The sequence below is a fragment of the Lepisosteus oculatus genome, chromosome 8, assembly GCF_040954835.1.
Source record: "Lepisosteus oculatus isolate fLepOcu1 chromosome 8, fLepOcu1.hap2, whole genome shotgun sequence".
NCBI lineage: Eukaryota > Metazoa > Chordata > Actinopteri > Semionotiformes > Lepisosteidae > Lepisosteus > Lepisosteus oculatus.
Genome location: NC_090703.1, coordinates 50,526,276 through 50,587,223, shown reverse-complemented (window position 1 = coordinate 50,587,223; position 60,948 = coordinate 50,526,276). Strand labels below are relative to the sequence as shown.

Below are 60,948 nucleotides of genomic sequence, written 5' to 3'. Positions count from 1 at the left end.
ACGCCGGAGCACATCGATTTCATCTGTGAGCCGACAGCGGGGAGCGCCGGGACGAGGGCGCAGGCTGAAATGACAGACCTGCAGTATTCTAGCGCGGCCTTGGTAGGCTCTGACAGGTCATAAATAAGACATGTCTAGCCGGTGTGGATGGAAATAGGAAGACTCCTCAATGATAATGCAATTCAGCTCTGCCTCTACACCCCCTATCGCGACCTTCTCAGCATTTCTGGAGATAAAGACGAATGCTTCAGTTCTTTTCACCCCCTCTCTCTTCAGTCCTCCCACAACATGCGCCTTGAAGGTACAATATCCTACAGATTAGATCACCATGTGCACAGCTCTGCAGAGCTCCTATATGAAGGTCACGATGGGCTAGGGACGCTCGGTACACAGAGTGGAGCTGTGACAGAAGGGAAGGCTGGAGGGTGTTTATTTGCCCCCTCTCTGCTGATCAGGGCCGCTGTGAGGGCAGATAGCAAGCCTGTAGCCTATGCATGGCAGAGTGGACATCAGCAGGTACTCGAAGCCCGCAAAGACACTTCTTTGTCTTAAACGTTTTGCTTCCTCTTTGGCAGAGCTGTAGCAGCCGGTCCAATCCTATTGTCCTACCTTGTCTGGGTGACGGGCTGTAATTCAATCTAACCCTTTTACTCTGAAGTGCCAATAATATTGGAAAGCTAATGATATTGTCCAATCAAACACCCATGACGTTTCCCGTAGGGGGATTCATACTTTAAAATTCAAATTTGAGGTTTTGTGTGCAACTGTTCAATTTAGTATCAGGAGCTCCGTGCTCCTCACAGTGTTGAAACAGGGCTGCACTGTTCCTTTATCCCCGACAGTGAACACAGGGAGGATGTGATGTACAGTAATTAATGCAAGGTTACTATGGAGCCAGCTCATAAGGTGTCTCCTGGGAAGAGGGCAGGGAACAATTTTTACAGAGCATATGGAAGCAGGATGCAAATTGAGCTATTTCAGCAGATAGTGAAAGATTAAATTACAAATTTATGTAAATCCCCCGAGGAAATTACAATATAGCTATTTCAAGAAAGCAGCAACGTGCCTTAATATTAATAATTTAGGTACTAGTGGCAAAAGCAGAAAAATGTGCAGGGCATTATTATTTCACTCCTGGCAAGCTGTTATCTCTATGATGTATAGCAATGGCATTTTCTACTAAATGACTGCATTCAGTATGCGCACCGTTCTCCACGTTCACCACGATTCTACGTGTCGAGATCAGATTGCTCCTTTATTGCGTCGAAAATGTGCGAATTCAGTTGCTTTATCCCTACATTAAGGGGGATTCATTTTCTCACAAATGCGTCAAAAAGCACACTTTGAATAGTAGTAGTAATAACTACAGTGCTGATTTTAGATAGGGTTTCCTTCTGTGTAAAATATTATGAGAGGAAGGTCCGTTTTCTCCTCCGGTTCCCCCGGCGTGCGCGGGCGCTTTAAGACAGGACATTTAAAAACCTTAAGGCGTGTTTCCTGCTCCCATTGATCAGAAGCAGCCGCTCAGGCGCGCTCCCGCTGCGGCAGCGCGCAAGGAACCAGCAGGAGCGACATACATCTCGCGGTTTTGTCGCAATTTTGCAGCAGCGCCTCTTTCACTTTGTCTGTCACGGGACCCGGAGCGAATCGGAGCAAAAAGTCACAATACCGCCGCAAACGAGCGAGAGGACTGCGGAGCCTTAAAGCCGAGCCGCCGTGATTACTTTCGGCCGGGCGCTGGTATTGGCGTGCGGTGAACGAGCTCCGCGCACACCTCAGACGCACTGATCAAACCCGAATGTGTTTCTCCTGAAGGGCCGGAGGGGACAGAGCAGCAGAGCCCCCGGATTCAAATCTTTACACATTTTTTTCTTCCCCTAGAATCCCCTGGAAACAATATTGGAATTCGTACTGTACGTGGAGAATCTGACAATGGAGACCTGCAGGGCGGCTGGGACACAATGAATTGACAGTTGCACACGGAGATTTAAACTTAGGGGACTGTAAAAATGGGTTTATGACATTTAAGAGCAAAGTGTTGAACGGGGATGAATTTTACTGGCGCCACGGAAGAGCTGCCACATTCTAACAATAATAGAAATGACCAAAGACGCCTGTTCCGCGTCAAAAGATGCAGCCTTGATCTGATATTTCAATAGAGAAGGACAAAGGACCGGAAAGGAACATGCGAATAATTACAAACCCAAGGAAGCAAAGGTCGCAGAATTGTGTCCCAAGCTTTTAAAGACGTTTCCCGGAGACGTCGCCCCGGCGTTGTCGCGTATATTTCCCGAACATCACCAGACCATGGTGCCTGCGCTGGCGGTGGCGGAGTTATCGCCCAGCTGTAACGCCGGAGAGGTGCGCCCGGCAGCGCTGGACTCCGAGTAGGGATAAAGACAGCGATCGGACTCTGACCCCCGCCTGCTTCATTGTTTTCCCCAAACTTTAATTTAAATACTTTAAGGAGCCAACATGTCGGCGGTAATGGTGGCCAGGAAGGCGCCTCGGAGGTGGGAGAAGCTTCCCGGGAAGAACACTTTCTGCTGTGACGGGAGAGTGATGATGGCCAGGCAGAAAGGTGTATTCTATCTCACCCTGTTTCTCATCGTGGGGACCTGCTCTCTCTTCTTCGCCTTCGAGTGAGTATGACCCGCCTCTTCCCACGCGTTCCCGCAGACGGGGTCCCCCTTTGCCTGCCTCGGCACCTTTGTGTCAGATTTCGGGGCGTAACCTCGGCCCCGAGCCTCATTCCTGACGCGGAGGGGAGTCCGTCGATGGCCATCTTTCGCCTCGCCTCGCCTCGGTCCGGTGTCCACGCTAAGGGTTTGCTTTGGGCGACGCTGAGCAGGTGACCGAGCGGAGTTAAAATCCGGCTGGCGGAGACGGCCATCGAGACACCTTGCGTCTCATAATTCCCAGCTGCACGCACCGCACTGTGGGTCACACCTGAGCGGAGACGTGACGTCAACACCGGACAGGTCTGCCGCTGGCGCCTTCAAAAGCGTGCACGAAGCCTCGCCAACACAGTGGCTGTGTGTGGTGAATTGGCCAAAGTGCTGGTTGCACCATATTCCGAAGGGTCAGAAGGTGCAAAGACCGCTATATACAGTATAGACTTGTTACAGCCGGGCCTGTGATTCTGAGCTGTTGGGAGGTGTCCCTTTCCACTCGGCATGAAACTAAAGATTTAATGCCAAACGCGGGGGGGTGTTCAGGCGGTGTTGTTCGCTGGCTGTCTGAAGGCGCTACTGTAGCAGGCTAGCCTTGTTGGACCTGGGCCCGGGCCTGAGCTGAGCTGGCGTCTGTGGCCCAGAGCAGAAACCGCACGAGGTGGCGGTGGGGGGCTGGCCCCTGTGCTCTGTTCTCTCCCGCGGTGGGCTTGAGTGTGAAACTGCCCGGGGTGTTGGCGTTTGTGCTGGTTGTCCTGGAAGCCGCCCGCTGCCCAGGGGTGTGTTTCTGCTCGCCCGGCCGGGGGTGACCGCGGGGGGGGGTGACAGTGGGGGTGACTGCGGAGGGGAGGGGTGCTGTAAGCAGGACGCTCAGCTTTGCCAGAAGCTCCTTTGACGGCTGCTCTTCTGGGGCTCTTCTGGGGCTCGTGCTGCATCTGGTCACCCCCTCGCACCCAGCGCAGCCGGCAGTCGGGGTGCTTCTGCCGCTCGGAGAGGGGGGCCGCAGACTGGAGCTAGAGGCCTCCCCAGCGCTGGGAGATCAGAGAGCTGGGGTGCCGAGAGGGAGGGGGCCTGAAGGGGGGGTTTAATGGCGGCTGTGTGGTGCAGTGGTTAGGGTTGTGGGTTCGAATCCCTTGAGCAAGGGGCTTCACCCGAAGTGCCCCAGTGAAATACCCCGGTGTGTCAATGGGTGCAAGTATAATGTAATAATGTTGCTTTATTAGTCATATACAATTTCTTGCATTAGGAATTCGTGTTTTCGCATACCCCAGCTTTTCTCCATGGAGACACAGACACAGAGACAGGGAGAGAAGCTGGGGGTCAGAGCGCAGGGTCTGCCATTGTACGGCGACCCTGGAGCAGCTGGGGTTAAGGGCCTTTCTAGGGACCCAACGGAGTAGGATTCCTCTGCCGGCTGCGGGATTTGAACCAGCAACCTTCCAGCCACAGAGCCACTGCTCCACCCCAGTGTGAGATGTTCAGGGTAAAGGCATCGGGCAGGAGGCTGATGATTGAAACTCCTACAGTGGCCTGCAAAGCTGTTCACCTCCTTCATGAACTCGAACAAAATGCTGGTTCTTGTGTAAATCCAGGTGTACACTCACAATTTCTTGATATTTGTCAATCACAGAGACTTGTATGTCTGGCGATATTATATGTATGTCTAAAATGTGTCAGAATAGTTGCATATGTTTCTAAAAATGTGATGTTCCCAATAATTCCTTTCCTGGCAATCACTATTTTGTGAAACCATTACTAAGCTTTGATAAACCCAGGGATGAGCTTCCTGTGGTTTTAATAGGCTCTTATGCTTCGCTAGTGGGATGTTTGGCAGCAGCCCTGTCTGACCTGTGCCTGTGGTCTTCGGCTCATACCTCACAAACATGTCCTAGTAGAGACTGAGAGGACCACTCCGGCGCGCAGGTTTGATGCTCTCTTAACCATTTGGTCACTGAGCTTTTTGCAAGTTTTTCTGTTGTAGCAAAATCCGTTTGTGACCAAAGCCTGAGCACCTTGAGCGAAGGCCCCAGACTCTGACTAAAGCATCTCGCTGAGCTGTGCAGTCCTCAGTCCTCCCTCTTAGGGCACCTTCCTTCTGAGATGGGGGCAGATCTCGATGGACACCTGCGTCTTCCTTTCTCTGTGCGCTTTGAGTCTGCGCTCTTCGAAGGCATGCCTAGAGGGGGCAGCTGCTGGTGCTGGTGCTGGACTGTGTAAGTGACTGTTGTTGTGTGGGTGCTGCTGGGCTTTCTTCGGCTGGCCAGTCACGCCTGCAAGTGGGCAGCTCCCGTTCCTGGTGATTCATGTAGTCGTTGCCCCCGGAGGGTGGCGCGGTGGAGCTGGCTCGGGGGCGACAGCCCTTGGCGAGTTCTGCTCCGGGTCCCCGCGTCCCGTCGGAGTTGCCCTGGTCCGATTGCGCTGGCGCAGCTCCTCCGAGCCCTTCCGAGCGGCGAGGGCGGCAGGCAGCCACGATAAGGCCATTAATTCCCAGCCCTTTTCCTGTGGGAGTGCCAGTAAGAAGCCCTGATGAAAGCACGCTTCTCCTGCGGAATTGGATGCTAATTTCCGAACGGGCCCTTTAACGCCGAGCTCGTGAGGAGGACAGGCCAAGTAAGGGTTAGAGGTCTTCACGGGTCTGCTCATCTTACCCTCAGCCAGTTATCGCTCCTGTGGAGAGGATAGTATCCCAGTGTGCAATGGGAGACTCCCATTATAGAGCAATTTCAGCCTTTATGGGTTTTATTTATGTTTTTCTCTGTTCAGTGGCAGTAGGGTAATTTCACGGGATCCATACAGAAGGTTCTCGAAGAGTTTTATTAGCCTCAGGTGACTAATTCTGCTCATGGCTAGAATTGGTTTTCAGTTTTGCTTGTGCTTTCCATTAAGAGCACCCGTTCAGCTTGTGTGTTGTTTCTGTGTGCTGTGTGAATTTTGAGTGAACAATATAGAAAGCCCCAAGCCCCACAGCTATGGTGGTGTGGCATTGTAAGTAGTCGCTGTGTGATATAACAGTTGTAGCTGTCTTTAAAAGCCACTTACAGGAAGAAAATCACCACTCACACACACACCATATAATTTATTATCGTCATTACTTACTCCCTGGGGAAAAGTCCATATCTTTCTAGCGAGGTTATAAAATATTCTGACTGTAACATTTATTCAAAACGTTGATAATGAAATTTTAAAATGTGTGTTATTTTGCAGTTTTTTATTTCTTGCTTGCATATTTTGTTTTTATTTCTCTGAGCAGACTTCCTTGGGCTGTAATTATTTCTTTCATTGAGAACTGTTGTTTGTTTGTTTGTTGCCGTGGAAGTCCTTTATAGGGGGGTCAAATCCTGACATGAACATTTGTGTGAAGAAGGAGATGTAAAAAAGCTTGTTCGCCTGTTCTTATTTTACTTTAAAGAAGCTCAAGTTTGATTTCAAATTGGGAACATCAGCCCTGGTACATATTCCCATCAGCTGTGGAATGGAAGGACATTGGTTTTACCCAGCGAGAATGGTGCGTGTGGCTGGAACGTGGCATTCCCAGAATGCTTCTGTGCTGTGAACATGCGTCTGAGGGTCTGCTTTTTGGCATGGTGCTGCCTGTGTCCTGTATCACAAAGGGCTGTACTTGTGGGTTATGAGCCGATTAAATAACTGCTGAATATCGGTACTGCAGCTGCTTGAAAACATTCCTCCTGTCCAGGATGGCTAGATAGATCGAGATAGAGTGGTGCTTCCGGCGATGGTCGAATCCTGTGTTTGTCACATGAAGATCTGTCCACGTGGTCTATTAACTTACCAGTTGTAGCTGTCTATTGAGGATTAGATCTAGGCACAGAAGGCAAAGTGCATGGCAAATGCTATTGAAGTCTCCAGAATTTAGCGCTAGTCAGGATTGCTTGCCTGTCTTAAGTTCTGCTCACCCAGAGGCCCCCATAGCAACATCACCTAGAGGAGGGCACCCACTTCACCCACCACCCCCTCCTGGGGGATGTGTGGCGGCCATTGCGCTCCCCATTCTACTACAGAACAGCAGAGAAGCAAGGACCTACTTCGCCAGTTGGATTTGTTTGCGTTTAGGCAGGACAGCAGGGTTAACATCCTGCTCTTACCGAGAGGGACAGTGGATCAGGACTCAAGGAGTCTTGCGGATGGCGAAGGCTGGCACCTCCTGCATCACAGTCTGTTCACCGGCTGGTCCACCGGCACCACGTACCCCACCAGTTGGGTTGTGCTTAGTCTCTAGTCCACCGAAGTGCCTCGCACAAGTCTGCTAGAGCTCTCTAGAGGAATGAGGCCAATTACAGGTTTGTTTTTTGCGAGCTTTGTTGCTTTATGTGCAGGAGGAGCAGATGGGCCTGGAAGTAATTGCGAGGCTGTGACACGTTGCAGTGCCTGGTTCTGCTGGGATATATGGCTCCTCTCCCTGTAAACGTGGGTGTACAGGCAGCTCCTGCAGCCTCGCTGCCTCAGCTGGTCTGAAAAACAAGCCTGGAACGAAAGCTCAATCAGCGAGCATGTTTTTTTGTGACAGCTTGTAGCTAATCGGTTTATAGAGATCAGGAGTGTTAAATCACATTGCGATCCCTTTTTATGCATCTCTAATTGAGTTGATTTTCATTACCCATGAAATTCCAATTGGCAAATGCTCTTGGAATAGATAGATTGACAGAGAATGGGAATTTGTCTTGCGTTGAGCTTGTGAACTGGGCGGGAGGGGGTTGAGCTGGAGGACAGGGGAGTGGGAAAAGCAGCGCTGACTCTAACGAAAACGAGAGTGGCCGTCCTCGGCATCTACAGTAAAGGAGTGGAAGGCTGGGATTTCTTTTAATTTAGCCGATGGCAGATAACTGCTGCTGACAGGGAACTCACTCCATTTTTACAAAAAGCTCGCATCTGGCCTTTGTTTTTGAAGTGTTTCCCCATCGTCTGTCTCTCGGGCGGTCTAACCCCTTTTGTGTTGTGGGTCCCTAACGCAAGAGATCTTGGATTGTTTGAAAGCCACAGGGGTGGAAAAGAAGAGAAATGCTTTTCTTTTTAAATAAAATTAATTTTGGAAATTGAGCTATCGTGTATCTGCAGGGTTAAAGAAAAGTGAAACAGACTGTCTGTGAGCGAGAAGCTGTACAGTGGTCCTGTTTTGTTTTTGCGTTAAGAGGGCCGCTTCTGCTGCGGCTCAATGGGACTGTTGCCCCCCGAGTGCCAAGCCAGGTACTGGACAGGTTTGATTTGTCTTTTCCTGGGGTGTCCTTTAGACTCCCAAGATCATTTGGAATTGGTCTGAAAGCTCAGTTGAGAAGACTGTGACATCGTGCACGATCAGCGTGATTTCTTCATGTTGGCAAAACCATTTCTTAAAAATACCTATTCCTCTTCCCTTTGGATAAGTGTGATGTTCACCAGCAGACAAGATGCAGGCCGCCCCCAGTGTGTCCGGTGGGAGAGACAACCCAGTAGCACTCCTGCTTGGGATGAGGCACAGTCCGCAGGTAGCTGCTGGTCCTGCTGCTCCCATGATACAGTATGTACCTGTTCAGGTGTGCAGGAAGCCTAGGTTTTCCCACCAGTGCTGACAATCATTAGAGGACTCTCTAATGATCATTAGAGGCCCCATTGAGGGCTCACCCCTCTGTCAGTGCTGGGCCATAACTGTGTGATGTCGCTTTCATGGCAGTGATGGTCTTTCATCACTCAGAATGTGCTGATGGCAATCTCCTGATCCCCGCTGAAAGGAACGGGCCAGCTGTGTCCCAGGATTCATCCCGGGGCGGGAGGCTGTGCTGATCTGAGCCGGGGAATGACAGGGCAGCGTCTGCCCTGCTCTATTAGATTAAGGGCAGTGGGGTAAAGGAGAGCCACAGGTGGGCTGTCTGTGGGTAGTGAAGGAAGAGAAGACAGCCTGACACAATTAAAAAGAACCAGCCCTGCGGCGCCCACCTCTGCACAGACTGCCGCTGCTGTGAGTCAGCCAGAAAAACACTTTGACATTGGCATGAATTTAGATTCACATAGATCTCCAGCACATAGCTTATTGTTAAATGACACTTTTGATTTGGGTACTCTGTAAAGGGAGAACAATAGAAAATGCATGCTTCACTTTTTAATTGTTTTTTCTGAAGGTATATGTATTGCACCCCATCTTTATTGCTAGCCATCTGAGCAGCTACCTAATTCATGTCCCCTGGTCTGCGTCTCTGGCAACCCACAGTTAATTGAATGAATCTTCCCATCACCATTCTGCTTTCCTGGATGAGCAGCAGAGGTGCTGGAATTAAAATGTGGTATCTTGGTCTCATTGCTCTGAAGGGCGATTCCTGCAGTGTCTCTGCGAGGTCCAGTACAGCTATCTTAGGCTCAGATAAAGTGTCTCTTTAGGCCTGGTTCTTCCAAGTTTGTAGAAAAGCAGTAATGGATTGTAATGGCACAGCAGTCCCTTAATTGAGTTGGAGAAAAAAAAACTTCTGTTGGCTGTTGTTCTCGTGTATCCTTGGCAGGGATCTCATGCCTCCAGAAATGTTTCAGACCACAGCTGACAGGAATTTCTCCAAGTGGAAAACTAAGAAATCTTGTTCTGCTCAGTGTCTGTGGGTGGAGGACTGTGGGTTTGGTTTTCTAGTCCTTGGGCTTTGTGTGTTTTTCCTGACTGTTACAAGGGGATTGTTACAATGCAAGAGAACCACAGGGATGTCAGACAATGCCAAAGACTTTCTGCCAGGAGAGCAGCTGTTAAGAATGGGATCTTATTCATTCATAAACTACATTCCAGCAAAGCCTTGCAGGAGACCCACCTTGGCTTCATGTCTAAATAAACACATTCTCAGGATTTTATGGTCCATGTGATACATAAATCATGTTTGGAATAGTCTTGTAAAAATAAAATAAACTGCCTCAGCCTTTTCTCAGATGAGTGGCGATCGAAGGTCATCAGGGAGCAAGCTGTAGTGAGAAGATGTGTGGGGCTGGACGATGCCCATTCCTTTTTCTCGCTGTGGTTTGTGTCGCAGAACGATAGAGAAGAACAGACCTGGCAGCGTGGCTGGGATTGTGGATTACAGTTGCAGAACCACAAGAACACGAGTCAGAATGAGTTGACTACGTTGCACCAGTTCATGTGCATGTTAATGTAAATCTAGCTGCAGGTGAGCAGGCCAAACCCCACAGTTTATAATCTTTACAAAAACCATTGCTGGACAGCTTTGCCTCTGGAAGGTTGTTTTTCCAGTAGTATATATTGACAGAGCAGTGCTTAACCTCAGCCTCATGATCTGGGTCTTTCACTGGCTTTTACAATTTCTAGAAAAGTGATCCCAAAGGAAGATTCTTGAGATTTAGTGGAACGGGACTCATCTCCTGGTGACATTTTGAGCTGAAGGTGTGTCTCCTCCCCCTCCCTATCAGCTGCGCCATTCATCTGTAAAAAAACCAAAGACAAGCTGACAAGCGATGATGGTTTTGATGCGTTTTTAAATGTCAGATTGACTAGCAAATGTAACATTAGAAGGAAGTGTCAAACTCTCACCTTCTTTCATGGACACTGGCAGCTGGGTTGAAGGAAATGTGAAATGGGGAGATTTGTATATTGAGGTCTTACAAATATTTTGTGGTCAAAGCCCATGTCACAGTTTTGTGATCTGATGTGCTCGGTGGCGTTTCTCTGGTGCTTAATCACTTGCACCTGTCAACAGCTTTTCTTGTTCAGAGGGATTTGAACTGTAGCTGGACGAGTCTATGTGCGAAACGCTGGGGGTTTTAGGGGCAAGGATCTAGAGGAAATGGAAAAGGCACATGTGTGCGCCAGGGTCCACTGGCTTGGCTGGGATTTTCCTCCGTGCCAGGAAACTTGGCGTGGTCTTGTCACCAGGCAAGAAGCCCCTTGCAATGTAAAGGTTGGAGGGGGTGGGGGTACTCTTTTGGTCAGGTTGAGTAAGACACAAACTGTAGAGAAGGGCTGTTTGGTATAAGAACACCCTTAGTGGCTCAGATCGAGCACCTGTCTGCTCTAGCTATATAACCGTGGCTGTCCATCACTTTGTCCTGTGAACAGAGTCTGCACGGCTCTACCTGAGTCTTTCCTGAAAGCCATTGCAGGCTACAAAATACCTGGGTCCATTGTCAAAAGGACTTCTAGGCTGCTACTCCAAAAAAATAGTATAGTTCAAGCAATATACTGTAGGTACTCAAAAACAGCAATGGTGAATATAAAAGGAGAAAATCAGTTTGGAGAAGAGAGAACAGGTGTATATTCCCAGGATAAAAGATTCTTACACTGACAGGCTAACGTTTTAGTCTTGAATCTAAATCTGGTTACCCAGCCATGTGGCTGAAGCTGATAACTTCTTTTAAGTAACAGCTGGACAAGATCCTTAAATAATTAGCCTCCTGTAGTCCACCGTGCCTTCAATGTTGTGCATATCTTTAGCAATGGAGACATTGAGACATTCTAGTAAAATCCTCATTAATTGTCTCTGAACATAGTGAAATTCAAGTTGATAATTGTTTGAAGTTCAAAGGGTTTGCAGTAGTATGAGTAGTCCTTATCACAGGTGATTCTATCAGTGCAGCTATACCCAAAGCCTGGTGTGCTCACAGATTTCTACATTCTTTGCATGTATTTTGCCTATTGTTATACCTTTCTCTTTTTTTTACCTCACCAGATAATCTCTCTGGAACTGCTAAACCCAACCATCCTGTAGTTATCTGTGTTTTCAGCATTGCTCTTGTACAAGAACAGTTATTGAATCAACTGTGGTCTTGAAAAAGGCGACGGCCACCTTCTTACAGAGCAAAGAGTGCTGCTGTCCTGGGCCCAGATTCCCTGCCTCTCCCGAGAGAGTCCGTATGTGTCCACTTCTTCCAAATCCCAAAATGTGGATTTTTTTAACCCAGCGGAGTACATCTAACTTATTTCGTGTACAAGTACACGGGCCTCTTCAGTAATAACTAACATTCAGCAGGTCTCGCCAGACAGGAGCCGATGAGAACAAGAAGCGATGTAGTGAGATGGGGGAGAGAGCTGAAGGAGTTTCTGTGTGTCTGTAAGGGGCTGGGTGTGAAGGCCTCGGCGCTCCCCCTGTGCTGGTCTGCACTCTCCAGGTTATTGAGCATGTGGCGCAGCCATCCTTCGCTCCCGGGGCCGGCCACGGGCCCGTCTGCTTGTTGGTCTCCTGCTGCGCCTGTCTCGTCCTCGCTGTCCCTGCCAGACGGCGCTCAGGAGGGCACACGCCTCCCCACGTGACTTCCAGAGCGTCCCGGTGGCCCGATTCTGTCTTCTCCCACCCAGACAGATGAGACCCCTTGTTAGGCTGCAAACCTGCTGCAGGCTGAAGCCAGAACCTGCTCTGCATGTGATCACTCCTCTCCATCAGCGGCCACCGCCTCCACAGGGCTCTGGTGGAAAAGAAGGAAGAAGCGCCGCAGAGGCAGAAACCAGCAGCTCGTCTGTAGTGAAGCCAAAGCCACCCTGAGACCAGAGACTCCAGCTGAGGCAAAGCACCAGCCTTTGTTTGTTTGCGGCTTTTCCTTGGGAATATGGAATGAAAAATGGGGGAAAAAAACAGAAATCCAATAGAAAATGCATAATAGGAGCAGATCCTCCTAAAGAATAATAAATTAAGGAAACATTCAGACTAGAAGTACCCTTTAAATAGGATTATAAAACCTCAGAGAGAAATATCTTGGAAGATAAGGTGTTACAGGAGGGCCTTGATCCAATTGACCGCAAACAGGTTTACCCAATGCAGTATCTTATTAACCTTGCACTCTCACTCTCTGTGAAAGTGAGCGGCCCTTGGTTGCTGATGCCGGCCTTAATTATTCATGCACTGATGTGTGCCTTGAAAGCTTTGTTTAAAAAAATATGAAAATTTTAATTTTTTAATTTGGAAGCCTTGAGCAACATTCGTTTCAGAAATAGAAAAGTAGATGAGTTCGATATCCAAATCTCCTTACCATATGAAAAAATATTTTTTTACTGGAAATTCCAGTGAAATATAAAGACAAGTAGAAGCTGTTTTGAAGGCTTCCAAGCAAGCCCCTGCCCAATTACTTTAACAATGTGAATATCCACAGTGAAACCTACCCAGTCGGAGATTATTGGCTAAATAGGATTTGATGTAGCACTGAAACTGCGGGATGTTTTGTCAAGCAGTCGATGACCTGGTGTGCACAGAAAAAACTATTACTGCAAACTGTGAAGTGTGCATTTGCAGTAGGTTTGGGTATAATGAAAACCTGTCGAGTTTAAAATTAGTTGATGTAGTGATTTCCACAATAATGATAGATAATAATTTTGCAGTCAGACAACAATTGTTGTTCACACAAACCCCCCCATTTCCCCATATGTTAAATTCAATGGCACTAAAATGACATCAGGTGTGGAGTTTGTTTTCTAAAGAGTCCTTGCACAGAAGTGGTTTTAGAGGCCACGTTTCTCCATGACCCACTGTGGGTAGCAACATTATCCCAGCATCTGGTGAGGCGCAACAGAAACAGCTTGGGGTGTTTGTGAAAGCACACCACAGTCCGTGCAGTGGTGTCTGAGACGGAGGAGTGGGAACGAAATGGTGTGGTGGCCAGGCGGCCATCTTGGTCTACACAGGAACAATAGATCTTTCTAGAAAATGGCGGAAGGGGTTTGCTGATAAACTGAGACCAGCCATATTGAAGAGCCCTTGTTCGGGCTGGAATCAGCTTTGTTCCAAACCAGCTCTGACACAAGCCCGAAAATTTCAGAAAGGAGGGTGCTTAGATACGCTTTGTGCTTTTTTTCTTTACATGTTTTTGTTTTATGGAGTGATGTAGTCCTGCACTGTACTTGAAAAGGGGCTTGGCCAACACACGAGTGGTCTGAGGATGAGGCTGCAGTGTTGCTGACAGCTGACCAAGACGAGCCGGACACTCCTCAGAGATCACTGGATATGCTGATAGACTGCCATTTGTGTCAGACTTGACTTCGCCTTCAGCTCTCTTGGAAATTAAGGAGGAAAATGAGCTGACACCCTCCTGCCTGTTTCTTAATGGGTGAATGGTTTTATGGATTCTTGCACAATTCTGGTGCTTTCTTGAGAAACAGGTATGGCTGGAGGAAGCGGTGCTGTGTCACCTGTCCTGTCTGCCCGGTAAACCAGGATCCCATTTTCTTGTTGCTGGAAAGGCAGCTCTCAGTATAACGAGCACTGCTTTTTCCAATAGAATAGATTCTTGACATATTTCCAAAGGCGTGCGCTTGGCGCTTGTTCAAGACAAAAGGGGTTCATATTTCCTGAAGAAATACGATGCTGTTTTTTTAGGTGTCAAGCACATGAGATTTCAAGGCAGGTGTTCTGAAACCAGTTCTGAGCCACGTTTTGAGTTTTAAGCTTAATGTTACAGCATAATATTAACAATCTCAAAGTAATTCCTTGAATTGGCAAATCTAGGATTCTAAAGTGCTTTATATATTGGAGAGGAGTCGGACCCACTTCATCAGCTACTGAGGTATGGGTGACTCACAGTAACGTGGAGTCTGTTTTAAGGAGCAACTGCTCTCCACTGCCAGTGTACCCACATGCTGCTGGAGGTCTTAGTCCCTGCATTCTCCACCCTTTCTGGGAAGTGCTGTCAGAGTATCAGAGCACTGTGCAGCTGGACTCATCTGCAGTGTCAGAGTACTTCCAGGAACCATCTTCATATACCGTCCTTTTACCATGAGATGATTCAGATTTCTTTAAGCCTGGTAATATGATTTCTTGCTGTAACTGTGTAATTGACTTGCAGAAATAGGAGGCCTGTCACAGTGTTGCAGGGAATACGGCTGCTTCCCAGGAATCTGTATTCCCTGCATCCCTGTGGTGGTGACTGCTGTCTCTGTTGTGGGACGAGCCGGGAGTCTGGGGACAGGTTATCGCTGGCAGTTTGTCAGCAGGGATGTGTGGGCTCTGTCCTGCCGGGTCTTTTGGCCTGTCTGTCCAGTCAGCTCTGAATGATGAGCCAGTGCACTGCCTTCTGGACCAACACCACTGTGTCTGCTTGCTTGTAGCTGTGCGCAAAGTTACTCAAGCAGAAACTCAGAGGTGTCATCTTGTTTTTGTTATTTTTAATGCTAAACATTCTTCAGCCTGTTCATTTGAAGATGGATGAGAGTGTAGAATGCCTCGAGTTATTAATTTATCAATTTAAGAAGCTTTTTCTGAAAAAAAATAGAAAGCTGAGTGGGTGCCTTCTTTAATTCAGATGCCAAATTGGAGCTTTTTTGCAGAGGTTTTATTTTTTAGTGTGTTAAAATTGACAGCTTTTGCAAACCCTTTTTGTTTAAAAAGACATTTCTTAATTCCTCATAGGGCAGTGATGGATTAGGCTCATATTTTATAGCATGGCTGTGCTCCGTGCTGAGAATAGAGCAGGAAAGGTATGTCCTGGAGGGGAAAGTCTGTGCAGAATTGGACCTGAAACAAACCAACCAGCAGCTTAAAAAAGGAGCCTCTTGGCTCCTGGTTCCCGAATCAGTGTCTCCTACCTTTTAGAGTATCAGCTCAGTGTAATTGCCCAGAGTGCACCAGCACGACAGCCGGCAGTCTGGCGCTTGCTGGGCAGCGGAGGGTCTGTCCTTGCTCAGCCCAGAGGGAGCACAGGCCTGCCATCTGTCTGCAGTGTCCTGCTAGGGGATCACCCGCCTGGATGAGTGTGCACAGCTAGGAGCTCAGCCGCCCATGGAGCCACAGCGCGCTGGACCACGATCGGTCACTGCTGTCGGTACCTGTCGCTGTTCTCTTCTAGGAGAAAAGGTGTGTGGTCCCACTGTCGTGTGCTGTTTCTTTTTGCTTCGTGACAGTTAATTGTTGCAGCAAATTAAGTCATAGCAGTCATTTGAGTTGATCATGGGTTTTTTTCTCCATGAAGTAACTTTTGAAAGTCTACTTGTCTTTGTCTTTCTAGCATTGACGGGTCTATAAGATGCCCTTCTCATAAGGTCCTCTTTTGACTGACCTCAGTCTCTCTCCTTCTCCCTGCGCTGTGTCTCACAGGTGCCCCTACCTGGCCGTCCACCTGTCCCCGGCCATCCCCGTGTTCGCCGTGGTGCTGTTCCTGTTCGTCATGGCTATGCTGCTGCGCACCAGCTTCAGCGACCCCGGGGTGCTGCCGCGGGCCCTGCCTGCCGAGGCCACCTTCATCGAGATGGAGATTGGTAGGCGCCGCGCCCCTCCTGCGTGTGGACCGCACGATGTGCGGATGCGTGGTCACGCTGGGAGACCTGTGTCCGGATATAGCGGCTCCAGCGGTGCAGAGTGCGAACAGTTTAGCGTCAGGTGGCGCAGGGCTGTTGCTCCTGTGGGCTACTGCTGCAGGTGGTTCTCTGTGTTGCTGGTACAGAGCAAGAGTGCGGACCTCTACTTTATCTGTAACGTTCCAGTTTAGTTTTCTGAGTTCTGTCTATGTTTTGTTGGTAACTCACAGTAGGGGGTGGCTACGTGACTGGTGGGCTGAGGGTTCGAGTCCCTGCTACTGTACGCTGTGCAAGGTGCTGTACCCCTGTACCCCCCAGTCCTCCCAGCTGTATAAGTGGGGATCAGTGTTGCTGGGGGATGATCCCTGTGTTTGATGTGAGGAGTCACATGCTCTTCTGTCCGTTTCATGCTACAGAACTCTTCCGTACTCTTCACTCTGGTGTGACCCCTGCTGGCAGGTGGTGTCCTCTGATAGGCTGACAGGCGGCGCACGCGTGTGTGAGGAGCCACACGTCTGGCCGGTCAACATGGGGGGCCTTGAGCCGTCCCCCTCCTCTCTCGCTGGGGTAGATGTCACTGAGACCCAGGGCTGGTGAAGGTGCTCTGCCAGTTCCACGTGGGTCTTTGTTTTTTCACTGGGGATTTGGACAGGCCTACCCTCTGTTTAGCCCATATATAAATGACCCAAATGAACCCTTCTGTGCATTAACACATATCACATGGCTAATAGTAGAAGTAAGAAGCAATGGATGTAAATCACTTCCCTCATTTGGCTGTGTGGCAACAGCTGGCATAGGTCTGAGCTCATCTTTGCAAGACATTCAGCACAGCTTCTGCTTTCTTGCTCCGAGCTCTGTGGGGTGCACACCGAGGGAGAGAGAGTAGATACTGCAGACAGTGATGTGAATATCGTATTTCCCCCAGGGACTGAGGTATTTTTATAACCGGCTTTTCTAAATTTGTTGTCTTTGCTGTTAAATGCAAGTAATATTTTCCTTAGCAATTTTAATTCTAGTGAATGTTAGGCACTCTGCACAGCTGAATCACAGCTTTGAGCTGATGCTTCAGTAACCAAAAAAAGAAACTGAAGCCGTTGTGGGGTTGTCCTATGTGTAATCAGTCACGCATTAGTACTTAGTAATTTACTTGAACTTAGTAATTAGTAATTTTTACCTTCAGATCTAAGTAGGGAATCTGTAACTCATTACAATGTGTGTTTGCTTTCACAGTGCAGTTATTAATATATTTTTCAATGCTGTCCAAGAGTAGCACACAGATATTAAATAGTACCTTTTACAGATGTGGATATGCTGTGCATTACTGTGCTCAGCCAGGAAGTACAGAGAGTAGTGGTAAAAAAATCTGTGTGTCCTGCAGAAGTCCTGCAGAATATTAAGACAAATAAAATCCAACGCTTCCCAGTGTTTTAACCACACACTGCACAGCTGTTTGAGGGTACGAAGTCTACAATGGCTTCACCTCCACCTTTCATGACTTCAGAGTCATTTTTGGGAGGGGAAGCGAACATTTTCAAAGAGTTTTCAAAGTATGAAACATGTTTAAAGAGAGCGTGTTTCTGTGCGCGGAGCAGCACTTGTTTGATCCAGTGTCGCGGAGTGCGTATGTCAGCAGAGTGGCTGTGGGCTGCTGTTGCCCAGGGAGGGGGCAGGCATGGTCTCTATCGGTCAGCTATCGGACAGTTGCTATAGCGATCCCTGCGGAGGCCAGGGTTGAAAGTCCAGACTCCTCTCCCAGTGCAGAGGACAGTGCAAGAAAGAGGGGGAGTGTTTAATCAGGGCAAAGTGATTACACAGTATTGTACTGTATTTGTCCAAGATATTCCATCACACTAAACAAATCTAGATTGAGTTCCAGATCTCAGTGTCTTATTCACACATAGTGTTTTTATTGAAAATGTTCCCCCTCAGGTTCATAATTCATTCTCAAACAGGGGTGCTGGGCAAGACCGCCTTTATCTAAGCTTGTCTAAACACAGCAGTTAAGAATGTGTGGCACCACACGCAGGTGTGTTGTGATAACATTTGTTGGAAATGCACGTTAAGTGTCAGCACAGACTCTGCAGCATGTTTTTCTTCCGAGAATTATTACAACAGCACAAGGCAGCACTCTGAAATGGGTGCAGCCGGAGAGGTAACATTCCAACCATTGTCAAAGTTCACAGTGACTGACAGATGTGCGGTAGTCTCTCAGTAAACTTTAGATTTGCTGTAGTGTCTTAATTAAACTAAAAAATGAAAGATGTTCTCTCCTCAAAAGGGCATTAAGAATAACTGTGACACGTTCTGGAAGGTGTGAGGTTATAGAAATATTTTTTTTCCTGTTGTAATTATCTTGTTGTCATTTTCCTGTTTGTATGGCAGAGCAGTCTTGGAAAGCCTGCAGGTCCCTCACACCTTCTTTCCCGCAGTTGTGACCCAGCCAGATTCTTTCTATCTCAGCTGTTCCACTGCTGGCTTGTAAATGACTCAGTGATCTGCTGCCATTCAGCAATAACCAGTTTGGGTGCCCGATCTCGAGCAGCAGCCTGCTTATCTCAGCGGGGTCTGAAAAGGCCTCCATCTGGATAAAAAAATTGCTCTAGCTGAAGCCTTAGCTCCTGTGCTTTGGATGCAGCTCACTGCAGACCCAGCTGTCCCTGGTGAGGCTGGGAGACATGGCTGCGAGCCTCCAGATAAGATCTGTTGTGTTGTTTCTCACAGAGGCGGCCAATGGGAACGTCCCGGCAGGACAGCGCCCGCCCCCTCGGATCAGGAACGTTCAGATCAACAACCAGATCGTGAAGCTCAAGTACTGCTACACCTGCAAGATCTTCCGCCCCCCTCGCGCCTCGCACTGCGGCATCTGCGACAACTGCGTGGGTGAGTCAGGCCGGCCGGTCCGGTCCGGTCCAGCCCGGCTACAGCAGGTGGGCTCGGCCCTTCCCTGAGTCACCCTCTTGCCAAATTTTCGTTTGGGATTACAAAAAAAAAATAAACATCCAATTTCAACAAACCAAACCTGCCAAGGTTAATTCCACGTTGGGAAAAACAGCACGGAGAAACGCGGCGTTTCAGCTCTTGAGCCTTCATTCAGGAGACAAACCCTCAGGGCCGCAGTTTCGATCTGAAGTAACAAGGCTACCTCAGATCAGAGCTCTCTGACACACGTAGGGTAACTTCCAGCCTCTGTGCCAGTGAAGGCGTCTGTGTGCCAGGCTCTGCCCCTGTGAATGAGACTGAAAGCTGAAAGGAGTGACCTGACCACTTTAAACACCAGAGCACTTCAAGATGTTATTGTTTCATATGGGCAATTGCCAAGAACAATAGCCTCACCAGTATCTTTGTTGCCCTTTCGGTTGCCTTTCTGAATTTGATTCCAGTCGAGAAAGAAATATATATATTTTTTATTTGCAATCTACGTTTGACGGAGTTCCAGCCTAAGAAAGAAATGCTGAGATCGAGACCTGGTTATGAGAACGACCAGGCCTGGCCAGCCCATAGTTTAACTTTAGGGTGTTTTTTCCATGATCTGTAGAAAATGATCTGGATATGCAAACAGTCTCAGAGAAGGGTTTATGCACCTGCTACAGCCAGCGACGGCTGAGAGGAGCAGGTGTTTCCACAGGAGTGGGAACAACAGGACAGAGCTTGCCTGCAGCACGTGGTAATTGGTACATGAATGTGGGCGTACACAAGCACACGGAGGAGCCCTGCGCACCTGCGGCAGATCTGCAGCAAACTCATTTCCTCTCTGCTGCTCTCCAGGCCTGCTGGCCTTCGTGCGGGAGGTAAACGTCCCGAGAGTGGTGAACTGCAGCTCTCTCTCTTCATCGGGCCTTCCCCAGCTGAAGCTTTTGTCTTTCTGTTCTTCTTCCTTTTTTCCAATTTCACCTGAGTAGAAAGGAAAAACGGAACAGCCCAGTGTGCCCGCGGCGATTCCGGTTTCCCCCTGAACCTGTAGTGCTAGCCTGGTGCTACACAGAAAAAGAAAAACTGCCGAGGTGTCCGGTAGATGTCACCAGTAGAAAGATTGTAAGAAGCTGGACACACACTTTCTCTAGGCCAAAATATTTTTCAACTAATTATGAATAATTCCAACTCATCAGTGTTTCAACATACAAAATATGATTAATTCCATGTCAAACATTGACCAACTGTTTCAAATTTGGATAAAACAATAATTATGTTTTTGAACAAATGTGGGTTTATATTTTACTTATTTTATATGCAAGTCCTGATAGGATTTTAAAAATATAACTATGGCCAGATGGATTAATTTATTTCATGATTGTTTCTGTAAAGAAAGGACTTTGTGCCAGCCATGAAGGAACACTAGTTTCTGAGTTCCTTGTCCAACTGAAGGCGTGTGTCCTGCTGAAATGTTGATGAGTTGAGAAACAGTTTTGCAGAAGAGAGTGGGTCCAGCTTCTTTTCTACCCAGCTGTTGTGGGTAGTGAGGAGAGAGGAGACTTGGGAGGCAGTGACAGCACAGAGCCTCACCCAGGTGCTTGGAGTCCTGGATCCATTCCAGGCACCAGGGAAGAGGAATATACATAGATTTTGAGAGAGTAACATTCAGAGTTAGGGCTTCCCAGCCCCAGACTACATTCCCAGAGTAAATACAGAACTGTTTTTTTATTTGTAATGATGAGTGCTGTGTATGTGCGTGTGTGTGCGTGCATGCGAGTTCTGCATGTGCGTGTGTGTGCGTGCATGTGAGTTCTGCGTGTGTGTGCATGCATGGTAGTTTTGTGTGTGCCTGTGTGCACACGCGTGTGTGCATGCATGCGAGTTTTGTGTGTGCCTGTGTGTGCACACGCGTGTGCATGCATATGAGTTCTGCATGTGCATGTGTGCGCATGCATGTGAGTTGTGTGTGTGTGTGCGTGCAGGTGAGTTCTGCATCTGAGTTGTGAGCGTGCGCATGCATGTGAGTTCTGCGTGTGCGTGCGTGCAGTGGTAACACCCACTGTGTTCTGCTGACCAGTCTGCCATCTCCTTTGCCCCGCAGAGCGCTTTGATCACCACTGTCCCTGGGTGGGGAACTGCGTGGGCAAGAGGAACTACCGCTACTTCTACCTGTTCACCCTGTCCTTGTCCCTGCTCACCATCTACATCTTCACCTTTGACATCGTCCACGTCGTCCTCCGTGAGTGTCCCGGGACTGCAGCGCGTGGGGCGTGGGGTGATAGCATCAGTATTTTTGGTGCTGGAGGGAAATAAATATATATATATAACCACAAATGGGTTTGTGCATCCTGTCTACAGATTTAATTTTTTCCTCATATGCAGTATCTACAGTATTAATGTGTATATGATTAGTGTCTAACCGGACATGGTATGGCATCTGAATATTTCCTGATGTCAGCTGACTAACAGCGCTGTAGCGTTGTTAACATGTACATGTTTATACTTAAAACTGTGGATGGAAATTCTGTTGCATTAAATAGTTTTGTTTGCTTCTTCCTTTCTCTCATCTGTTTGGCATACAAATTAATGCTAATCTAAGAGGCATATTTTGCATGTATTCAGCACTTGCTTTAGGAAAGAGCCTCTTTTTTGGTTATAGAATATGGATTTCAGTCTCTGAAAGTGATCTTTGTCCACCCTAATTAAAAAAGGGCTCCTTGCAATGCAAGGAGGCTGAGGACTGTATTTTTAGTTTGGTTAATTAGCTCAGAGCCTGCAATCTTAATTTAGACAAGATTGTTCCCAGTGCTTTTGCCAAGTGCCTGATCTGCATATATCAGTGAGCAATCTGCAGCCGCAGCTTTGAGAGCTGGAGTGGGCAGAGAGATGGATAAGTGTGTGTGCGTGTGTGTGTCTGGCCTTGCGTCACTCACTGCGGATGTCTTGCTGTTTGGTTGCTGTTTTTGTTTCAGGCTCGGTGGATTCTGGGTTCGTGAACACACTCAAAGAAACTCCGGGGACATATCCTTTAAGCTGGGCTTTGATATTTAATCCAACAACGTAACAGCAGTATAACTTAGTGAATACATTTCGTTTTAGACAGCCTGTAAGAGCACTCCTCTCAAGCAAGCACTTGTGTGATGGGAGAGAACGCGCAGGGCTCTTTTCACGGTGCAGCGGGTCTGAGCCTGTGCAGAGACGGTCGAGGCCAGGTCCCCTGCTTTGTGCTGGGTGCCTGCTGGTCCATAATACCATCTGGAAGAACTGGTAGGCCACAGAGGCTGTACGCGCAGAGCTGTATATAGAGAAATCTGAGGCCGGAGATGGTTTGGTACATTTCAGCCACCAGTCCTGGTGCGGAGATGCTCGTCATGCTCGTTGTCTCTTTAACTCAGCCCACTGTCCTGGAGGTGCTGGTGTGCTTCTTCACGCTGTGGTCTGTGGTCGGGCTGACGGGCTTCCACACCTACCTGATCTCTCTCAATCAGACCACCAACGAGGATGTGAGTACTCTGTATCTGGCTTTTCCCCGGGTCTCCCTCTGTTCGGTGCTCAATGCCTACTGAACCCGTCTCTGTGCCTCCCTGTGGTGATACCAGCCGCTGTGGAGCCCAGGACAAGACAGTGGCAGAATATGCCTGGCAGAGCTCTGACATGCTGGGCATGTGCACGTGAGCACTGCCGGATCAGGCTAACAGAATATCGCATCTAATGTAGTGAAAGTTACCATGGAAAGGTTTGGAAATTTCTAGCAATCTTCTTTTCAAGCGCAAACTGTGAACCAGGCAAAGATTCAACTCCTTGCACGTCACAGTCCTTTAAATATACACAGGGGGGAGTAAGCAGGCGGTGCTGTGCCAAACCAGATGTCACCTTGCCTGGCATGAGGTATGGTTAGAAACCAAGCGAATCTGTGGGCTTCAGCTGAGTGTTTCTCGGCGCCTCTCTCCTCCTCTGTGGCATGAATCCCAGCCTGACCTTGTGTAGCAGAGGCCTGTGCATTCAAGGGGAATTTTACAGCAGTGGATATTATTCATGTCTGAAGCCTGGCGTGCTGGGCTTGAACCACAGAAGCTCTAGAAATGTGCAGCACAGAATCGCCCTTTGCCCTGCTGGTTTATTTTCCCCTCTGTTTCTTGGTGCCCTGTTTGAAAAATGATTAGCTATGAGAAGCAAATATTTGACGAAAATTGGAAACTTTCTGCCTGTGTTTACTCATCTCTAATTACTGTATTATGAGAAGAATCAATACCTGCCTTTGTTGTACGGCAGCCAAACATTAATGTGGAAGATAAACAGAGGAGTAAAAGGGCACCTTCAAACTTAACATGTGGTCATTCTCTAATACATTTCATTCCAAGCAGTGCTCTGCAATAGCCCTACAGCCCACAGTCACTGCAGTACTGTCTCCTGTCTTCCTGCCTCACATGTTCATAGCAGTGTATGTGGATTAGTCCTGTAGATAATCTCAAATCTTAATTTCAAACAGCATGTACTCATGCACATGGTCTCAGGGCTATCATTCTGGTGTCAAGCAGTGCGACTTAGAGTACGAGTGCTTAAAACTCTCGTGTTGAAATAAGATCTGAACACAGGGAAAGAAGTCCCTCAGTGTCACAAACACAAAGTACAGTGCACGTCTGGGTTTGGTGGTCTTATAAAAATAATAATTGCTGACACTTATATAGCGCTTTTCTGGACACTCCACTCAAAACGCTTTACAGGTAATGGGGAGTCCCCTCCACCACCAGTGTGCAGCCCCACCTGGATAATGCGACAGCAGCCATAGTGCACCAGAACTTCAGAGAGGGGGGTTATTAGGAGGCCATGATTGGTAAGGGCCAATGGGAAATTTGGGCCAGGACGCCGGGGTTACACCCCTACTCTATTCGAGAAATGCCATGGAACTTTTAATGACCACAGAGAGTCAGGACCTCGGTTTTACGTCTCATCCAAAGGACGGCGCCTGTTTACAGTATAGTGTCCCCATCACTATACTGGGGCATTAGGACCCACATTTACCGCAGGGTGAGCGCCCCCTGCTGGCCCCACTGACACTTCTTCCAGCAGCAACCTTAGTTTTTCCCAGGAGTCTCCCATCCAGGTACTGACCAGGCTCACACCTGCTCGGGTTCAGTGGGCTGTCAGTGGTGAGTTGCTGGCGGTCTTGTCTTGGTCTTGCCAGACTGCTGATGGGGGGGGTGTTCTGTTTTGTGCAGATTAAAGGCTCCTGGTCGGGGAAGAACCGAGTGCAGAACCCCTACAGCCACAGGAACATCATCAAGAACTGCTGTGAGGTGCTGTGTGGGCCTGTCTACCCCAGGTGAGGGCTGTCTTGAGCTCCGGTCTGGCTTTTCAGTTCTCTCTCTGCCATTCGTATGACAGATTCTTCATGGTGAAATGTAGGAAAACTAGAAATGCTTATGAGTATTCTCTTTCACTTTGAAAAGTGGTTATTAAGGATTACGTGTATTGTTGGAGACCAGTGTGTGGCTATGCCGCCTAGTATACTATTCCTATTGAGCTCTCTGGAAACATGCTGCACACTGTTTGTTATTATCAGACTGGCTAGTATTATTACTGTGTGCAGGACGAGCGCTTGGGCTTGCTGAGCTGTTGTCAGTCTGATCTGAAGTGACTGGGGGCTTTAGTCGGGGGAGTGGGGGCAGGGGGTCGTCGAGGAGGAGTGACGTTGTGTGTCCGTTCTCTGCAGTGTTCTGGACAGGAGGGGGCTGATGGTGGAGACGCCCACCCCCCCCATTTCAACCACCGCCACCAAGAACAGTGACCCAGACCCTCAAAACACGGTAAAATACTTTCAAACTCTTCTCTGTTGGTAGGTCCGTTCCTTTTCTTGTTTTGACCAAGTTCCTGGAGTGCATTCATGGACTGCAAAATAGAAAAAAGAATCTGTGTAGAAGGTGATGCCTCTGCAGCTGCTTAATCCATTGCGTTGCTCGGCTCCATAACATTGCAGGAAGCTGAGAATACAGAGGAGCAGACAGTCCTGGTTAGGGTGAATACCTGATGGAGCGCGTTTAGCTGAGATTGCAGCAGGGTGAAGCTGGTCATTGTCCATCTTGATATGAAGGAGGGCGGGAGGGCAGAATAGTCATGAGTGGGGGGAAAAAAGGGAGTTTGCAGTGGGTGTGGTAATGACACAAGTTCTCCGTTGGTGGTGTTGTAACTACTTTCTACTGTGTATGACTGAAGTGTGCAAGCAGAGTATGGGACAGATTTACTACAACAGGCTCTCAATGTCCTCCTGTCACACTGCAGAAAACCACAGCACCCCTGATCCCAAACGAGCACACCCCGGATGACACGAAGCCCAGCATAGCATCCTCGCCGGAGAAGAGCTCCCCGAAGGAGCCCCCTCCTCCGTCGCTGGGAGACACAGGGGAGACCACCCCAGTGAAGGAGAAGGCCTTTTAACTCCGGCCTCCGGGACCTTCCAGGAAGGTCTCCCCTTGCAGTATTCAGCTCCGAAACGCCATGCTCTTCTGAAGTCGGAAAAAAACGTCAATATAAAAACTTGCGTTCAAAAAACCAACACATAACAAAGGTATCTGTGTTCTGCAGTTTGGCCGGTGACCACCCCCCTCCTGAGGAACTCCACGAGCCTGTTCGTATCCTCGTGCCCTTTTGGCAAAACTCCAAACTGAACCGCTGTGAGGAATCTTTTGTTCTCACTGTTGCTGTGGTGCAGTAGAGCACAGACCCGTCTTTCACGCCAAACTGGGAGCACTGGGATGTGTACCTGATGTGAACTGCCCTCAATCCTTTAGACATCAGCTGGGGAAACGAGAACAAGACCCTAAAGCCTTCATATCCTGTACGAGAGCCGACTGCGTACCACTAGCTGAGGGCTGGTTCTGAAGTATCGATTGCCACTGTTAGCGTTTTTATTTCAATTTTTAATTACAGCCGTTATGCTTCACGGCCATTCCTTCCAGGCCCATCGATCGTGAACATATTCCTCTGAAATATTACTCCTGCAGGACTCGCAGGTGAACCGTTTCAGCGTACGACACAAAATGGAACAGCACAAAGACCTGCCGCGTCCGAGAAGGTACATGGTGATGGATCGGGGGTGGGGCACCCTCAGAAATCATCCCCGCCTGTAAGCAGCAAAGGGGGGGGGGGTGTGGCTGTGTCTCAGTGATAACAACTCCAGGTTGCGTTTTTAAACATTTTTGTCAAAGGGAAGCTTGTTTTAAGAGAATCCCTGAGGAGAAAATATAGCAGACTTCCTGTGGCTGGTAATACCAACAACACCTGCCCCCCAACAAGAGATGTTTAAATTGGACCTAATTTGATTGACTGAGTTCATTATGATGGAAAAATGCCCTGGTATTTAAGACAGATGGGTCTTTCCTCTCAGCCTGGTAGTGTATTGCATATTAAACCCACTTTCTGTTCCTGGAGATTGGTTATTTCTTCTGTATTGCACACGTGTGCCGGTGGGGCTGTCAGGGAGGATGGAGTTATCAGATCCCCTTTGCTCTGGACGTGCAGGAGGGACCAGCAGGGCTCTTCATACCCTCACATGCTTCAATCCAGCCCCACACCTGGCTGTGCAGGTGACTGTGTAAATCCCAACATTGCTTTGTTTGAAGGGAAAATTTGGTTTCTGTAGACCTTAGAGTTTAGTAACTGTGCCTTATTTAAAAGCTGCACTATCACATGCAATTGAGGCCATCTGTGAAGAAGCTTAATGACTTCTTGGTAGTTTGGAAATTCCCTACAAGATTAAAAAAATATATAATCTGAGACATTGAATAGAATAATTTGACCAGGGCATTATATAAAATAGTTAACTTTTTTAAAAATAAAAGCCATCGTTTGTGAAATAGAAAAGTTCATAATGTAGTGAAATCCCTTGAAATGAAGAGATTTGAGTTTGATTGCATGCTGCTGTGTCTCGATGTCTGGGTGTTAATGTGGGGTGCCTTGTTCCAGCGCAAGGCACTCATTTCATTCTGAGGGGCATTTCGCCTTTTTTCCTCACTTCCTCCGCCTTATTTGTGCAGAGATCTGTGCCTGGAGAATCTGTTCAGAAGAAACGTTTGTGTGGCTCAAGGCCCCTGCTGTCCATGAAGCTCAGCTTCAGCCCTGTTTTCTGCTGCAGGACTGGGGCTGTTTTATAGTCAAAAGGAACTGTGCAAGGAAACCAGTTGTTTTCACACCTTTTGAAATTTCACGCCCAAGTGAGTAAGGGTGGGCTAGGCGGCCATCGGAGACGTGGTTAATAATGGCAACGGGATGAAAATTCAGGAAACGTGATCGTCCAGATCTGGAAAGTCTTCGGTGAGTGTTGTGCCACGGTGCCAGTGTCTGTAGGATGCAGTAATGTGATAGCGGGAAATGTCTTTGCTCATCTATGAATTGGCTTCATTACTCTGCTCTCCTCCCCACTGAGAGCTGATGTGTGGTGAGCGTTCTGGCGCACTATGGCTGCCGTCGCATCATCCAGGTGGGGCTGCACACTGGTGGTGGTGGAGGGGATCCCCATTACCTGTAAAGCGCTTTGAGTGGTGTGTCCAGAAAAGCGCTATATAAGTGTAAGCAATTATTCTTATTATTATAATTATCATCTGTTTAAAAAAGTGTTTCTGATTCTTGAGTAGGCTACTGCAACTGTTGTAGCATCGTAGACCACATTGGCAGCGGGCTATGATATTTAAATTCCCTTTAAAAAAAGATTAGCTTAAGAGGCCAGCAGCCCAAGAGCGCTAAACTGTTTATTTTCTCCCAACGACTTGTTGTTCTCATCAAGCCCATAAGTTCTAGATTAGTTTAGCCTTGTGAACATTGTAGTTACAGTGAAGGAATTGCACTGCTGGCGCTCGGGGTGTGAGCGAAACGAGCAGTACGTAGCGTAGATACTGACCTAGTGTGTCGTTGTCCTTGTGACTCAGCTGTTCTCACTTGGCCTGTGGCGAGAGTGTCCTCTGTCCTGAGGAGACAGAGGTGAGCTGTGTGGTAGAAGTAGCCGTGTTTCTGTAAGTCACATCCTTGCAGAATAATTAATTTCCGGACAGAGATCCATTTTTCATTGTCCCGTGTTGGCGGGTGTGTCTGGTTCCCATGGGAAAGGCAGGGGTTGTAAAATGAATGAACCTGCAGGGCGGTTGTTCTGCAGAGTGGGGTTCTTCGGGCAGGAGTACTTGCTGCTGGCTCCCACACGGCTTGGACTAAAGGGCACAGTGTTTGACAGGAGAGGCTGCAACAGTGTCCCTGCCCGTCCTGGCCCTGCAGGAGCGTGCTGGAGAGCTGGGGGCTACTGGCACTTCTGTCTGCACGCTTTGATAGAATCGCCACTGTCCTGGTTTGTACCAATGGCTCAGGATTCTTCAGTCCAGGTGTTGAACATAAAAAACCGCTAGTGACCAAAATCAAACGTGTACAGTAACTAGGAGTCTCGGTGCAAAACCAATTTTGCCGGATTTGTAATCATTTATATTAATAAAGGAAATGAAAGAGAGCAGAATATTGAAATTATATATAGACCTATTTATCACGGTTGGAATTTGTGTTCACTTTGCTTTGTAATAACACTGTGATTATGTATATTTTCTTTTATTTATCACTTTTTTTTAAATGAAGGATCAATGTGTGTTGATTAAAAAGAAAATCTTGTCTTATTGAATTTGGTGTGCTCATTGTTTGAAAACGGCTGGCAAACCCTGTGCCGAAACCTAAGAGAGAGACTGTGTGCTTGGTGTAACATGTAGCAGAACTGCAGGATGTTGGGGAAAAACAACATTTATTTTTTTTAAAAGAGTTTACAGTCAAAAGAGTTGGAATGAAAAAAATTATCATCAGGAAAGAATAAACAGAAAAATACAAAACGACTAAGAGCAAATAATGACAGTAAAACACTACAATTGAATGTACGAGATTTGAAGCTCATCAAATGCTTTTCATTGTAGATAACGGTTTTTAAAATTAGAATATGTATAAAAATTGGTACCAGTTTGACTATAAATGAAAAAAAAAATCTACACCTTTTCCTTTCCAGGAAAAAACATTTGAGATGTACTTTACCATTCGAGGTCAGTATGCTACAATCTATTTCTGTGTCATTACTACTTGCGATCATCCAAAAAACAGTCTGGTTCTACACAAATTCACCTCGCCCACGGAGCTTTCACCTGCAGTCAGATAGAGATCTTCTGACTTTAGTGTTAGCCACCATCTATCTGTAAAGGACAACGATCTTTTTATATATATATAGCTTTGAGAATCGCCAATTATTTTTCCTTGTATCCACGTGACACGGGAGGAAGAGGAAGTGCAGACGGGCTCCTCCGCCCCGCCCACCCTGCAGCCACGCCCCCTCTGACACGTCACGGGCAGCATGGCCCCTGCAGGAGGTTCAGCGCCGATCGGAGGGGCGGCGCGTCCCTCGCCCGCGGGCGCCCAGGAAGGGGGCGGAGATCGCCGAGCGCCCCCTCGCGTGAGCCTCCACTCCAGCAATCCGGGTCACCGCGGGCCAGTGACGCGACCCAGGCTCGAACCCGTGCTCACAGAACCCAGGCTTTGCGGGGAGGCCCTCACAACAAGCCTAATGTACAGAACCATCTCCTCAGAAAATGTAAAGACACGATGGGCGTCTGTCACTGGAAAACTATCTACTGTTCTTAATTCAATATAAAAAAAGAGTTCCTCAGTTGCTTGGTAGTACTTCCATTAGCAGAGCACTTCTCGCCTGAAGACATCAGAAAGCCAGGTCTTTGCTCAGTATTCACCTTCGGAGCGCTGTGGTCCAGTAGTTCAAACTGGAACGGCGGCTTCATTTCCAAAGATGCCCTGAAACCTTTCCCAGCAGGAGGTTTTAAACGAAACACGCACCGAAGCGAGCCGAAGAACGTGCGAGTTTGTAATGCCAGTAAATCCATGTGTGGAGGTCGAGTCTCGGGGTGCTTGGCTTGGAGTCGGGGGGGCCAGTGGGGCCCCTGGGGGCTGCTCTGCAGAGGAAGAAGGGCGGCGTGGTTCCGGAAGGAGGTGGCGGGGGGCCGGGCTGGCTCTCGCCTGCTCCCTCAGGACTCCTCCCCCACCGCCAGGCCCCGCAGCTGCTCCTCCAGGGCGCTGAGCTCCGGCTCCGGCTCCTCGCGCCCGTTCTCCAGGTTCTCGGAGCTCTCGAAGCAGCCCGAGTCCCGGGGGATGTCCGTTTTCTCCTCGGAATTCTGGGACCGGCTCTCCTCGCTCCCGTCCTCCGGCTCGCTCTCACCTGGGAAGCAGAAACCTGCAGGGTCACCACGCCAGCCGACAGCTCGTCCTCCCTGCGGTCCCTGGGGGTGATTCTCCTGACCCAGCAAACTTACTGCTCTGCTGTGTTTCAGCGGCTCTGCTGTTGTTTTAAAAACGCCATGCTCTCTTTTCATTCCTCTCTGCGCTGCACTTACTGTCAAGAGCTTTTTTCTCAATTGCGGCTGGAATATAGAGGCGGCTGTCAAATTAGCACTCCAAAGCATGTTAACACTGCTGCCTCCTGGACACAGCCCCACCAAAGCAGCTGGCGTTCTCAGGCAGAAGCAGTGTAAGTGCAGGTGTTTCAATCTGTGTTGATGATTGTGGTGGGAAGGAGGATAAAAATATCAAAGTGTTTCTCCAGGGCAGATGAGAGTTTCTGCAGGCAGTATGGCACACTATGAAGTGTGCTTCAAGCCCAGAACAACAGGATGATAGGATCCTCCCTCCACCAAAAAGAGCTTACTAATTAACTCTAATTAAGAACTTCAGCATAACTTAATTGCACTGAATTTAAATGAATACATTGTACACCAGCATTTTAATCTTGGAGTAAACCTGTTCCCTGCTTCTGCCTTTGATGCAATCTTCACCCCAGAGAAAGGGAATGCATTCTCCTTTCATAACAAAGGAAAACATAAACACCAGAATGTTTTGTTTTTCTATCAGCGGGAGGTGCTTATAAAATGCAATGCCAGAGCAGGTTTCTGCAAGGAAGTGCGGTGGAGTTTTGCTTTAGTCATCTATTAAACAACACAGCTGTCTGCTGGGCATGGTTTCTGACCAGCCTGACACCAGTTTGTCACGGTTCCTGCTGTTCCCAGCAGGGGGAGTAATGAGCAACGTACTGTCGTAATCGTTGTGGATCTTGAGGAGTTTGGCGCGGTGCTCGGGGTCGGTGATGTTCAGCTCGTTGAGGTGAGACTCCCGCAGCTCCTTGAAGTCATCCAGGCTCTGGAAACCGTGCATGGACAGGAGAGAGCTGAGCTCCTGCGGGGGGAGGGGAGGAGACAGAGGGACACATCAAGCTGTGAGAAGGAGCAGGGCTAGAGGGGGAAAGACAGCACACATCCGCAGATTAATCAGCTACAGGCTCCTTTCAGTGCTGGGTGTGGGGATACAGCTCGCTGGGAAGGGTAAAGGAAGCAGGAGCAATGGCGATGGAGACACATGAAGGAATGAGAGACTGGATTTAATAACAGCTGTATCCTCCTCAGTCAAGAAAACGTCACTTTCACCCAGAATGCCACATCTACACTTGCATTACTAAACCAATGCCTAAACTAAGCTTTTCATGTGTTTGTTGTGTGTTTCGTCCGGCCGGTCCAGTCACCATCAGGCTGATTCTCTCCAGGACCTCCTCCAGGGTCCTGGGCTTGGCCCGCCGGTTCTGGCTGTGGCACTTCTTCCTCCGGGGCGGGGTGGACTCCTCGGGCAGGATCTCCACATAGATGAACTTGAAGGAGCCGACTTTGTTGTTCAGCTTGCCCGTCCAGGTGCCCATGGGGGGCTTCTCTATGATGTCAATAATGTCTCCTTTCTGCAAGACCAGAACAGCAGGACATGGGTGTAGGAGGGAGAAACTGCAAAGCCAAATTCACATCCCAAAAAACCCAAACATCTATTAATGTGTTTCACTCGATCGCTGCAAGAGATGTTGTTTTCCATCATGTCTGTGCATGTGAATTCAGTGCAGAAGGGAATGCCAGTTTCTGGCCTTGGGCTCGTTGACCCCTCAATCCATCATCATCAGAAAGCCACTTATTCCAGGAAGAGGGCTGTGGGAACTTGAAACCTATCCCAGAAGCACAGGGTGTGACTGTGGAGGCAAGTCCCTTACAGAGCAAACGAACACACAGGAACAACTGGAAGATACCAACTGACCCAGCCAGCCAGTGTTTGGAAGGTGGGAGGAAACTGGGGCATTGGGAGAAAAACACAAGCAAACCAGGGACAACCATGTAAATGCCACACAGAAGGTGCTCCAGTCCAGAACTGAAACCGAGAAGTGTTTAGGCATGAGTTCACATCACACTGAGGTTGTCGGGGCAGCTGGAGCTCTCCTGCCATGTGATCTAAGACACAGATCTGCTATCTAGTACTTTAACACACTGGATATTTGTCCAAGAGAGGCGACGAGGAGTATGTGGGGCATACCTTAAGCTTGAGAGATTCGATATCGTAAGGGCTGGGTGTGAAGTCTGTGTGCACGCGGGCACGACCACAGAACGGGCCCGTGTAGTTATCCTCCAGTCTCATGCTATCTCGATTACTGCAGCCACTGTCCACGCTGTGCCTGTCTCCACCTGAGAAAGAACGTGGTTAATGTCACCCAGATGGCTTCTAACAGTAGAAAAAGTATAAAATTCTAGAGGCCCTCCTCTCCTTAAGCAACCAAGCACAGTGAGTGATGTGGCGCCTGCAACCTAGAGTCAAGCTGGCCGTGGGATATACTGCAGGCTGTGGTCTGAGCCGGAATTAATTCTATGAAGCAACCCTAGCAATCTGCTTAGTCAAGCTACTGCCAGCATTATTTAGCAGAACTGTCACGGGCGGCTCTTGAAAGATGACAATAAATGACTAAATCAGAGGATGTATTTTTTGCGTTTCTTAGGAAATGGATGCTCCTTTTACTGCCTACAATCTACTAGCAAGACTTCACAGGAAATGAATTAATATGCAGCAGCAATGTAGAGTAACGTTAATTTCCTGCTCTGAAAATACTATCTGAAAAGCACGAACACACTCACAGCGTGTGAGTCACTATTATTCTCACTAAGTATACAGAGGAGGCTCTTACATCCAGAGAGCTGGCGACTCAAAGGGCTGGGCACAGCCTCCTCCGAGTCGAAGGAGCACTGAGACGTCCTCTCGGCCATCCGCAAGTCCGGCAGGCCTTCCGACATCGGAGACATGGAGCCTTCTTCTCCACTCTCCACCTGCAGCAGAGACAAGGCCACACTCACAATCGCTCGTCCCAGGAATCAGCCGCAGTTTGGAAGAACTGAGGGCTGTGACACACACGAGGAGTTTTTTTGCAGTGCAGTGCAAACTGTTCAAACTGTGACCTCTGTTACCTCCAGCTCAATACTTGTCTTGATCACAGAGCACTGGAGGAGCAGCAGATCGAGACAGTGAGAAGCAAGTGTGTGTTCATGCACCTTTTGATCCTGTGTGAGCAGGAATACATGTATGGATATGAGAAGGTTTCTCACCCTCATTCACCCAAGTGAACAGAGGCAAGATTGCAGAGTGGAACTGTTCAGACCATAGGTCAAATCCACAATCTTCCTCCTGACCTTAAATGCTGCCTTCAGCTCAACCACAGCGCTAGGCAGTCTCTCAGGAGGAAGTGTTTGCCTATTTCCTCTCACCAGAGGGCGCTGCTCTATCGCCCTGCTTATTAACAGCCTCAAGGCTTTCTGCTTTTTTTTTCTACTACAAGCGAATGCTGTGCTGCCTTGTGCTGTTGTTCACATGTTTTTTTTTTTACATTTTGCTGGTACTGGGATGGTTATATAACTAGCATGTGCAAACGCTTCCAGAATTTTGCAAAGTCATTCTGAATCAATGAGAAGGCAAACAAGAAAAAGCAGGATTAGTTCATTCTTCAAGAGAGCCCTCAGAGAAGCTTTTTTTGTGTGTGCAATAAATAAAGGGCTTCCCCAAAAGTAAAAATAAAGGTGTTTCTGGGATGCTGATCAATCAGGATCTGTTAATGGTGCTGGATTCTAGTCACTTTCTGCAGCTCTGGCTTTCTGGGCCACAGGAGTGTCTCCTCTGGGAAGGCTGCTACTCACCCCTTCCTCCGCCAGCGCTTTCTGGACCATCTTGGAAGTTTTCCGGGTCATGGTACGGGATATCACAGCTCTCCACTTCTTTCCCAGCTTTCCACTGCTCTTCCCACTCTCCTCCGGATGATGGCCATCCGCCTCCAGGATCTGGAAGGAGTCACGGGCACAGCTAGGGTCACTGCCAGTGATGGCCACTGCCCCATCTTTCACACAATCCCTCCCAGACCCCTGGAAAAGTGTACTGGTTGATAAGAAGTCCTGCATCCATCCTATCCCCCAGCCTCTTTGATACGAGGGGACTTATAGCTACAGTAGCTTATTTTTGAGTAATCAAACTCGATGACTAAATGAGTTCCTGTGTTGGAAACGTGGTGAATTATCTGCCTCCTAAATGCGAGAGGTTCCGGTAAAGTTCAGCTCAAATGGTGTTTTATTTCATCTCAGGACGTCAAACGGTTTAATGTTTCAAGCAAAGCCGTCCGTTTCCCTTTGTGTATCTCTGTATGAGTCATTGAGGCTCCTTCCCATGTGGCTTGGTGCTCCGAGTCAGTGCTGACTTGTGATGACAGTCCAGCCTTGAAGGTCACTGCAGCAGCAATAAAAAACTGAAGCTCACATCCTCCTTATGATGAATAGGAGAAATGAGTGGAGGACATTTATAAGGGCCTAGGGGTGGTTAAGTGGTCACACTCTGCTGCATGGTTAAAAACCTAAAATATATTCAGTGTCAATAACAGTGTTATTAAGCCTAACGTGCTGTAGTGTCTGTCACTGCTTCAAGAACACAGGGATCTTTGTTTCTTTCATTTTGGATTATTTATCTTGACCTGTGAACCTTTGTTGATGCCCTGAATATGAACTAGAAAGAGTTCTGTCTGCAACTACTGCCTGATAACTCTGTGTGTCCTGTTTAAAGAACACCCACACTTTAAATGAAATGCTTTTTTTCTTGACGCAGCTTTCAAAAGAGATGATTTCACATGAGAACCACCTCAGTGTGCACTTTTGTCTTTTGGTGTAGCCATGGTGCAGAGCTGCTCTAAATTTGTAAGCTCATGTTCTCTCAGAGACCACTTCCCCTTCTGTGCTCTTCCAGTTGCTCTTCACTGAGCACGTCCTGTCTGTACACAAGTAAAGCTGCAGTCGTGGCTCATCTGATGAACCAGGAACAGACTCACGGCCCATTCAATCTCGCCAGGAAAAGGACGTTTCGATTTGTCCCTTAACCTTTAACCCCCATGTCTTCCAGAGGTGTGAAAAAAACCAGAGCACGAGTCACACTGAAGTGGAAGACACAGACAGGCCCTAGAATCGAACCCAGGACCCTGCAACAGTGCTAAAACCATGGCTCCATTTCACTCTCAATTTCTTTAGGTGTTCCTGAGTTTTAAGATTTGATGATTACTTGAAGATTTCGTTTGGGAGCAGGCACTCATGCCCTTCACCTTTGATTCCCCCTTGAATTATTTATTTAGAGAACAGCAAGACAGTCGAGTCCCTTGGGTCGGTTATTCGCACAACAGTACTTTCTCAGCCCAGACCAGACTGCAGCTTCTGCGCAGACCGCGGATCTGTCCAGATGAACAGAAGGCCTTCTCTTACAAGAATATGATGCCGTCTGCCTTGTTGTTTCAGTCTGATGATGAATCATGCCGTTTCTGCAGGAGAATGGGTCGGGGGCAGAGATTTTCATTGGAACTACACCCCCACTCCATGTTTTTAGCTGGAATTGTATCCTGACCCAGAGCATGCCTACTTCTGCTTTTTTTAATCTGCTCATTGTGGTATTCTTAAAATACTTTTCTGTCTCAAGTGAGCAAACCAAAAAACAAAACAAGCCCGTGTCATTTCAAGCATTTTAAAATAACTTTTGGAAGGCCTTTGTCTAACTGCTCCTGTGGGACTAACTTTACTGATAGTCTTCTTGTTCTGCATTTATTCCTTGACTAACGCTGAAAGCATGAACATCAGCCAAAATGAGCTCTTTTGGACATTTTTTTATTTTTAAGGATTGATATCAGTACTCAAACACAGAACGCCTGTGGCTCTCCTAGTGCCACCCTAGCTGAGGGTGAGTTCTGCCCCCCTGGGTCAGAAACTATGGAATACTCACGCTCTCATCCAGGGGACCTTCCTTGTCCACCACGGGGGAGGAGGGCTTGTGTTTCATGAAGTCCTTGAAGCTGCTGGACCTCTGAAGAGAGAGCTGTGGAGATCGACATGGGGAGGAGAGACGTTAGTTGCTCTATCTAGCAGGTTCTCCTAAAAGACCCACCAAAGGCCATATCCGTACAGATACAATGAGAAATGACAATGCGGAATATGTCACTGGATCAAAGGCTAAAATCACAATGTCTTCACTACCAAAATGAAGTAGACAACATGGGCCTTGATCATGAAGGGTTTTGCTAATTGGAAGAGTAGGGATGCAAGAGCAGAGTTCAATTCAGGTTTGAAATAAGATTATAAGAAGGCCTGTGAGAGGTAATAACACATTTATTGTTACTTCTGATCTGTTTTTATTTGATCTTGCACTCAAGGGCAAATTATCACCTGCCCAAATATGTGTGCCCTCCAGCCCATTCATTTATTTGCCAAGAGCAAAGGGATCCATGGCAACTTGTTTTAAAGGGCACTACGCCATGTTAAAACCGATTCATTGATTGATTAATAATCGAATAATTAATCGAATGATTGACAGAAAGTTTGCATTGCTTCAACAGGGAACTGACACACTGTATGAGAATAAAGTGAAAATGAAAATTGCTCAGAGCAGCACCTCCCACCCTCAGAGGTGGAACTGGAAGACAGCCAAACTCTGAAACTCTGGTGGTGTAATGAGGTTTTGCGCAGCCTATCAACTCAGGTGTCTGCCAACAAACACGCTGGCCTCTTGAGCTAGGGATTTTGTACTGAACATTGGACAGAAACACCGGTCAGTGATTCAGACCCACATGATGCCCGTGCTTAAGTTGATCAACAGACAATTCGCTCATAAGTGTAGATTTTCCTGCAGGATCTAGGTAAGGTCCTGGTCTGTCTTTTGGATTGTGTGTTCCACACTGGGACTTGTGGGCTCTGTTGACAAAGGGAAATCTGCCTTCGTGCTGAGCTCTCTGCACAAGGCTCACTGCTCAGAAATGGCCTTGGTCTGACAGGATGTGTGTCAGCACCTCGAAACCGCTGAAGGCAGAGAAAGACAAGTGTGACACTAAAACTGGAGCAGCTGGATACATTTAGCAGAGCAGAAGCAAGTGCAGAGGCAGACGTTTCCGGGGTGCAGAACTGCTCTAATTGCACAAACCACTAACCAGCAATGTTCAGAGACCCAGCAGTGATGCAAACAACAGTGAGGACACCATGAGTCTGACTGAAAGCCAACAGAAGTGTGGTAGAGAAAATCCAGAGAAACCAAACGCCCAACGTCATACTCTAAAAACAAATATGGCATGATTCTTACTTACAGCTTCCCTTCTTTATTTGCTAATAATAATAATAATAATAATAATAATAATAATTATTATTATTATTATTTTATTAATAAAGCACCTTTCCAGACCCAAGGATGCCATACATAGTGATAAAGAAAAAAATAAAAAAGTACAATAAAAGTAAAATAAAAAAATAAACCAAATAACATACAGGGTATCACGCTGGGCAATGAGACATAAGCCCTGGTAAAAGGAGGAGTTTTGAGTTCAGATCTGAAGAGAGTCAAGGAATTTGTCAGGGGAGGGACATTCCACAACAAAGAAGGAGAGTCGAAGGAAAAGAGAACAGGCACGATCACACGAGGTCTGAGACTTAGTCCCGAGTACAGTGAGCAACTGAAGGGAGGGTGTGTGAGAAGGGAAGAGTTCAGGGATGCGTGATGGAGTCAGTAACTAGAGCTTGTATTGAATACGTGACTTTATAGGCATCCAAGGTGGAGACAACGCAGGAGTGTTGGAGTGATATGCTGCCAAGGTCTGGTGTGAGTTAGAAATCAAGCTGCAAGTTTTGGACATATTGAAACGCACTAAGAAGAGTGTCTAATGTATGAGTCAAGATAATTATTTAATTGCCAGATCTGAACAACAGTAGGGACTTGTCCTATCTGTAAGAATATATCCTGTAGTTCTTGTAAGTATAAGAAACCTTAAGTGAATCTGACATTTAAACGATCTGTACCTGTATCTGGGGTAAATACAGTAGGTTTAGTTTCCAAAGAGATTGTCTCTGCTGGTCACATGTGGAGCTAATTGTGTTACATGTGACAGTAATGAATATTCTTCAAAGCATTTGCAAGCAGCTATCACAAAGCCCTGCTATCAACACAGATGGCCAATATCCAGCGACAGCGAGGAAGGTGGTTGTGATCAGAGTCCTGAACGTTCCTATTCTAGATCAGAAATCAGGGAAAGCTACACCTTTGGGAAATGTATTGATTGAGGGGTAATCAAATTGGAAAGATGTGCAGATTGACCTTGAAAAGCCATACTGGTTCTCTAAGGCTAATTCACTAACCAACCTATCTGGCCACTACTGACTATGCAAAAATTAGGAATGGAGAACAAAGTGTATTTAAATTAAGCCTAATAAAACTTGCTTTAAATTAAGCCATTAAAACCATGGATGTGTTTTGTGTACATTAGATTCGCAGTATTAATGCTTGTTAATATTGAAGATAAAAATGTCAAAAATGATTGATTAAAAATGATGCTATGGCACAGAGAGTTTTACATGACTTGACAGAATTACATCCTCAGCTCTGAACTGGAAAGCCTAACACTTGAGGAAGAAAACAGTCAACAATCAATTAAAAAAAATATTTAAAAAGCAGGAATTCCAAACGCATGTGTTATTATCTACAGCTTAAGGGCTCTTCATAGTACTGTGAGCTACTGTACTGGACTTTAGATCCAAAACAAGACAGCTAATGTTAAATTCCACGACAACTGCACGAACCGATGCTCTGTACTGCGCTCAGGCTGCTTTTTGAGAAATGCATCTTTTTTGACTCACCCTGAAGCTGCGCTGCCCTTATCTGCACTCGACTCTGCTTTCTGCCTAACCGCAGGATGTAGGTGTGGCCACACGGCTACCCTCAGCCAATCGCTGCAGGAGGTTGGAGAGGAAGTACCTTGCAATAGTCTGGGCCTTTTCCCTGCTAGCATGCTTCTTTTCACTGTATGCAAATCAGACCATCTCCTCTCAAGACGCACAAAGGCTCTTGTTAAAAAACCGCAACGGCATAAGAACAGGTATTAGAACAGAAAAATGCAACCTCTGCATTACAAATTCACATCTCCTCCTTCTAAATAATTGCATTTCTTATCATTCCAAAATTATTCTGATGAACTGTGTGCTAAAATAACAGCATGAACTACAGGTTATTAATTACAGCAATTATCACACATTAGACAGTCAGCAAGCGAGATCTTAATTATGGCTGTAATCCACGTCTTATTCCTTATGCTTCCTTTTGAGGTGTCATGAATAATTGTTAAACAGATACTCATATATCTGATAAACGTACTTTCCATATCATGTGAATAAATCTTTAATTGATATGCAGAATTTAATGAAGTCCAGTGGGATTTGCAATTAATCAGCTACAATATATTTTTCTTATTTTTCTTGTTCGCATTGTGTGGAGAACACTGTCTATTGTAAAACTGAATATTTTTATCAGGCTAATATTTAGGAATCTCAAAATAAGGTGATACAATTAGACATTGTATTTCCAGGCGTCATGAAGGATGGCTTAATTTAGAGCAATGCAGCATTGCTATACAATCCACTACCTTCATGTGTGGTGGCTGTGACTACTCATAATTTGAACACTTAATTTGCAGAAACTGCAAAACAAAAGATGACTCCTCCTGATAGCATGACACGATTAATTTGAGGATGCCCTGCAGTCATCAGGAGAGCAGGGTCTGATGGTTTAAAAAAGGCCACTGGTGCAGTTCTGAAATCTCTCATTCTGGTCTGAGCTAGAAAAGGCGACAGAGCAGCGTTGCTTGAAACGCACGTCGATAATGACAGAGTGGGAGGAAGCTTTGCCTCTTCACAGCGACTTTTGGGGTTAAACACAAGTGTAACTATTGACTCACTGCGTAGGCTTGTCTGTCCTAGTTGGAAAAAACGTCTCCGTGAAGATATAGGTCTGGCTGATTGTGCGATAGTGGGTTTATCGAGCTATTTCAGATTGCAGGTCTGCCAGCAGCCCTCTGCTAGTCAGCTTTATCCAGATGTGGCATGTGGCCAGAGCACTGCAGAATGGACAACGCTGTGAGGCGAAGGCTCCCACCTTTTCACAGATCAGAGAGGCTCTTTCTGACGTTTTGCGTGGTTTTTATTTCGGCAGCTTTTGCAAGAAGGAATCAACTCACGAAAGAATGCCCAGCAACTGTAGGAGAATTTTCCTCAAATTTAGCTGAACTTTCAGTAACCCTGAAGTCTCCTTCACTGCCCAAAAGCTTAGGGAAAAGATACCAATTGATATTGGAAACACTTTAGTGCTCCTACACCTGGTTGAGCGATAGTCCCAGTGCCACACAGACATTCACCCTCTGAGAGGAGCATCAGCCTCACAGACAGTATCAGATACATTAAGGCAGAGGCCGGCATGCAGGATGTGAAGCAACAGCACAGGAGTTTAAATAACCTGAACATGTTATGACCCTACACCTCAGGCACTTTGCAGTGACAACAGCCAGCAGATCAAGCTCCCTGCCACCCGTGAATCACTGAGAGGTTGATACCACGAATGTTTCTCTCATCTCTGGTGAATTCTAGTCTCTACAACTGCTGGCTTCCTGAGAGCTCTCAGGTCACCGGGCTGGCCTCGCTCCCCAACGCAGGACAAACCCACGACCCCGAGACCCCGCCACCTGCCCACTCACCTTCTTCTTCTGCACCTGCTCCTTGTCCGAAGCGTTGGAGGGCTTCCTTCGCAGCATGTTGAACTGTGGGGTGAACGTACACCGTGTCTCTCGCACAAGCGTGTCTCTTCCTCCCCGGTATCCTGTTGAAATGATTTTTTTTCGAAAGAGAGCAGCCGCCTACTGCGGAGAGGAGCGCTCGGAGGAAGTCACGTGACCTTGCAGGAACTGTGCAGTCAAGCGCTCTGGGTGTCTGATAGAACAGGAAGCTGGGGTGTCATTGTTTACAAGCTGAGGCCCAACAACCTCCCCGAGATGTCACAGGTGACCCAAGCACTGGTCAGCAAGAGGACTTGCCTTTTTATCTTTATCCTTTAACAACCATCTCAGGAACATTTCATTGCAACCAGTGACACTGCCTGCTAGCCTTATCAGACCTTGGGTTTTGATGGACTCTCTTGATTCCTAAAGCTTCCTGTGATTGGAGCACACGCCTACTCTACTACGCTTAAAATGGTGAACAAATTTCCTCTGCACTCATGGGTTAGCATTGATATGGGCTGAAGAGAAATCTTCACTTGTAAGGAACCTGGATGATAAGGTTATTGAACTGTTTTAGAAGCCTCAGGATTTGTAACAAGCCCTCTACAAGGCTTGACTGGACAAGTGTCTCCCAGTCTTAGGATCCCTCTGTGTCTTTTGTTTTTGTTCCAGCGGAGCTCTCAATCAATTAGGCCACCAAATCCTTAATTAAACCAATTGATTGTTTTTTAGCTGTTTTCTGCTCTCAGGGCTTAGTCTCACAAACAATCTAACTAGTAATCTAGTGAGTGGAACTCAGTTTCAGTTTGATCTAAAACAGTTGCTTCCCAACAGTTTTCTAGCCAAATGCTTCATCAATGACACTGTTAAACAATAGCCCACTGGATAAATTCAACTAAGTCATTGAACCACTAAACCTGAGTGAAAGGACAGAAGAAACCTATGTTCTAGCACAAGTTTCATGTGAATTTCTACCCTTGTTCAACTATTCAAGGGCTAAATAGTATTAATACTACAATCAAACATGCACAGGAGTGTCAATATGTACAGTTGCAAGACTTCTCATTGTCTGAAACTAGTTATTCCTCCACCTTTGTATAGCTAAAGCACAGTCACAACATAATGCGAAATGCAGAAGCTGTCCTCATGCTCTGGTAAAAGATACTTTTGCTATATCGTGCCACGAAAGAGCGACAAACAGGAGGTGTTGCTCAATTGATCTGTTTCTTTATTCAGTTGCAAAACAGGCTGTGACCCAAACAGACAGTGGAAGAGTTTCAGAACAGAGTGATTCATCATGTCCTGCCAGGAGGAGGAACAAAATCTTGTACTTGTGCGTGTAGGAGGAGAAAAACAATTAGGGTTTTAAATTAGGCTTAGAAAAACACATTGAGTCTTGTGATCCAGCACTCGGCAAGATTCCTATCCAGACGGGAGTTGACTGGCACTGCTTCTGCATCACCTTCTCGGCAGGAAAGAGGAGAAAGCAGTGTGGGTCTGGTGCATGTGGACAGAGCCGTCTGCGGGGGTCTGGTGCTGCTTCTGCCTTGGGCTTCAGAAGGGATGAACAGCTACCTGTCCTGATATTCCTAAGTGAAACTAAATATTGGTAGTGAGCTGTTTTTACACCCTGCACAGAAAGAAAACTGTTTAATTAGCTTACGTGAGAAGGCACAACTGGTGGATACAGGTCTGTAGAAAGCAGAAATGCAAAGGGCTGTGGTCCCAGTACCATGCAGGTTTAATTTCAGCTGATTAAATTCACCAGAACAAGCAGAAGTGCAATGGGTGGCTGGTAAAATTTCAGCAGTTCCAAGCAGCTCATCAGAAGGGTATTTCTTGTTAAGGCTGTTTCCTCTGCATTCTTTCTTACACTGCTTGCGATGTGGTTTCTGCAACTCAGGAAACACAAACGAAGATGGATGTGTGAATTCAACGAAATCCTGCCCTTGTTAAACCACTTTTCAACACTGTTTTCGCTCACAGCTGTGTGCCTGGTCAATGCTCAGGGTAATATATTAAGTGGGCTGCCCTGCTGCAGGAATTTGGAAGAGAAAGCAGCTGACCAGGGCTGTTCTCACCTCTAACAGTCTGCAATAACTGTGAACAGGTAAAGACACAGAGTCGTACACTTTACACAGACACCCACGTATATTTTTAGAGTGTGGCCTTGCGTGTTGAAAGTGAAAATCGTTTAGACTGGACAGATTTAGTAGCGTGTAACTGATGCTAAGCAGGTGCAAAAGTCAGAAATTGAAAGTTGGCAATTTCAGTCCAGAGAAGTGCTGCATCTCCCTCTGTCAAGCACAGCTCCTGACTCTACTAAACTAAATCAGGCTGGGAATTGACAGGGTACATGTGCCTCTTGATAAGACAACCAGGAGAGGAAGGAAGGAGAGGAGTTGCCTCTGACAGTGGGATAGGGAACATCAGAATGCTGGAGAGTTGGAAAGGTGGCTTTTGAAGGACATTTTGAAGAGCGTTTGCTGACTGCCCAGGAGATGTAATGGACTTGGGGATAATGGTCCCAGAATCATGTCTGCGTTATTGAAAACCCTCCTGAGTACAAGACTTATGGTGTATGTAAATGACCTGCAATAACTCCCAGGCTCAAGGTACAATAGTTCTTTGCAAGCTCAGAAGGTTTTATATCAAATGATCAAAACATTAGAAATCCTCAGTCAGGCTTCCATTAACTTCCCTGGTGAGGACAATACCCCACATACAGCATTAGCCTTGCTGAACACCAGCAGAGAGCAGCTAAATGAGCTGAAATAACCCAATGCCCTCCACCTGCTTGTCACCTTTCTCATGTTCTAATATTTTGGCCGGTGAGTGTAGAATGAATTCACAGAGGAGGCCACGCTAGCCGCAAAAAGAAAAAAACACAAGTGAAATAAGAAAAACATTCTTCAAAACTGAAACTCCTTGTCTATTTCAGACAATGAGAGACAGTTACTGAGACATTTCTGGCATGATGTGTGTGTGAGAAGTCTCAATGATTAAACCACCAGCTGCTGTATTTCTGACTGCTGACCACATGCAGGATTGCATGCCTTAATTTTGCCTTGCTGTGATGGAAGGGATACACAGCAATCTGCACTAAATACCCTAAAAGGTTCTGTTCCAAACTGAGCAACATGAGCCTTGATTCATCCCGAGAACAGGGTTAAAAGAAAAACACAGAAGCATGAGCAAATCCAGCAAATCTCAGCAAAGCTATGACAAAGTTACAGTCCTGAACAGAAACATGAATAAACATATTATCAGATAAAAAAAGGCTGCAATCTGAAAATCACTGAAAAGTGGTATGTAATCACTTAGAGAGCTGGGGAGGACTCATGTCAGGCAGTGTGCGCACAGTGCAGTGAAAACCGCCAGTCACCAGTTTCCATGAATGGTGCTATTGCACTAATACTGTGAAAGACTAATAAGTAAATTTTGTCCACTTAACATCTGCCTCACCTGCTTCTCACAACAATGTTTTATACAGTTCTTCAAGACTGACAAGATCAGATGCCATTAACACTACTGCTTTGCTTCACCATACTGTAAGTAGAGGTTTCCATTCTATTCCATGGCTAACTTCACTCAGGTTACGCCCTGTAGCACCAAGCACCTGGGGTCTTGCTTGTCTTAGACCCCATCCTGCTTTGTTCCTGGTTTTTATATCCTGTCCTATGAAATTATTCACTGTGAATGTGTCACCGTACGTTTAAGAGAAAAGCACGACAGTTTCAATCTGAAATCAGGTAGCTTTGCTCTTCTAAATTTTCCCCATAGAATCTCCCTTCAAGGTAGTGCCTTTCCTGTAATAGCCTGTGAGAAATGGAGGGAGTGTGAGTGCTCTCGGGGTGTTACAGAAACTGCACTGGCTCTGGTTAGCGTGCACTGGAGTATGCCACACTGCTTTGGTGAGCCACTGAGTACCTTCCACAACGAACCGCATGCTGTTTCCTACAGCTAGCAGGCCTTTGCCAGTGTTCACGACAAATCGAAATTAATGTGGGCTGTTTAGTAGTGTTATTGTGCAGATGTGACCTCCGTTATGCTGCAGCCTTGACTGCTTTTAGCAAACAGTGCCAATCCTTCTAACAGGGGTTCTGGGCTTTTCTAATTTTCTTAAATACGGTATTTCTCTTGATCACCCCAAACCCATCAGGTTTCAGAACAGTTTGCATGCTCGATGGGCCCTATTCTGTGCAGCTCTTTCCAGTAGTATATATGAATATGTACAAACAGAAAGTTACTCATTTCTTTAGAAAGTGGCTTGTGTATAGTAGTAAAAACATCTTCTTTAATTCTCATGTGGAAGGCTATTTAGAAACTTTCCACCATCTGCTGATCTGTTCCGCAGCCCTGTGCAGCACGACGCGGGTTTCTGTGGAAGTGCACATGTCACAGACACGCTGTGACGCTGTGAGACACGGGCCACTCGACCAGCCTGCCAAATCACCGTGCTGTTCCTCCGCTTGTCCCCCCCCAGGGCCCCCGACACAAACCAACATGAGGGGATTGTAAAGGGAGACTCGAATCCGAGCTCGGTGTTCACCTGCCACTCCATTCTGCTACACTCACCTCGATGGGGGCTGCAGCATGTGTTCATGTCAGCGCAGAAGCCCCAGTGGGACCGCCAGCCCCCGCCACAACCAGGGCCCCTCTCCGCTCACTGGCTGTGCTTCAGTTCCGCTCGGTGGCACAGTTCGGTCTCCAGCTGACACGCTACACATAAACACGCACTAGAGCTGGAGGCACAGCTTGCTCTGACTGGGGCTGGAAAGGCCTGCACATTGACTTCCCGCCAAAGGACGGCATGTGTCCAGCGCAAGCCACTCGTCCATGTTGTTGAAGCCGGTAACCGGGCTCTTTCACGAAACAGCTGAATGGCATCCTTTGATCAATTAGCCACTAAATACCTCAAGAGCTACATGAGCCGCCCGGGCTCCTCTTTTTACTAACCTTTCTTAAGTTCTTTTATGAAATAAAACACTGGAAATCATGGGATAGATGTGTACAGGGAGACGTACGAGCTAATCCCACACTGAGAGTATTTCAGCTTTGGAGCCTCTTCAGGTGTGGGTGTGTGGAGGGGGAGAGCAGGGAAGTGAGGCCCCCACGCACTGGGTATAGATCCGGTGATCTGCTACAGCACTGCTGTGAACAGGGATGGCACTGGCAGATAGGGTCTGCCCTGACTCAGTGTTAATGCCAGCATGTTGCCTGTCCTGCTCCTTTAACTGTGACACTGTACTGTTGCCCGTCCAGTTACACGAGTGCTGCCATCTCTGCTGCACTGCCCACTCTGAGCACCCTGACGCTTCTTTGTTCAAGCTTGTCCACATATTCTTGATGACCAAATGTTTTTGGAAAAAAGAAAGCGTTTTGGCGAAGAGTGTTGATGTGAGGCGGTATGGTGGTGGAGTTGTTAGCTTTGTTGCCTCACAGCACTATGGACCTGGGCTGCTGTCTGCATGGAGTTTGCATGTTCTCCCTGTGTTCATGTGGGTTTCCTCCTGGTGCGCCGGTGTTCTCCTACAGTCCAATGATATCCTGGTGGGTTAACTGGCTTCTGGGCAAGCTGGCCCTGGTGTGAGTGTGTGCGGGCCTGTGTGTGTGTCCTGCAATGGACTGGTGTCCCATCCAGGGTGTACCCCATCATGCACCTGTTGCCTGCCTGGATAGGCTCCAGCTCCCCGTGACCCTGCATTGGATAAAGTGGTTAGAAAATAATAATAATAATAATAATAATAATAATAATAATAATAATAATAATAATTGCTGACACTTATATAGCGCTTTTCTGGACACTCCGCTCAAAGCGCTTTACAGGTCATGGGGATCCCCTCCACCACCCCCAGTGTGCAGCCCCACCTGGATGATGTGACGACAGCCATAGTGCGCCAGAACACTCACCACACATCAGCTATCAGTGGGGAGGAGAGCAGAGTAATGAAGCCAATTCATAGATGGGGATTATTAGGAGGCCATGATTGGTAAGGGCCAATGGGAAATTTGGCCAGGATGCCGGGGTCCAAAATGGATGGATCAAAGGACTGTTGATATAGGAAACTAAACTAAACTTCCACTGTAAGGAGGTCATAGTTCCTTTAAAGGTCTGGATGTGTTTTCTGTTTCGCATGTTGTCAATAAGACACCAGCTACACAGTCTTCTGGAAAGTAAGCTTATCATTAATGTGCCCAAGCTGCTTGTTTTCAGTATTAAATTATTTTCAGGCTGTTATGAGATAAGAATCAGGCAAAACAAAGAACCGACGTCTCCAATAAAACCACACTCACACACCTTGCCGCCGTGACGATAGGGTTGCCTAGCAACAGCGCCCGCGGTGAGGGAGGGCTGCTCACATGTGGCACAAGCACTGGGATGACATCGTGCAGAATCTGAAAACTTCACTTTTACAGCAGAGAAAACGAGCAGAGTGTGACGAGTGGCATATCTTCTGTTGCCCGTGAGCACGTGTGGGGATTTCTCTCAGCCATTTAATTTCTCTCCCAGCAGATTTCGGTCCTTGGCACAAGATTGGTCTGTTCTGGCAGCTGGCTGCAGAAGCCTGAGCTGCCAGCTAACTTAAAATCTTTCCGCCCAACTGTTATTGTCTGAAATATAGACTTTGGTCACAGAAGACTTACTACATTTTAATGCCAATCAATCGCTTGTCTTCAATAAAACCATAAAGATGAATGTATTAGATATTGTAGTCCTTGAATGATACATTTTAATAATAGCCACTGACTATTGAGTGTCAGCATTTTTCTGACCCTCAGTGCTGATTGCAGGGCAGGAGAATCGTTCATTCAGATCGTTTCTCTTGGAACAGTCACTACAGATCCCCAGAAGGCTAGTCAGACGATTTGCACACAGCTCTGATTTTCTCTCCCACAACTCTCCAGTATGATGGTACAAATAAGAGACTAGCTGTCACCACATGGCTGTGTCCTGAATTATATTCACGATGACAGGGGCTGTATTTTGTATTTTTGGACAGGTTTTAGATGTGCAGTCCAGTGCACACTGGTCAGTTTCCTGTTTGATTTGGTGCTGTTGCTGGCTGTAATACCCTGTGATTCCTTTTCAGCTGCGATCTGAAGAGCCCGGAAACTGTGTCTGAACAGCATGATAGTGGACACTTAGTGGACACTCAGTTGACAAGTATCCATGAAAAACCCCTGCAGTGAGGAAACACCTGGGGCTTCAGCTCTCAATTCTCTACTCTGTCGGTAGTGGTTATTAAGCTTTCACAGTATTTAGAATTATACCTGCATTGCCCTTCTGTTCTTAAGTCATATTTGTGAGCTTTCTTTCTTAATGCTTAATCGTATAATTTTGCTTCATTCTACTGTACTCATCCTGTACCTTGACTTGCACTGTTTTCCTCTAGTCTTTATTTCAGTAGGTTATACAGTCACATCATGACAGGCACAGGCACCGTGGAGCTTCTGCCTCTCAGCACTGAAGCCCTTCGGTGCTTTCTCCATGGAGTTCGGATCTTCTCCCCTGGTGAGGAGTCGTACTGGTTTCCTCCCACAGCCCAGAGACGTCCTAGTGGATTTATAAACTTCTGGGAAGACTGGCCCTGGTGTGAGTGTGTGCTCGTGTCTGTGTGTGTCTGTTTGTGTCAAGGAGTGGCGTTCTGCCCAGGATGTAGCCTGCTTTGCGCCTGTTGCTTGCCAGGCCAGGCTCTGGCTCCCCCCATGACCCTGAACTGGACCTCAAAGTGTTTAGAAAAAGTACGGATGGATATTGTCACATTCTCATCTCAGCTTACTCTGTGCACTGTGTAAATGAGTGCTAATTTAATTAGTGCCTTTTTGTATTTGCTGGGTATCCTCCTTTTGTTCTTAAGATGTCCTACTTTTGTGCAGTTATATATACTGAAAAGTTTTGATTTCAGGAAAACAATCTAGACATTGGCCTGTGGCAGCTTTGCCTCACCGTGCTGCACCTGGGGGCATGTTTCAAGTCGCTGGTCCTGACAGGATATCCTGTAGCTTCTCAACACCTTCACCGGAGCACATCAAAGACCCTGCACTGAGCAGACAGGAAAAGGAGCCTTGTGCAATGAGCTGAGACACAGACACAGAGTGGCAGAGCTCATTGAGCCCGTTACTCGCGTTTCAATCCTCAAGGAGACCTGGCTGGCATTGAAATGTTTGCATTTAGTGGGCATCCTTTTGGAAAAGAATTCGCTGTTGTTGAGGAGGAGCTGTGCAGCTCAAAGCTGGGAGGGTCAAAGTGGGGTGTGTGTCAGAAGAGTGCAGAGTGCCAGTGAAACATACAGATTCCCAAAAGACTACATTTCACTCTGCTCCAGCCATTACAGCTGCCCAGTGCAAGTGTATGGTGCAACAGATTGATCTCCTAAAACTGCAGGGGTGGCTTGGCTTGTGTGTCTCTGTGTATTCATGCCATCAACCGCTGCCACACAGTCCGAAGATTTCAGAGTGGTTCCGAACTCTCTTCTCACTAAGCTCATTGCTGATGTCAGTGCCATGACTGCCCATCCCTCTGTCAGGGACTCCAAGCTGTATTAATACATCTGTATAGAACAGAGGGATAGTCACAGACATGTCAATTTCCATTTTCTGTAGTGTCATTCTAAATGCTTCAAGAAACCCAACTTTCAGCACAATAAGGTAAGAAACAATGGAGATGGCTGTGGGGAATATGATCGAAAAACAGTACAAGAACAAACCTGTAATACCATGAATTTTAAGAGAGAGGATTGTATACAGTATATACTGTATAATATACAGTATTTGTCATCTAAACGTAAAATAAATACTGAGGTAATTCACTGTAAAGGCAGTATTATTAAAAACAGAAGCACTCAGACAAAGAGGACTGAGCTGTACTTGTATGAAAAGAGGTAGCAGGGCTGTAGTCACATCCTGCCGATATTTCATTTCCTGTGAATCTCCTATGCACGCTTCACTATTATCATAGAAACCATGACAACCACAGATATTAATATGAATACAGAAGTATTTCAGTATTGTGCTGGCTTCTGGTGGAGATCTAGTCAGATGCTTTTCATGGCATCATTACAGAATTTCAGTCATTCTGTTCTGCTGTTCTGGTTTGAACTCTTGCCTTGAGCAGGTTAAATAAGGTATGTTAATGACAGCAATAGTGCTTCATCAGAAAATCACAAGCAAAACAAAAAGAGACAGTCAGCACATGTGTTCCCTTAAAACGAACTGTCTTCACAGGGACATATAACGACGTCATTCGAACCCTTTCTTCTATATTAGAAATTAGAAAGAGCAAGTTCAACTAAGTTCAGAGATAAGCAGGATTTAATTGAAGGCATCCAGTTTGACAGAAATCATTAACCAAAAGCCAAGACGAGAGTGTCCAGTGCTCCCAGTGTTCATTCCTGGTGTGGAGACTCCGCAGCGGTGTGAGGTCACAGCAGGTGCCCCAGAGACAGAGCGGACAGGGCTGCGCCGACCAGCGTGAGGGAGGGGAGTGCCAGGCCAGCCCCGGCGGGGGTGAAGGGCTCGGTGTGTCTCATCAGCCAGTCCCGCTCCTTCCTCAGGCCCTGCTGCTCCAGTTCCGGCACCAGCTCCTCGCGGATCTGGCGGTAGTACCTGTCCAGCCAGTCCACCTGCGACACAGGACGCGTGGTGCTCATTACCGCCGCGTGGCGTCTGCCCGTGCTTCTTGTGGGTCACACAAGGAAGGTCAGATCCTAATCTCACCTCCTTCCCCTCTCCTGTGTATACTGTATGGGTATACAGTAGGTTATACTGGTCATTGTTTCTTAACGCCTGGGTGTGACACAAGGAGTTGTGGGCATTGTGTAAAACACATTATGCAAAACATTGAATTCAAAGCTTAAACGGACCAGGATCTTCAGGGAGAAGACTTATCCCTGGTGCTTGGCAACATGAAGCCAGAGCTCTGATGACATTGGTGCCAGCTACAGTCGCCAATTTCTATTTCCACACGATCCGTTAAAGCTTTTTAAGCAGCATGTGAACGATGTGATTATGCCACTCATTGCTGCTGCCTTTCAGAAGCTGCGTGCTCTAGACGGAGCCACATGTCAGATTCTTTTACCCGAGTAGTTGCTGGCTTTGCATGAAAATCCCCCGGGTTGAGATAAGATCAACGGAACCGTGAAGATAGTTACCGTAGTGTGCTTCCGAGGGGGTTTTGGAGGAAAATCTCCACACGTGCACCCTTCAGCAGCACCTTAGGCCATTTTGTATTTTCGAAACGAAACAAGCAGGTATAGAAAGGAAATGTCATTGCCCGAGTCAGGGCCTTCACCTGTTCTCTGCTCAGGAGGGAGGCGTCTATCAGCTTCCTGTCATACGGGACCAGCGACACCGTTTCAAATGTCAGGTAAGACCAGCCAAACTGCGGCAAAAACACACAGAAGACTGCAGTGAGTCACTGTTAAATGACACAGGGAACAATGAAGGGAACGAGCTCTGCCCCTCCCAACAAGTCCCTTAAACCAGGAGACAGGAGGAGGGCAGAGCAAGAGAATCTGTCCTGACATTCCGATATCCTGTACTGAATTTCTCTTGCAATGAAAGCTCTTGGAAGCACTGCTGGAACACTACAGATTGTCTCCCTTGTCTCTAATCTCCCGTCTCCTCCTTCCCTTCCAAACCCAGAAGTGATCCTTTGCAAATGGTCTTGTCAGATTTCGCTCATGATGTATGATTAAGCTATACTCCACATCGCGAGCTGTCTTGCAGAACAGAAATGTTATGAGGTACACAAGAAAATGTGTTACTTCATGTCTTGCACATGTGGAATTTGGAAGTGGAAGTGGTATTGGAAGTGGGCTTTGGACTGACCTGATTTTAAAGAATATCCCAATTTTTGTATGTCATCTGCCCTGATTGAGAACATTCTGATACAGATACATATTGATGGACACCTCTATGACAAAAATCAGGCAGGTAGTTTGGAATTACAACCTTACTTTTGTTTCTGCTTCTACTGCAACAGCAACATCTTCTATTCTTATGCCAAACTCATTGTCTTGGTAATACCCAGGCTCTAGGAAAACAGACAAGGGTTAATACAGGTCTGCCCTGTGCTCCAAGGGTCCTAACATGTCAGAATAATCAGAAGACAATTTGTGACAAATGTTTACGCTGTGTGGTTCAATGAAACAAGATCATTTCGTTGCACAAAGTATTCTGATGGCATGAAGCAGCAGTGAAACAATGCTCACTACTGTGCTCTTTGTTTGCAAACACATTATTCTGCTTCTTCAGACTCTGCCACTCAGCATGGGATTTTTGTCAAGGTAGCAGCAGCAGGCTGAACATTTCTGAAAAGTAACTCTGCATGTGTCATGACAGTGTCAGGGAGAAAAAAAAGCTATTTGGTTATCAATTCCTAAAACGACCTTCCATTCTAAGACACATCATTCTTGGTGAAAGGTGGACAGTGATCATAAAGGTGGTCTGGTGGTGCTGAACTGTCATAGTGTGGCTGGCTTGTCTGAGTCGCTCTAGAAAGAGTCTTCAGGATCAGGCTTGTAGAGGATAGCGCATGTCTTACCTATAGAGGTGAACATTCCCTTTTCGAATGGAACGTTATTGGACTGAAAGCCTACAGGCCCTGTGAGGAGAGATCACAAGGGGATCAGTGCACGATAAGGACATTTGCCAAAGATAAAGCTTTAAGGGTTCTGAATGTAACTTTAAAGTAAATTATAGGCATAAAGACCATAAAAGCTATATTTTATAAAGGTAGTATGACAGGCAGAAAAAAGCTTATAAAAATAGTTTTGGTCTATGCCTTTAAATGTGCACTCAGACTCCTGAGTCCCTGTCAGATCTGTACAGAACAGGGCAGCAGAACCCCAGTCCCCGAAGGACAGAAGTTTTCTCATTTTCTTTCCACCTGAGCCCTTAATTACCCAAATGAACTCGTTAATTGCTTATCTGGACAAGTGGAAGCCTCTCCCGGAGCGGCTGGAGGCCTGCAGTATAAACCCTGCGGGAGGAGCGGAGCTGGGCTCCCCTGGTGAACACAGAGAGATCCTCACCAGGGCTGTGATCACTCTCGTCTCAGAACAGGAAGGGGGAGCTCCTGGTGGGAATGGAATGCTGCCGTCCCGACCGAGCGCTCTTACATTCATGGACGCTGAAGTAGTTTCCGATGCCATGACCTGTTCCATGGCCATAATTCAGACCCACTTCCCACAGTGCCCTCCGTGCCAGCATCTCGATGTTAATACCTGGCACAGAGAAACACACGGGGCTCAGCGATGCAGATCATTTCCGGGTCTCGTGCTTTGATTTCATGGTATATAATGATCACAGGATTTATTTTGTCATCATTTCCCAAACATACAGTATATATACAGTTTCTAGCAATATGTACTGTATAAAGTACATACCGAACTGAAAACATGCTATGTGTTTTATAGAAAAATGTCTTAAAAAGACAAGATTTTTTGTGACGTACACAAGGTTTAAGTTACAAAATCGTACACAATATAAAATATAGTAAAGAAGACTAAGTACAAAATGTATACTTTACTTCTGTGCTTCCTGATAACAGTCTGTCTTTTCCAGTCATGTGTATATTGTTTTGAAGGTGAACACATAAATAAGAAATCTATAAGGATTGAACACTTTCTCTTCAACAGTTTGTTGCTCAGAAGCATACGTTCAGTTCTGTACTTCTCTGCACCACTCTCTGGGCTACTAAGCTGTTAAGAAACAGTGTCTCATTTAACTGGTAAGAAACCTGCCTCTAGTCCCAGCTGGGAAGACAAGTCTTGATAGATCGATATTTCCCATCAGCACTCTGGTGAATGCCTCCTGCGTTTCAGAAACAGAGAACAGTTTGGTGTGACTTTGCGGACAAAGTGGATCAATTGTTTGCCGTTGTGTTGTGGAGTAAAGGCTCTGTGTTACAGTGCCCACGGAAGTACAGGCTTCCTTCTGACTCTGTCACCCTCACCTTTTGGAAGTCTGTGGGCGTGCCCCAGTGCACTGTGCGGGTGATGTCAGTGGTTCCATCCCTAGGATGAAAGGATGAAAAAATAAAAGGATGGATAAATGTAAAAGTAATCCCGAGCTACAACGATGTTATAAAGAAAACTGACCTGGCTGCTCTTCCGAGCGAAGCAGACAGACACAGTGTGCAGAATGTGCACAGTCCTCAGGTCTGCTCGGAAACTTCAAACTGAACAGGCTGAGCAAGATCAGAAGACACAGGAAGCAGAAACTGGGCTAAAGGAACAACGGTGACCATCTGACACAGACTTGCCAAGCAGAAAGGGAAAGGTGATTCTCCTGGGTTCGTGGGCATTAGATAGAAATTTTTCTGCAAAGAGTAACAACAAAACAATGGCCCGTCAAGCAGGCAGATGGTGTTTTCTGTGTACTTCAGCACTTACAGGTACTGGCCTCCAGAGTCAATGAGATACATCTCATCAACACGCAGGTTCCTGTTGGTCTCGTTGCTGGGGCTGCCAGACACAACCGAAGATAACAGTCACTAACTGAGAAACACATCTTCGCACAGGGAAGTGAACGGAGGAAACACATTTGAAAAATAAACAAAGGAAAAGCATTTTGACAAACTCATATCTGCAGAAAGAGAGAACCATCTATTGTTCTGATATCATAACACCAGAACTGCTACTGCCTGGGAGTGCTCCTACTTGGAGGATCCTACTCACAGTATTGTGATTGCAGAAATGCAGAACGTTCAGTACCTGTAATGAGCCAGAGCAGCATTTGGTCCGCTGGCAGATATGGTTGCAAAGCTGGGTCCTACACAGTTAGCCTGCATACTGAAAAAAAAAGTATCAATGTTTCTTAAAAACAGTGGCACCGTTGCTATTTCTTTTCTGTTCCAGCTAATTTGGAATTCTCTATTGCTAATCAGCTGAGCCCCTGGCTCACACACAGCACAGGAGGGGTGCGCCCTATGCAGTTTTTCACACCGAGGGCCCCACAGCTCCTACAGCTGTTACCGAGTTCACGTGCGCGCACCCGAGCGAGCGATCGCGTCTCACCTGCGCTTTTCTTCCACATAGCGGGCGGCGGACAGCTCGGTCTCCTTCCCCGCGGGCACGCTCTCCTCCAGCCACACGAGCAGCTGGATCAGGGCCACTGCATCCCTCACCTGTGGAGCAGCACAGACGGGTCCCCTCTCAGCGCACCACGCTCAGAGTGCCAGGACCCGCAGGGCGGCAGACAGCAAGACACCCCCTGGGCCTACAGCTCAGCCCAGGCCAACCCAGCTGGTGGATTTAATCCTAATCGATTTATTTTCTGGCCATAAAATCCTTTCCAGCGGGAGATGAGAAAATAAATGAAAGCAAAATGAAAGTGGGAACAGGAGGAAAGGTGGACACACTGATTTCAAAGGCTCAGTTAATTCTCCCCCACCGTGAAGAACTGTCAGCGTTAGTTGCCTTGTATACCTACATGAGCTTTCCTCAGGGCTCTCTGCTCGGTGGCGTCCTTCACTGATTTAGTGATGAGGACAGGAGAGTAGGCGCTGGTCAGGATCTTCTCCTGTAAGAGCATCAAGGCACAAAGCAGGGTGATGAGGATGACGACAACGATGATGGTGGTGATGATGATGATAGCAGCGCAACAGATCATTTACCTCTGGGGTAATCAGCTCATACAAAGCATAGTTCGTGTATTCTGTTCCAATCCAAACTCTCACGCCGATGGTCACGTTAACATAGTTCACAATATTTGCCCGTACATCTTCGTAGGACAGTATCTGAGTGCAGTTTGCACTTTGACAGCCCGCATCCAGATATTCCTCAATCTCTTTGGTCACGCGACCTGGGTGTAAGAAAAGCCTGTTCAGTGTAGAAGAAAAAGAAACATTCCATTAGGACGACTTGCCCAGAACGTCACCCCTCATCCCTTCTGTACGCCCTCATGTCTCAGTGTGAGGGCTGTGCGCATGTCTTAACCAGAACGATCTGGATTTCCCTCCCCAAGCATCGGGCCTGGCGCAGCAAGAAACTTCTTACCAACCTAATGAAAAAATACTTGATCTAAAGGAGAACCGCAAAAAAAAGCCACATGAAGAAAGAATATTTTAATTGCACTCATTCAAAAAAGCTTGATCTGATGTTATTTTCTACCCCTTTTAGAAGTGCTGGTCTTGATTTGTCTTGGCTAGGGCACAGTGAGATGAATGCAGCTCCAGCCCTAGGAGTGCTCCTGGGCCGTACTGTGACTACAGAGTGCCCATCCTGTTCCCCAGCAACTTCCCCAAGCAGTGACCTCTAGGGCATATGGCTGTGGCCCCAGGCCTGGGACACGTGGAGACTCGGGTCCTCTCTGGGCCACCTCCTCAGCGACCGGCATCTCACCAGATCCGGTCGAGGGCCAGCAACGTGTACGAGTAGAAGAAGGGGTTGTAGGGGATGTCTTTCCCTCTCAGATTGAAGAGCCCTGAAATGTACAAGAGAAAGGTATCAGTGTCTCCCCGGAAGGCTTCAGGGTTTGACAGCAGCACCCCCATCCTTCAGTTACAACTCCAGTAGCCCCTCAGCAGCTCCACGTGGCTGATCAAATATCCAAAGACAGTGTGCTACAACCTCCCTTGCTTAGCTGGCAAAGGCACTCGCTGGGGTTCGAGCCTGGGTCACGTCACTAGCCGGCTGTGACCAGGATTCCCTGCGGGGTGCAGCACAGTCAGCTGAGCGCGGCCGAGGTGAGGGTGGGATTGCTCTGGTGGGGTTCTCTAAGCTCTCAGTGATGCAGCACGCCCAGTACCCATCCGGGCTCTTACAGGCTTACAGTGCTGTTGCTGACAGATGTCCCCCTCCTCCCACATGCAGCTGTTCCTGAGGCCGTGGCTGGAAGGGGGCAGGTCAGAGGAGTCTGCTGGCGCTTCCTCATTCTCTAATCTCCCCGTGTGTGGTGGCAGGGTTTACTGTTGTGAGTCAAGCATGACAGACTTGGCCGTTCGAATATGGGGGGAGATTGTGGGCGATTCTGATTTTTGTTTAAAAGAAAGAAATAAAAGAGAAAGACTCGTGCCCTCCATTTCCTCTGGTCAATGGGTTCCCATTGATGGGTTGGCAGTGCTTTCAGTCATTCAGATTTAATATCACATAAATACTTGTGATACTTGTGAGCCTGGTCAGTACCTGGATGGGAGACCTCCTGGGGAAAACTAAGGTTGCTGCTGGAAGAGGTGTTAGTGGGGCCAGTGGGGGGCGCTCACCCTGTGGTCCATGTGGGTCCTAATGCCCCAGTATAGTGACGGGGACACTATACTGTAAACAGGCGCCGTCCTTCGGATGAGACGTAAAACCGAGGTCCTGACTCTCTGTGGTCATTAAAAATCCCAGGGCATTTCTCGAAAAGAGTAGGGGTGTACCCCGGCGTCCTGGCCAAATTCCCCATTGGCCCTTACCAATCATGGCCTCCTAATAATCCCCATCTATGAATTGGCTTCATTACTCTGCTCTCCTCCCCACTGAGAGCTGATGTGTGGTGAGTGTTCTGGCGCACTATGGCTGCCGTCACATCATCCAGGTGGGGCTGCACACTGGTGGTGGTGGAGAGGAGTTCCCATTACCTGTAAAGCGCTTTGAGTGGAGTGTCCAGAAAAGCGCTATATAAGTGTAAGCAATTATTATTATTATTATTACTTTTTTGGACCTCATAATACATGTGATACTACAGTTGCATTATCATACTGTATTGTGAAAAAAAAACCTTGCATGCATGATATATTTGTGGAACTCCTGCTGAAAGGGACAGAGCGCCGTGCCAACTTGCCACGGTCAGCTGTCACCAGGCCCAGCGCAGCGAAAGACCTTACAGGCAGTCTCATCCAGCGCAGAGAGCAGGACCGCGGTGGGCTTGTAGGGGTTCTTCCTCATCTGCTGTCGGATCTCTTCCACCTTCATCTGCCAGGTCCTCTCTGCCACCGGGAGAAGCAGAGCATGACAGAAAGGGGATAAACATTGATAAAGATATATTTAAAAAACAATAAATACCTCAGGCTCGCAATCACTATTAACTTTATGGTTTTCCACATCTGCTCTGATTGTGATTACCCAGAAAGAAGTCCTGAAGGGGAAATAACCCTCTATTACTCTCAAGCTGTGCTGCTGCCCTCCCTTCTCTGCCCCATAAGGACATGATAACCTGCTGTGACAATATCCTTAAAAATGGAATGAAACATTTTTATTGCTGCAGTAATGATGCCATTCAAGGAAAAATGGATTGCCTTTATCTGTGGCCTGTTTTGTCTCCCTTCAGATAAGGAAAACACTTCAAAGAGTCAGACACACCTGTGACGCTGTCAGGCAGCTTTGTGATTGGCTCTGAAGGGGCAGCAGGGCGGTCCTTCCACACCTTGTCAATCAAGTTATAGGGCAGGGACTTCAAAACGCGATTGGCTGGGTCCAGCTTCCTGCTGTAAGCCTTCCATGTGTCTAAGGAGCAGAGAGCCAGCAAATGAAAAATAAAAATTCTTAGAAGAAGAAAAAAGGCACAAATGTTAATTGTAGCATTTTTCTTACTTAAAAAGGGTGATTCTGTTTTTTTTCCACTTAAAAAAGCAATATTTCTATCATTCTTGTATTTGCCTTTAGAGACATATCAAAGACATCAAAACATAGTCAAGCATTGTTTGAGAGATCAAATCCTAAAAATCGCAGGTGCTGCTAAGATTAAATGTTTGCAATTTCAGAAACAGCAGTTCAGCGAAAATGTATTTGTTCAGCTTTTTGGCAGGAAGATTAGTTTCTCCGCATAAGGGAAGAAACAAATAAAACGACTGCAGACAAGACGCAGTTGAGGAACGAGAGAGATCTTGAAAGCACTGGTTAGAATGTATGGTTTAGTGTCCATGTTCTGCAGGAATGTGGTCCACCAATCTTCAAGACTTTCCAGGCCACGAGCTTTCACTCACTCCTGCCAAGCCCATCATTAGCTTGGCCAACCCCTCAGCACTTCTGATGTTCGGCCTGCTCCTCCTCACCTATGGAGAAGAGAAAGGGGTCGAACCCGACCTGCTCCCCCTGGGCAAGCTCTTGGATCAGCCAGTCTGCAATGCTGTCGATGTAAGCTGAAAGACACCAGCACAGCGGGCAGGGCTCAAGCAGCAGGGCAGCAGTGCAAGAACAAGAATCAAATGCCACCACAGAACCTTTTACAAACAGATTCGTTTTTACCTTCACTACAATGTTATCTACTAAGAAGGGTCTGGTTTTACAAGGAAAGTGGCCCTTTACAGCTACCAGTTTGCCTTCGCCCTGCCGGTCTGTTTTTGTAAAGGTGATAGTGCACATCTGCGACATGGTTATTCAGACATCAGAGATGTGAGACTGGGTGAGAAGTGTGTGCCTGATTCACACACACGTCACCGGATCTCGTAGGTTCTGAATATCTTCAGTCCTCATAGCTCATACACCGAGGAGACAGGAAGGCCTGGTTCATGTGAGCGCATGTGTTTTTATGCATGGTCCTGTGCTTTAAATAGCTTCAGATCGGGACAAGTTTGTTACAATTTAAAGGAAAAGGACACTGTGAGTGAGTGCCCTCTCAATGGTCCACAAGACACCTTGATTCTGACCATGTGTGTGTGAGACATTCAGTGCCTTGGAACATCCCAATCTGCTGAATTACAACTGATCTATAAGCCTTTTTTAATCAAAGCCTGAATGCTCAAGCTACTTTCATGGGTAAAAGAGCTTAAATGCAAGAAAAATCTGCAAATGAAAACACTAAAACCACTGAATTACGCAGCCCCCTGCATGAATACTTCATGGAGTTACAGCTGCTTGTCTGGTGCAGAGTGGCCACCAGCTCTGCACACTGGGACAGGGCGGTCTGAGCCTGGCCCTGCATCTCTGCATGTGTCCAGCTCCACTCACAGGCCCTGACCAGCTCCCAGTTACAGTCCATCTGGCGCTCGGCCTGGGTCCAGTACCGGCTGTCGGTCCACAGAACCGCCTTCCCCTGCGTCACCACTGCCGTGCCTGGGGAGAGACAGCACCTGCTCTTCACTTCCTGCTTGTTGGGAAACGGACGTTTGAGGATTTCGAAAGACGAGCTGCTGGGCGGCGCAGTCTCGCGCCACTGAGAAAGCGGTCCAGTCGAGCCAGCAGATCGGGGCGGATTACCTGCGGAGCCGCTGAACCCCGAGATCCAGGTATGCCCGGCGTCTCGCTCTGCAATGTACTCGCTCTGTGAGGGGGACAGAGACACACGGGTGACTTGTTTTGCATGACAAGGCCGCTCTCACTGGCCTGTGAGCAACGGGAAGGGGGCGTGGGGCTGATTTCAATTGGCCCTGCATTCTTTCTATCGGCTGCAGGTGGTTTAAACCTGCTTCACCCCCGTAGACCCAAATGTTTATATGAAACATTTTTTTTCATGGAAAGAATAGACATTCTCTGGACATCATCAGAAGAGTTACTTTACTGACAGAAGTCAGTAATACAGTAAATAAATGCATAGATAAGGCAACTGTAGCTTTTTCTACAACAAAGCCTTTGAAAGTAGTGATAAAGTGATCAGAACTGCTTCTCTTATTGTGTTCTGGTATCATGAGCTTTAGAATATTTGGTAAATGTGGAGAAAATGTAATTCCATAAGAGAGGAATACTGGTAACCCAGCAGAGGGCGCTGTGCTCTCCAGGGAACTGCAGTGAGAGCGGTCTGCAGCTGTACCAGGTGGGCATCGGTGGCCGGAATGATGTAGGCGCGGATGTTTAGGGGCTCCATCTCCTTCCTCAGAGCCTGGAGCCTAAGCGAGGTGTTGACTGCAGTGGGAGGAAGATACTGCAACACAAAGAGAGATGGATCAGGCAGGAGAGCTTTGCTAAGTGCCCAGCACTCTTGACTCGCGTTGTCTTCTCGCACCAGGGTCTGATGCACTGCTGTTCCCTGCGCTGCTGTGGTCAAGCTGTCACTTTCTCACTGATTCAAGACACCCCTTCAGTGCCACTCTTCAGGGGCCTCAGGATGCTTTTCAATCTTTTACCTCCATACGGTTTAATAGCTCTGCCTCTATACTCACAACTCTTGCTCACGGTCATATTTAATAAGGCGTGATGAACTGTGTGCTGAAGGTGGATTCTAACCACAGGAATGTGCCAGTTTCACACTGGTGTTTGGGGATAAATAACAGACAGAAGACACTCTCTCTTAGCCTCTCTGTGAATAAGGAGACTGTTCTCCTTGCTGGACATCTGAGGTGTAGGAGTTGA

At 47.2% G+C, this 60,948-nt stretch overlaps 3 protein-coding genes across 4 annotated transcripts in view; 1 reads left to right on the top strand and 2 right to left on the bottom strand.

Annotated features, from left to right (window-relative positions):
* The first annotated feature begins 1,399 nt into the window (after positions 1 to 1,399).
* zdhhc9 (zinc finger DHHC-type palmitoyltransferase 9) lies at positions 1,400 to 27,911 on the top strand. Of its 2 annotated transcripts, none has more exons than XM_006633023.3 (9): positions 1,400 to 2,642; positions 15,665 to 15,825; positions 18,586 to 18,744; positions 20,876 to 21,013; positions 21,747 to 21,795; positions 22,175 to 22,277; positions 23,994 to 24,097; positions 24,488 to 24,581; positions 25,054 to 27,911. In XM_006633023.3, the coding sequence occupies exons 1-9, from the start codon at positions 2,476 to 2,478 to the stop codon at positions 25,207 to 25,209; spliced, it is 1,131 nt and encodes a 376-aa protein (XP_006633086.1). In that variant the 5' UTR covers positions 1,400 to 2,475; the 3' UTR covers positions 25,210 to 27,911. The 2 variants fall into 2 exon arrangements, with proteins under 2 accessions (XP_006633086.1, XP_069049895.1); XM_069193794.1 differs by lacking the exon at positions 1,400 to 2,642 and adding an exon at positions 15,215 to 15,424.
* A 615-nt stretch (positions 27,912 to 28,526) lies between these two features.
* sash3 (SAM and SH3 domain containing 3) lies at positions 28,527 to 40,849 on the bottom strand. Its single transcript, XM_015351785.2, has 8 exons — positions 40,715 to 40,849; positions 35,938 to 36,030; positions 33,831 to 33,971; positions 32,831 to 32,969; positions 32,188 to 32,336; positions 31,364 to 31,570; positions 30,879 to 31,020; positions 28,527 to 30,010 (listed from the first exon to the last, which is right to left on the bottom strand). The coding sequence occupies exons 1-8, from the start codon at positions 40,769 to 40,771 to the stop codon at positions 29,820 to 29,822; spliced, it is 1,119 nt and encodes a 372-aa protein (XP_015207271.1). The 5' UTR covers positions 40,772 to 40,849; the 3' UTR covers positions 28,527 to 29,819.
* A 9,183-nt stretch (positions 40,850 to 50,032) lies between these two features.
* The window catches only part of xpnpep2 (X-prolyl aminopeptidase (aminopeptidase P) 2, membrane-bound), a 12,630-nt gene continuing 1,714 nt past the window's right edge, over positions 50,033 to 60,948 (bottom strand). Inside the window, exons 3-21 of the mRNA XM_015351516.2 lie at positions 60,410 to 60,520; positions 59,860 to 59,923; positions 59,611 to 59,715; positions 58,716 to 58,802; positions 58,024 to 58,167; positions 57,549 to 57,650; positions 56,086 to 56,167; positions 55,359 to 55,563; positions 55,175 to 55,264; positions 54,760 to 54,869; positions 54,457 to 54,534; positions 54,136 to 54,207; positions 53,697 to 53,757; positions 53,485 to 53,554; positions 52,861 to 52,965; positions 52,284 to 52,343; positions 51,697 to 51,773; positions 51,030 to 51,119; positions 50,033 to 50,361 (exon numbers count right to left, since the gene is read on the bottom strand). Of these exons, the coding sequence (XP_015207002.2) occupies positions 50,161 to 50,361; positions 51,030 to 51,119; positions 51,697 to 51,773; positions 52,284 to 52,343; positions 52,861 to 52,965; positions 53,485 to 53,554; positions 53,697 to 53,757; positions 54,136 to 54,207; positions 54,457 to 54,534; positions 54,760 to 54,869; positions 55,175 to 55,264; positions 55,359 to 55,563; positions 56,086 to 56,167; positions 57,549 to 57,650; positions 58,024 to 58,167; positions 58,716 to 58,802; positions 59,611 to 59,715; positions 59,860 to 59,923; positions 60,410 to 60,520 (1,914 nt within the window). The 3' untranslated portion in view covers positions 50,033 to 50,160. The remainder of the gene's footprint in view (positions 50,362 to 51,029; positions 51,120 to 51,696; positions 51,774 to 52,283; positions 52,344 to 52,860; positions 52,966 to 53,484; positions 53,555 to 53,696; positions 53,758 to 54,135; positions 54,208 to 54,456; positions 54,535 to 54,759; positions 54,870 to 55,174; positions 55,265 to 55,358; positions 55,564 to 56,085; positions 56,168 to 57,548; positions 57,651 to 58,023; positions 58,168 to 58,715; positions 58,803 to 59,610; positions 59,716 to 59,859; positions 59,924 to 60,409; positions 60,521 to 60,948) is intronic.

Bases quoted from the DNA above. Each gene is read 5' to 3' on its own strand.
- zdhhc9 (XM_006633023.3), top strand. From the start codon at position 2,476: ATGTCGGCGGTAATGGTGGCCAGGAAGGCGCCTCGGAGGTGGGAGAAG. The intron at 18,745-20,875 runs GTGAGTCAGGCC...TTTGCCCCGCAG, and splicing joins CATCTGCGACAACTGCGTGG to AGCGCTTTGATCACCACTGT. The intron at 24,582-25,053 runs GTAAAATACTTT...GTCACACTGCAG, and splicing joins ACCCAGACCCTCAAAACACG to AAAACCACAGCACCCCTGAT.
- sash3 (XM_015351785.2), bottom strand. From the start codon at position 40,771: ATGCTGCGAAGGAAGCCCTCCAACGCTTCGGACAAGGAGCAGGTGCAG. The intron at 36,031-40,714 runs GTGAGTGGGCAG...CGATCTCCACAG, and splicing joins AGCAGGTGCAGAAGAAGAAG to CTCTCTCTTCAGAGGTCCAG. The intron at 32,970-33,830 runs GTGAGTAGCAGC...TCTCTGCTGCAG, and splicing joins AAGCGCTGGCGGAGGAAGGG to GTGGAGAGTGGAGAAGAAGG.